The sequence below is a fragment of the Myodes glareolus genome, chromosome 10 (assembly GCF_982192425.1).
Source record: "Myodes glareolus chromosome 10, mMyoGla1.1, whole genome shotgun sequence".
In the NCBI taxonomy this organism is placed as follows: Eukaryota; Metazoa; Chordata; class Mammalia; order Rodentia; family Cricetidae; genus Myodes; species Myodes glareolus.
This window is the reverse complement of record NC_142035.1, coordinates 49288547-49360353: the sequence shown is the minus strand read 5'-3', so window position 1 is coordinate 49360353 and position 71807 is coordinate 49288547. Positions and strand designations below refer to the sequence as shown.

The 71807-nt window shown below is 40.9% G+C and overlaps 3 protein-coding genes across 3 annotated transcripts in view; all 3 read right to left on the bottom strand.

Moving 5' to 3' along the window:
* Il1a (interleukin 1 alpha) overlaps positions 1-5067 on the bottom strand; it is a 9873-nt gene extending 4806 nt beyond the window's left edge. Inside the window, exons 1-5 of the mRNA XM_048459987.3 lie at positions 4928-5067; positions 4254-4308; positions 3200-3248; positions 1781-2009; positions 1-134 (exon numbers count right to left, since the gene is read on the bottom strand). The exon at positions 1-134 is cut by the window's left edge and continues 40 nt beyond it. Of these exons, the coding sequence (XP_048315944.1) occupies positions 1-134; positions 1781-2009; positions 3200-3248; positions 4254-4308; positions 4928-5039 (579 nt within the window). The 5' untranslated portion in view covers positions 5040-5067. The remainder of the gene's footprint in view (positions 135-1780; positions 2010-3199; positions 3249-4253; positions 4309-4927) is intronic.
* Positions 5068-24992: 19925 nt separating this feature from the next.
* On the bottom strand, positions 24993-43522 carry LOC148120636 (telomere repeats-binding bouquet formation protein 2-like). The gene is made up of 6 exons (XM_087910868.1): positions 43487-43522; positions 43158-43340; positions 40716-40931; positions 38577-38650; positions 34557-34645; positions 24993-27787 (listed from the first exon to the last, which is right to left on the bottom strand). Exons 1-6 carry the CDS (start codon positions 43520-43522, stop codon positions 27642-27644), a joined length of 744 nt encoding a protein of 247 aa, XP_087766994.1. The 3' UTR covers positions 24993-27641.
* Positions 43523-47599: 4077 nt separating this feature from the next.
* Positions 47600-66013, bottom strand: LOC148120635 (E3 ubiquitin-protein ligase TRIM69). Its single transcript, XM_087911430.1, has 7 exons — positions 65820-66013; positions 57408-57884; positions 55884-55979; positions 53180-53413; positions 52347-52369; positions 52138-52262; positions 47600-48171 (listed from the first exon to the last, which is right to left on the bottom strand). The coding sequence occupies exons 1-7, from the start codon at positions 65823-65825 to the stop codon at positions 47633-47635; spliced, it is 1500 nt and encodes a 499-aa protein (XP_087767556.1). The 5' UTR covers positions 65826-66013; the 3' UTR covers positions 47600-47632.
* Between the last annotated feature and the right edge of the window lie 5794 nt (positions 66014-71807).

The following is a 71807-nucleotide window of genomic DNA, read 5'->3' as shown; positions in this document are numbered from 1 at the left end:
CACCTTGTCCACATCCAGGCATATGTTTTGATTGAGGGAATCATTCATGACAAAATTCGACTTGACAAGCCTGAGCTGCGTGTATATCTCATTATTCTGGAAGACGTGAGGTGCTGAATCTGATTGGATGGTCTCTAGAATCAGTAACACAAATTCAGGTTGTTGCCTAGTGACAAGTATAGATGTTGTACACATGCTAACACAAGCATCAGATGTAGCTGTAGGAGAGACTGTAGGGGTATCCAAGCCAGGTGGAACAGCCAGAGTTGAAATCAATCAGCAGAAGGCTTGATTCCAGCTAAGGTTTTTCTTATAGTTATTTCTTAATTTTGTTTTTTTTTTGTAAACCAATTTATAAGACAATACTTTTATTTTACTTATTAAAAGAGTTCTCGAGAAACTTTTACATTTTTGTACTTTTCTTTCTCTCATTATGAAACCCTGGCTGACTTGGAATTCACTCTACAGACAAGAATAGTCTCGAACTCACAGAGATTCTCCCGCCTCTGCCGCCCACTGCGATTAATTAAATAATAAACAGCTACCATGCCTGACTCTGTTAGCAGTTTTCCAAGTGACAAGGAAGACTACAAATATTCCCGATCTATATTTTTCAGATGAATGTATGCTAAGAGTAAATGTGTTAAAATGGTATACCACAGTGATATATCCCCACTATATGTAATACATATGTTACATATATATGTGCCAAAGGTACAAGTCTACCATCTTCCTGGAATGTGTATGTATGAGTAGCTTCATTAATCTTCAGGTTCTGACTAATTTCACTTCTAGGATGCTGTCCTAAGGAAATGAATGGGGACAGAAATGTTTATTGTCACTTCAAGTGTTGAAAAATTTGTCCGTAGAATGTCTATAATATATCAAAATGTTGGACATGTTTGCACTTGTGTGCATCTGCATGTACCAAAGACTTTAAGGAAACACGCCATGGTGTTGGTAGGGTTAAAACCTGGGTTACAAAACTGAGTGACTGTTAATATTCTTTCTTATGTCTTGTTTTATTTTAATTTTTTTTCTAGGTGGAGAAGTATTTGTTGTCTAGGTTTTATATTAAAATGAATACTTGGTTTGAATTTCCTGTGGAGGAATGAATAACAAAGACATGAAAGAAAAATCCAGGGTTCTCATAGTCAGGTCGGACGGAATTAGCTGTGAGGGTTTCCCACGCGGAGACTGAGCCTCATTTCCTCATATATAAAAGGAGAGGGAAGGTTGTTTTGCAGCCTACAAAGAGTGCAGTCATCAATAAATTAGTAGTGGTGCAACATTTACAAAGGCAATGGGAGTAATAATAACAATGGCTGACATTTCTTGGGTAATGATGTCATATTAGACATTCTAGTCTAAATGTTTTGAGGTACTGACTTATTTAATCTTTACAGGAACCCAGTGAGGTGTAAGACTTGGTCATCTCTATTCACAGAATGGGGAACTGGAGACCAGAGAGACTGAGGAACATGACTAAGGAGGTGGCACTAGTAGAGATCATGAGCTAATGGACTGGGACTGCTTTCTCTCCAACCAAAGGTCTTTACTTGACCTTCACAATACAGTCAAGAAAGGAGCCCTTGCGTAAGTGTTCTACACTCAGGCTGCCTTTGAACTCTTGGAGTTCCCTTGGAGAAGAGCAACGTTTAGGTTTTCTTTGTTATAGTTATCGAGCTAATGTCTGGTTGTTTTCCTGTTATTTTGGTTCCTGGTTTTATTTTCTTTCTACTCCATTGTCGCCATTCGCCAGTTATGTTTTATCCCTTACCTTCTAAATTATGGGTCATGGCCTCCAGGTCATCTTCAGCAAAGACCCGATCGAAACCCAGCCGCCTCTTCTTCAGAATCTTCCCTTGGTTTGATGTCGCTGCTACCATCACCCGGCTCTCCTCAAAGGTGAAGTTGGACATCTTTGAGGTTTCGGAAGCTCTCAGAGACACAAATTTGTCCGTGCATTTCTCATGAAGTGAGCCATAGCTTGCCTCATAGAAGGATTTCTGTGAGGAAGGGAAATGGCACCTGAGAACTTACCTATGACCTTGTGAGAGACTCTTTAGTAGAGACTCTGTATCGTATCCTTCAGACTTAGTGAGGGGGATCTCCATTCTGGCTGTGGGGAACCAACCTGTGCTTCATCCCCCACTCTCCCTCATCCTCCACTGCCCTTCCTTCCCTCTCGCTCCATTCCTTCTTTTCTCCTTTTTTGGATTTTCCTGAAGTCATATGATTTGGGGTGGGGAAGGTCTTTTCGTCTATCTTTAGGCTCAAAACTAAAACATTTTGATGACATAGGTTAACACATGATCCTGGTGAATGAGATCCTTCCATCAAGAGATCTCACATCTACTTGAGAGTGCTCAAAATATTCTGGCCCCCTGTATTGCCTGCTCAAATTCAACCAACTTGAAGATTCAAAATATATTTTTTAAAAATAAATGACATCTGTACTGAATATGTGAATCCTTTTATCATTACTTCCTGAATAATGTAGTCACTGATTGACAAGTATAACTTAGAATTATTCCCATAGCATTGGCATTGTGGCAGGTGTGGCTAAGTCACCGACATATGATTTAAAGTCATTTGAGAATGCATGCATATTTTATACAAATAGAAGGCCATTTATTATAAGGGACTTGGACATCTGCAGAAGGTGATCTCCCTGGGGGGGGGGGCTTGCAATTCAGTCCCCATGGATGCCTTCGGCACAGCTGTTGTTCTGAAAGGAGATTTTAAACCCGCTATCACAGATACACAAAATAACTCACTGAGTGTGTACAACATTTTCCCTTCCTTATCGCTAGCTTCCTCCACCTCATCTCTGTGGGCTATCGGGCTATCTCTGACCTCTGGTGTTAGTGTCAGAGAATGACGTCAGCAAGACTCCAGGTGAGGTGGACTGAAGCAACTGGCTAAGGATGACAAAATTAACATTTTGAAGGAACCTGGCCCAGGAACAAGGGTTTCAGGTAGCTCTTCTCTGTTATGGAAGAGTCCATGAACATGAGGAACGCCAGTTAACGACTAGGTTAGAGAGGTAAGTGGTCTCATGAATAAAAAAATAAAAATATTTTAGACTCTAGTGAGGTTGAAACAAACCCTCGCTGTGCTTTTCTGGTAGAGGGGCTAGTGTGTAAAGAGAAAAAGAGAAAATCCCGCTCTGTAAGGATGATAATCACGGACTTACCTGATTCAGAGAGAGGTCGTCAAGGGCAGAATTGTATTCTTCATTTTCACTGTCAAAAACATAGAACGAGACTGTATTTTTGTTCATCATTTTACTATGGTTGGTAGGTATACATATTTCAATGGCCACATTAACTTTAGGTAATACAGGCAACATTCCTGAATACTGATTTAGACACAGGCACTATTGAGTCCGAGTCTCTAACCCAGCAAGGGGTTTTAGTGGATGTTTAAGAGTTACTCCATTTTTAGCAGAACCTGATCCCAGTCAGGATGAGAATTGGCTCTACAGTAACCTGGTCACATGAACACACCCACATCCACCATTACTCTTATCTTTGAAAAGCTAAAGACTTCTACATAGTCATGTCTACACACATAGTAATTCATTTGTCACTAATTTGGAATTAGAAATTATTAAAACAGCTTTGTGCTTTATCTGTAAAAAAAATTAGGCATGACTAATAAATCAAAGAGTCTTAATTGGCTGAAACTCCTTAGAAGAAAAGAGAAATGTCGGAAGCACCACAGACACACGTCACACTCGCTAAAGCAGATTTCATATTGGACAGGAGCCAAGCAATATTTTGTAGCCTCATTATCACTAACATTAATCGTAAACAACAAGAACATCACGTTAGTTAAGAATGTTCTAGAATTTCAGCTCTGCTCATTTATCTTCTCTATCAAGTTGAAGCTTGACTGTGGGTGTGAGTTCACATGCCCAAGAGCCGTTTCCTCCTCCTGACTGGGATCAGGGTCTCCCGAGAGTGAATTCTCTCATACAGTCCGTGAGAAACTGCTGCTGAGGCAGGGCACACCAACTCTTTAGCGTGCCTAAGCTGATGCCGGTATAAAATTACACTGGAGTCAGTATTCAGCAAAAATATTCTTCTGTAATTTCTATTTCTCTCAATGAAATACCAGTTTTAGCATGTTGGATGCCTCGTCTTTTTAGGTCTTCTCTAGTCTGGCCTGACAACATGGCTCCTGGCTGTCTGTTTTAACTCCTAGCTAGGTTCATTGAATCACAAAAAGTAGAATGTGTTTCTTACCTATAACAGTTCTTCAGGTCTTCAAACAAATCAGGAACTTTGGCCATCTTGACTTCTACAAGAGAACAGCAGTGACTGTCAGCTCCCCACCTCTGAACCCCGTGCTCGCAAGGGTGGTGACCCTGCTTTGCTGTTCTTGAGAAACTCCAGTGAGTGGCTGACTTTTCACGTGCCCAGCTTCTCCTCTATTCTGCTCCACACTTCCCTCCATTATCTGTGTACGCTCTGGTCCCCTCTACCAGCTTGGACATTCGCTTTAGAATGTTTTCTCTGTCCTGGTATTGTTTGTGTCCTGCCCATCTCGTCACACTAGTAGGCATTCAATGAAAGGTGGCTAGGAAAAGGAAAAGAATGTAAACCACCCGAGGGAGGTATCCACCTTAAGCAGAGGCCAGGGAGAAACAGAGTGGGAACCTGCAGATCTTTCTCATTTTTGTCACTAGAGATTTCCTATCTCCAGGAAAAGAAATCCTGTCCAGCTGCTCCCTCGGTTCCTTATCACTAGAAAGAGAATTCTTCCCTCAGTCTGTGATCCCAGCTCACACACCAAATCAGGAACAACGAGAGAAGAAAAGACAGCATTCCATAGTCTTACAGAAGGTGCCTAGAGAGAAGACAGTCAAGGAGCAAACAAAAGACAATTTCCACAGCCTCAGATGCGATAAGGACAATACCTTGGCCGACACGAGCGCCAGTGAGGTGACTCCTTCTGTGCCCCGAGACTTCTGTGCCTGAGTCAGGCTGCTCTGTCTTTTTATAATCATCTCCCTCAGTAGGTGTGGCCATGAGTGTGTCACTGGGAATTTACAGGAAGTCATTCGCTTTGTATCTTTCTAGGTTCACACTTGATAGTGGCCAACATGCAAACTAGACACTTGGTCATAATGCTGCTTGCAAAGATTCCAGGGGCTGTTGACTTGGTTCATGTGCTCATGGCTTGTTCCACCCCACTGCAAATGTGCAGCCGTACAAAAAGAGAAGAGCAGCAGGAAGCTCACCAAGATCCTAAAAGCATTCGGTGGAGGATGAGGGCAGAAATCCTCCAATCAGAGGGCTCAACTGGGTAGGATGGCAGCTTCAGGGGTACACTAATTCGTTCACTGTGCCCCAGGACTGAGTATGGGCAGGCAGGATAATTTGCAGCTAAGGCATGGTGTCTGAGGCAAAATGAGGTTTCCCTCTCCCTTCTGAAGAGGAAGCTTTGCTTGAATAAGTCAGCAGTCTGAGTATGGAACAACAGCCTTATGGTTAGAGGGTAAGGGTGGTAAAAGCACCATTGACCATAAAGGTCTGAGTCTTTTTACTCCTTTGAATAATGTCAGCACATTTCCTACAGAGATCACAGCATCAGGAGAGAACTCTCAGCCTCAGCCACGTCATGGTACGTGACCCTGTCCCACTACCTAATGACAAGGTCTTGTTTCCCTAAGAATAGATCAGAGCTGGACAAGGATAGCTGCCCACTTCTGCAGGCAGGGACAAAGCCATAGATGGGAGAGTAGAGGCAGTGGGGAAGGAAGGTATGGATTCTTATCTATGACATGGAAACAGCATTGTCTGGTCATCTTTATTAGAGACAGTACCTAGAGGCCAGTCCAGTTCAGGTGGCAGAACACAAAACTCTCAGGAAAGCAGTGTCTCCGCTCTCCTAGTTGGCATTAAAGTAACTTAAATTTTAAAAAAAGGAAGTGGGTGGTAGACAAGAAAAGAAAAAGAAATGGCAAAGAGAGAAAGGCAAGCCCCAGGAACCACCGGAACACGGGATCAAAAGAAGTAAAGAAGCTTCTGTGAGTTGGATGAAGCAATTCCCTCTGGTTCTGTTTAGTCACAAAGAATGGAGCTGTTTAGATGTTCACTGGTTCTATTGCTTATGGAGACTCTCCAGTTCCAATTCTGCCGCCCAGCCTGCCCCTCCTTCTGCTGTATTTATAAACAGGAGTCAAAACTGAGCGGCATCAGAAATGAAGATAGAATAAGCGCCAAAGAAGTTTGGAGTCAAAGTGTGGGTGTCCCTAAACAGAGCTGCTGTGAGCAGTGACGGTGGCCAGCTAACTCCACATCTCTGCTTCCCTTAGTTCCCTTTAGGCGATACAGAAATGTTAATCTTGTCATGTTCTGCCTGTCGGACATCTTGTGAGGACAATCACTAAGAAACAATTGCGAGGCGCACTGTGAGTGTGGGCTGCTATGGAGATGCACCTAAACACAAATAATGACACTAATGACGGCTCCAGGCACTCGAGCGTCTGTAGAGTCATCACTGTGAAGCCTTAGTTCACAGAGGAAAGCAGACATCTTAGGAAAATAGGGCTTTGAAAACTTCAACAGGGAAGCCATTTTCAAGCAAAGGCCACCGTGGAAGCACTGATGCCACCACCGGGTTTCTGAGAACAATGTGGAGAGCTCTTTGGCAATCTGGGAAAGCACCTTCGTTCTACCATCTGTAGCAACACCCAGCCCAGCTCCATCTCATTCCTGTGTTGGAGAGAAATCCCCAGATGAGAGTTTGGTTGAGAAACAGCCCATTTGGGTCAGTGTCTTTCTCAGCCTATTCATTCACATGACCTTCTTGGAAAGTGGCTTTAAAGAGAAAAGACAGGGCAGGCAGTTCAGAGAGGGAGAGCTCCGCGCTTGAGCTTCCCCTCCCGGGAGTGTACATCAAGGGCGGCTAAACCAGCTCTTTTAGGGAAGCGGCGGAGAAATGCATTGGGTTGGGCTTTGCTGAGCCTGATGTATTTGGCTCAGAGCTTTGTAAATAATTCAGAGAAAACATTGTGCACTTATTCTGTACCACAGGCTTTGCTGTACACCAACATTTTCCTTTCAGGAGTCACAAAATTAAGCATGCACGATTCAAGATGACCTGTGTTGGTATGTGAATATGCTTTGTAAGCCCAGATGCTATGCCTCCAAAGGGTCTGTCTGTCTGTCTCTTTCCTTCATCCTTCCATCCCATCCCTTTTCTCTCTCTGTCTTCTGTTCTTGACGGGGTCTCACTATGCACCTGAGTCTGCTCTCAAGCTTTTGCTTATCCGGCCTCATCTTCCCGAGTGCTGGAATTTTAGGCATAGCCACAGCCTGGACTCAAAACTTGGAATTCTGATTCTAAGTCAGATCTCGTTTGCCGCCTGCCCCCTAGAATGCGTTGTCACCACCACCAAGTGACAAAGGCTGAAATGCTTCGTCTTTAGTGATTCTAGGGTTTTATAAAAATGAAAGACAGTCTGTGGGGAGAATAGCTCAGAAGCTAAAAGTGATTTCTGGAAGAGTAAGTGGACCAGAGTTCAGATAGCCATAACTCATGTAAATTCTGGGTGGCCATGGCAGCCTGTTTGTAACTCCGGCATCAGAAAGTAGAGCGAGGGAATCCGGAGCAATGGGGCTAGCTAGATTAACCATTTCTGCAAGCTCTGGGTCTCAAACAGTAAGACGAAAGATGCCTGAGGAAGATTTCTGTTACCAACCCCTGACCTCAGCACTCACACTCACATAAAGTGTATGTACGTGTGCTCACACAATGCACTCCCCAATACAATGCAAACAAACAAACCCCAAAGATCAGAAGGATTTTCCCCTTTCTCCCTTCTATACTGTGGCACTCTGAAAGCAGAAGGAAGGCTTCCAGTATGACCGGATAATGCTACGCAGTGGAACATGGCTGTGAACTCAGGCAGGTCTTGCCAATGTACCATGAAGATGGGAAACACGCGACAACCTTAGAACCTACTTTAAAATTAGCACATGATACCTGGATGTGAAAGAAATCCCTTGAATGCAGACAGAAGCACAACTCTGGATTTTTCTAGGGGGAAAATTGTCCTTCTGTGTCCCTGAGCACTGTATGGCTAAATTCAACCCACCATAGGCAGAAATACTTGCAGGTGGGGGAAGGAGAAGAATCGTATTGAACGATACAGATATTGTTACTGTATTGTATCTGTATTGTCATCATTCTGCAGACAATACAGTGTAACGGCTTTCTACAGAGCATCCACACCACATTAGGTGTTATAAGAGATACAGAAATGATTCGAGGCATATGGGAGGTATGTAGAGGTTATGTGAGGGCAAAGTTATGCTCTATCAGGGATATGAGAGTTTACAGAGTTTGTCATTCTTGAGAGGGTAGGGATCCTGTAATTAACTATTTGCCTGTGGACCTTGTCAGAGGACACGTTTCTCCTCAGGTGACAGGGAACCCGTTCAGAGGAGTAAGATGCGAAGAGCCAAGGGAACTTTACAGGCGCCATTCATGCCCTACTTAGTTTTAATCCTCTTTTAAATTCCACGACAGTTAGGGGAGGAGGAAAGGATGTCCATAACGCCCTATTGGCTTCCAGGTTTTACGATACATTATCTCATTTAATCTTATTATCAGACCAGAGAAGTAGGTAATTCCGGCACAGTTTGCAGAAGAGGAAGTGCAGTTCTAGCAAAGTTAAGTAATCCCCCCTGAGGTTGCGAGCTTCAGCAGGTTGCGGAAATGGGATTCAGACATGAGTCTACACTCAACCACAAGGCTATCTCTGTGTCTTAATGTAGTCTCCCTTGCTCTTTCTCCCTCCCCCTCTGCTTTCTGGTTCTCTTTTAAATGAAGTTTTACTCTTTCTACTTGGTCTATAGGGAGTCCTAGAGTTACATGTTCCGGGGGACTACTTTGGAGACCAATTACTTTAAACTCTGCTAAAAGACCTTAGGCTTAGATGGAGACTACAGAAGAGCAGGAAATAACATGAAAACTCAGCTCTTGATTCTGTCCTACAATATCCTACTTCTGGAGGACTAAGGCTCTGCAGTAAAGTGTTAAATATTGCTGTGTTAGAGAAATATATAAAAAAATAAAGTAAAGCCCTCAGGAAATGTAATAACTAGGAGTAATTATTCTTATTTATTTTTATTGTTTCATCAAGCCTTTATGCATTTAAGGCTCATGTAGATGCTTTTTGAGATAATTGGAATACTCCAAAATCTTTTGATGTTTGCTTTCCTGGAATCAATGTATGGTAGCTAATTGCTCACTAAGTATCCATCCGCTCGTATGTGGGATTGCCTGGTGAATGTCTGTCTTCCTGGTCTCCTTTGAAGTTAGACTGAGGACACGGGGCAAACTCTGGCTAGCAAACGGAAAGCAGGAAGTGATTGATGTTCTGCTGATGCAACGAGGGCCTTCATCATACTCAACTTCCCTTGATGCGGCAACCATGGGAGTCACGTGTTCCAGATACGTAAAGGTATGGGTAAAGGTATGAGATTAGTTAGAAACACCTGCTCTCGACTTTGCGTGTGTGAGAAACACAGCTTTAGTTTGGGTAAATGACTGAGATTTCCGTTTGTTTCTGTGGTAAAACCAGACCTATGCTGACTAATGTTGTGTGTGTGTCTCATTCCCTTCTTCACCACAGACCAGGATGACATATATTCTCTTAAAATTCCTCTCTCACACAATCAATTTTGTCTTGGACAGCATTGTGTCTCCATTCGCATTCTTCCCATAATGCTCGCTGCCCTCTGGGAGAGGGACTTTCCAGTAAGACAAGTCAACATTCTAACTAGATGATTACAGTGGGGCTAAATTTGGATTTCAGAGGTAAGGATAAATTGGCTGCGAGAACAAAGTGGGTGATAATAAAGTTGGCAGTATTGAATAGGTCAGACAAATAAAATAATCTAATACTTACGTAGTGTTTTATGTTTTTTCAAAGTATTTAAACATTTTTATGTGTGTATAATGCATTTGTATGTATGTGTGCATGTGTGTATGTATGTGTTCATGTGTGTATGCATGTGTGTATGTGTGTATTCACATGTGCACGCCTGCATTCATGTAAGTGCTACTGCATACCTGAAAGAGACCAGAGGGCCATTTTGGGAGTCAGTCTTTCCTTTTGCCTACTTTGAGATAGGGTTCCTTTCTTGTTTTGTTCCTGTGTCCTCCTGGCTAGTTGGTTCGTGAGCCTCCAGAGATCACCCGTGTCGGCTCATCTTGCTGTAGGCATGCTGATATTACATACATGTGTTATCATACCCAACTTTATATGGGTTCTGGGAGTTCAAACTCAGATCCTCATGCTTGAGTGACAGACAGTGCTTTATCCACTGAGCCATTCCCCAGACCTCAAGATATTTTTACATAGAAATATAAGACTCTAATATGACATGAGGCTGACTTTTTATGCATGACAACTGTCCTATGACTAGCGTGTGGCTCTCTCCTTCCTGGTTTTTAATGTGAACGGTTGACTGAAGATGCCAAACCTCCACCTGAAGCAACTAGGGTGCAGGGTGGGATCAAAAGGTGCGACACAGTGTGACACAGCACTTTGTCCTGACTTTGATCTTGACCACTGTACGACCTTAAACAATTCCCACCCTTCTCGGGGCTTCCCTTATTTATGAGGAGGAAGATAGGATCGGATAATTACTTGGGGATATGCTAGCACTGGTTGTCCATTCCTGACTTCACGATGACCCTGAATACAACCTGTTCTGCAATGGCTCCCTTGTGCTCCTGACACAGTGTCTGGTGGCATAGTGCCCCTTTCCAGACCCACCCCTTACCGTCCTTTCTAGTTGTCTCACGCACAGTCGATTCCCAGATATGTGCTAAGTTCTCACTACTTGTTTCCTTTGTGATTTCAATGGCAAACTTGATATTTTGTCTCCAAAACAGAAATAAATCCTTTCTTAGCATAGGCATATATGATAGTTACTGACAAGTTGGAAGGAATTGGCCTTTCTACCATGGCAGTGAAAGGGTCATTGATCACTCAGTCTCGCTTTCAAGAAAGCCTGGTAAGTATGAAAGGCTTTATACTTCAGGGCCCTTTATAACTTTTAAGGAAAATAAGTTTATGTTTCTGAGACTGAAAATCTGGATGAATTTTAAAGTGTTTTAATAAGAAAACAACTATCCAAGGGAGGGGGAATACGTTTTTAACTCTCTTGTTTGTTTTCTTTTGTGGGTTTTAGTGCCTAGAGGGCATATTTCGTCCTGTACAGGATTACTCCAAGGTACTGTGGTTCTCTTGGAAGAGGAGCAGAGCTACGGAGCCTAGCTCCGGAGTGGAGCCGTTCGAGCCCTGGGCAGGTGTTCCTCGGGAGCACTATGTGAACGGTGTACCGTAGCTGTATAGCTGTACCGTAGCTGGCTTGCTTCATGGCTCAGTCAACAGTGAAGTACTGGAGGAGAGCTGTGGGGAAAGGAGCAATAAAGAACCCCGCTGTTTTTAAGGTCTTTAAGTTCAGGGAACAAGGGAAGGTGAGCGAAAGCAGGGAGCCTAGGAGTAGGACAGATGGAAGCAGACAGGCAGGGAGCGCAGGAAGCTCACAGAAGGGGAGGAAGTTCGGGCAAGCCTTTAGGGAAGTTTCCTGAAGCTGCCATTTAAGCTTGGGAACTTGGATTTGCATAGCGGAGAATGGCTATTCCAGGCTGAGGAAACTGGGTGAGTAAGGCTTAAGGCGTGCCTTTGTGTCTCCTACTGTGTGGTGATGGGTAAGCTGCTCACCCTTCACAGCTTGAGCTGCCCCACTTGCACAACTGCTCTAGCAATTCCTCACCGGGGTTTGGAAGCCTTGCTTTAGACTGTGTTGGTAAGTGTTCGAGTTAGTGTTGGCCGCCTTTCCCTTCTCTCTAGATGCTGCGTTCTCTCGGCTTTACTCCTTGGTGAAGCTTATTCTTTCTTTGGAAATTATTTCCTTCCACCCATGGAGCTCAGACGACTTCTTTACTCATTGCCCAGGCCCCTTCTAGACGCAGGATGGAGAGCATGGCTTTCTGAAAGTAGGGAATGTCAGACTAGGCAAAGCAAACAAATCGATAAATTAAAAAAAATCAAGCTATAGTCAAACGGATTCTAAGTACACTACAAACTTGTCTACAGTCGGCCTAGCAGGCTGGAATAATTATTAAAAGCTTATCTCCTCATTCATTCACTCACACCTAAAATTCATTCATAGTAGATGGGGACTTTCACTTGGGAACATACTGAGAGCTAAGAGTTGAGTGGTAAGGTTTTTTTTTTTTTTTTTTTTTTTTTTTTTTTTTTTTTTTTTTTTTTTTTTTTTTTTACTTCCTGAACTGTCTCCCTGGCAGAGAAGTCACACTTTCTTGCCAGAAGTGTGATATCGTCTTAGTCTCTTAGCACAGCTATAGCAAAGCACCATGAAGTCGATGGCTTATAAACCATACATGTTCTGGGGTCTCAGAGAAAGGTGCTGGCTGATTCTGGTGAGGTCTGCTTTCTGGTTCACAGATCACACTTTTCTCGAAGTCGCACGTGGTAGAAGGGGCCAAGGAGTGCTCTAGGAGATCTCTTTTAGAAGGTTACCAGGTGGTGCCCTCATAAAAGAGGATCACTCTTCCAGTCCCTCCTTATTTCCCAGTGGCTTTACATTTGGGATTTGGATTCAGCTTGTGAATTTGGGGGGAGTTGGCATACGACCATGTCAGTCTATGGCAGGTGATCATGAAGGAAGGGAATGTATGGGATGCTATGGACACACGTGTGGGGAGACCTTCATCCTCTGGAAGTCCCCTTGAAAAATCAGCATAATGTCACGGTGTGGAAGGAAGAGACACAGGGAAAGAGTCCCATTCCAGCTAACACGAACGGCCCACGTAGACCCTGGAGTTGGAAGATATGACCATTAGAAAAACCAAGAGGAAGCCAGTGAACAAGCTCTGAGAGTGAGGATCAATGTGGGATAAAAATAGGGATGGAGGGAGGGACAGGGAGGACAGTTTGCCATAGGACACCAAAATCCTTGTTGGAAAGACCTTTGAGCTCTGGATTCCACTTTTAGAGATCCATCTTTAAAAATTCTTCCCCAGGGTTACCTAAAAATTTGCCTCTGATATCTCTTGGTAGTTTATAATATATTGTTTTATGTTTAAGTCTATAATTTATTTGGAATTTAATAATTCCAAATTTGGCTTAAGATCCTGGAAGCTTGGCATTGAATCATAACCTGCAGTCTCCAAGGAGGCTTTTGAGGAAATGGGAGATCAGAGACTGGGAAGCCACTACTTCCTTCCTTAGATGGATGCAAATATCACTTCCCCTGTCTTCACTATGTTTCTACGAATTCTTTCTTTCCCCACGGCAGAGCCCACTCGTTCCGTTCTCTAGAAAGTCTCACAGGCTGCAGGCAAAGCAGAACTAACTGGTGAGGAAATCTGGGCAACGCTTCTGTATTCGTGAAACTTACCCTACTCCGTGACTCAGATTGTCCAGAGAGAGCATCATTTTTCCTCCAGACTTCTTCATTTTCCTAGTCCAGACTCAAGATCTTGATGTCACAAAATCCTTTTCTGCTCTCCTGGACAGCCTGGTGACCCCTCGTCGGTTCCTCCCTCCCTCTGCCCAACCATTCCTTCCATCGCCCGCTCCCACCAGTGGGTCGTCTCATTACTGAGCGCCCTCGCCCTTTCTCTTCACCGTGGTCTGGGAGGATGAGCTACTGCTCCCGCTCACATCTTGTGCCCTTCCGTTCGTTTGTCACATTGGTCACTGTCGGAATCGTCCGTGTTACATATATGGCTCTGCTTTCCCTCTCCATTCCCCAGGAATTCTTCACTGTTCACAAGTGAAAGTTCAAATGCTAAATACCCTACAGAGGCAGTAAACACCAGAGGCTCACCCTGGAGTTCACGCTCAAATTAAAATGCAATTATTATTGTCTTTGGTGTTTTGAGACTAGGTCTTGCTACTATAATTTGCCCATACAATTTGGTCCCACTCACCCTTCAATTTCATAAAACAACGACTCAAGGGAATTACTAGTATGTACCTTTGATGGTTAGCATTAATTACCATCCCGACACAATCTAGGATCTCCTGAGAAGAATCATCCTACTGTGGGTGCGTGGGGGTGGGTGGCATCATTCCCTAAACAGGGGATTCTGATTGTGTAAGAGTGAAGAGAGGGGACTGAGTACAAGCAAGCAAGTAAGTGAGTGAGCATGTGTGCATTAATCTCTCTCTGTTCTTGACTGTGGGTGATAAGCCCCTGTCTTGACTTACCTACACCGAGGGACTCATAACCTGGATTTTTAAAGTCAAATAAACCCTTCCTCCTAAGTAGGTTTTTGTCAGGTTATTTTGTTCTAGCAGCAGAAATAAACTAGGACGGCACCTTTAGTTGCTTCTTTTGGAACTTGGAGTTTTTTCTGTAATCTGATCTCCTTCTCAAAACACTAAGTCTTATTTATTGTATTCCCGTGAACATGGAGTTGTCTAAAGAGGCAGAAAACACCTTTCAGTCCACAGAGAAGCTGCAGAGTTCTGATACAAGGATGCTCTTCCTTCTGGTACAACCTGGGTCTGTGGGTCCTTAGCTCCCATCTATTTATCTTAGGTGTTTCCCGAAAGATGCACAGAAGGCTTGATACCTGAAGGGAGCCCTTAGGGCCCTATGGTGTTTCTTTTCCCCCCAGAGTCTCTTCTAACTGTCCTCACAGAACCTGTCTGTCTGATCCTCAGGGAGCTGGTTGCTCTTCTTACGGCAGATTCAGTTTGCTGGGGCCCCTCTGAAATAAGGTTGACTCCTGAATATTCAAATGTGAAAGATAGAGTAGGGTGGTCCTTCTACTTGTCTGCTATGGATATCAGTCAGGCTTCTGTGGAGCAGAGTTGGCTTTTACAGTCAGCTTCATTGCTCTCTCTTGACAGTCTTAACAATGCTATCTCTAGAAGAAAGGCCTGACTGGGTAATTATTGTTGTGCACTAGCTCAAGAATAAGTGAGATTATTGCAGAACTATAATGCATGCTGGGAAGGGTGGTGTGTGCCTGAAATTACAGCACCTGGGAGACCGAGGCAGGAGAATCTCTAGCTTTGATGTCAGCCTCAAAAACAAAACAAAGCAAAAAACAAACAAACAAACCAAATCCAGTTATTTAACCAACCAACCAACACCCACCACAGCCCCCCCCCCAATTTTGGTTTGGGGTAGAACTCACACGTGTGTCCCTATGGAAACCAGTTGTTTCATTTCTCATTCCAGAAAGAAGAACCCGTGCTTTGGTGGAGGGCAGATGAGTTTCTATCTTCCCGAATCGGGGTAGCTCCATCTTCTTTGTAAGATAGTTGCAAAAAATAAAACAAAACGTGCATTTATTGGTAGAAATAAGAAAGATTTGATATTATTTGTTTCCTTTCCCATGTAATCTTAGACTACTTGGAAAGTTGCTGTTATTGTAGAAATATCACTGACGGATGCAATTTTGACAAATTAACTGTTCCACCATTCCCATTATTTAGACAAAAAACTGAGCCCCTGGAAAAGCAGATGAGTTTGCCCCGGATACTTAGGTAACATTTTACAAGTTGAGGGCTAAAACTGAAGGCCCAGTCTACCCTCATTAGCCATTTGCTTTGCCTTGAACCACACCCCACTCTTTGTTGGCACTGGCACAAATTAGCCTGGCATAAGATTAAGGAATTCCATTTACTGTGACAAAGACAACCCTCTGAGTATTTCCTCTAAGGTTGACAAAGTTTTGAAAGCTAAATAGAATGTAAATGTAATTCAAGGCTCTCGGAAAAAAACCACACAGTTACCAGTGTATTCCAAATTAAAAAGGGTGAGAAAGGACTGGGATTTTCATGTGCTGTTGATTGGAACAGAAAGGCGACACAATCATTTTGAGAAGCAATTCATAGTTTTAAAAAAAGTTAAATAGATATCTAACACGAAACTCCACCATTCCAGTCCTAGGCCTTTATCTACCTGAGCAAGAGGAAAGTAGTTCCTTGTGTAAATATTTCTTATGGGAATGTTCATAGCCGTGTTCTTTGTCATTGCAAAAAATGGAAACAACTCTTAAGTCTTCAACAAGCGACGGACTAAATAAACAGTGGCTAAGCCATATAATGAAATATTATTACTGAGCATAAAAGTAATGAACTAAGGATACGTGGGACAAGATGTGTGAGTCTCAGACTAATCATGGTGCAGCCTGCCATTCAGAGAAGAGTACATACGCTATATGCTCCATTTATACCAAATTCTGTAAAGTGCAAACAAGTTCATGGGGGAGAGGCTGCACCAACACTTGTATGCTGATGGGAGTGAGGGCGGAGTGGAGACAAAGGGCTCACCAAGAGCAGGAGGAACTTCAGGAGAATGACAGATGTGTTCAGCACTTGGTTCTGTCCTTGTCTAGACTTCTGTCAAATCATTCAGTTGTACATTTTAAATTTGCGGGTTTTCTCTGAAAGACCAAATTGTACTTAACATTATTCTTTTCTCAACCAAGGACTTTTGAAATAAAATTATAGTTAGTGTGTGTGTGTGTGTGTGTGTGTGTGTGTGTGCATGTGTGTGTGTCTGTGAGCATGGACTCAAGCATGCGTGTGGAGGTCAAAGAACAGCCTGTGGGATTCTGTTCTCTCCTTCCACTGTGTGAGACCAGGGGATCAAATTCAGGTCTTCAGGCTCGGCAGCAAGTGCTTTTTTCCCAACTGTGCCATCTCCCGTGTCCCTTGCATATTTTTGTTCACTCTACCAAATAAGGCTGTTAAGAGAATATATTTAAGGCTAAACAAATAAATTCTCACCTTGGGTCTCACAAGTTTGTGGTGAACCAGAATACTTGGTAGCAGTCTGGTAGAGACTGGTGACTCCAGTCTCCCTGACTGTCTTCACCTGCCCACCACGGCTGTCTTATAGTCCTCTGCTCTGAGAACCTGTGGTGGTCGCTCAGGTTCCTCTGCATTGTGCAGGAGGGAGAGCTAGGCCTTTGCGGGCTTGTGTTCTGGGCACCCATTTATATTTGCACCTCACAGTCTTTAGTCAAATTCCGTCTTTAAACACCTTTCACTGTGATTTCTTGTAACCGAGCGGAGGCACCTGCTCGAGGAAGCTGTTCGTTCAGGGGCCCCTCCTCCACAGGCTTGCACACCCTGCATGCAAGTCAGCTCATGCAAGGGCAGGATTTCCAGTTGCGTGTGCCTTAGTGCCCCTCGAGGTCACAGGATATGCCTGGGCGTACCGGTTCCTTAGGCAGTGACTTAGGCCTCAGCGGGAATTCCCACCTCATGTGCAGAAGTGTGGGTGGGGTGGTCACCTGCACTGGTAAACCCCACAATCAGAAGACTTTCCATTTCTAGGGTGGGGGGAGGAAGAGAGAGCCAGAGGAGGAAGGGAAGGATGTGGGGAAAGAATCCTTCTCTTCCCAGTGCTGGGGTTGGTGGAGTGTGACCAGACTGGATGTGTGGCTTGTGTGTTTCCTTATCACTCTCCGATCTCATCATGACATCTTTCAAATAATTCTGCACACACACGTATGTGTGTCTGTGTGTTGACTCAGTGAGCTAACACTTGTCAGTTTCAAGGAATCTCCAATTTCCCAAACTCCCAAAGGCAGTCCAAATATCCAGAAATGAGCTGAACTTGACTACAGGAGGATTTCTGTCGGTTAGATAGAAGCCAGCATCCCCCAGGAGCTTGTGAAGCTGGTTCCTGTCTGCCAAAAGGAGTCATTTCCCTTACCCCGGAAGAAGGGGCATATAGTTCTCCAATTAACAAATGCCTTTGTGCCTGTCAGCTTAATCAAGGGACATGCTAGCCTTCAGGCTCACCCAGTCCTCCTCACGTGGACCCGCTCTCCATTTCAGAGCCTCTGTGGCCCTTCCCCCCCTCCAGTCCCTCGCTCTTCTTATAAGCTCCTGTTCTGCTCCTGCTTCTCTCACTCTGCTCTCTCTGTTCTCTGCCCCCTGCTAGTCCCCACTCTCTTGCAGATAACCCTGGCCATGTTCAGTCTGCTTTCTCCCTCTGCTCTGGGCTCTTCCAGATGCTTCTGACTGTTCTCTCATATCTACAATAAAAACCTTACCTTACCCATAGAGTGGTCATGTCATCAGTTTATACAATATTGAAGTGAGTTTTAATTACTAAAACGATAATGTTTTATTCTTTAAAAAAAAAACCCTAGTTTTAAAAATAGTGCAGTGTGGCGAACGTTCCACGCCACGGGGTCTGCATCACCACCCACCTGGTATGGACCACGATTCCATACCTTCCACAAGCTGGATAAGGTCCTAGGGGTTAAAGCACAAGACGCACACACAGATACAGAGTTTGAGTCATTCTCAAGAGGAGGAGAATGCCCGTTTATTCAAACTTAATCCAGGGTTAAATACTTTGGCCCCAGAAGTGGAGAACCTCCTCCCAGCCAGATGTGAGATCACGGTGTTGAGCTGTTGAGCGCCTGGCGCCTAGTGGCAGGAGCTTCCAGGCACGGGGTACCGAGCTGGGAACCCTGACAGACAGATAGGAGGAGATTCAGGGCGCCTGTGAGAACCCTCCTTAGCAGGTGAAATTACCATACCAAAGACGAAAACAAGGTTCTGAACTAATCCCCTCCGGCTGGCAGAGGAAGCTAGGCTGGTTAGCGTAAACAGTGCATCCTGTGCTTGGCCTCGAGGAACAGGGAAGACAGGGCCTTATAGTGCAGCATTATTTTTTTTCTTTCTGTTTTAAAGTCAGTTTTGTATAGGGTCTAGTAGCTTTCTAAAGTTTCTTTCTTTTCAAAAAAATCAGATGCTCCACCTGCCTCACTTTCTCTATCTCTGTCTTCCAGTTTGGCATGTAGCTCTCGGTTCTTTCTCTTTCCGTCCATCTGTACGTCTGTTCGTCCGTTCATCCATCCCTCCCTCCTTCCTTCCATTTTTATTTCATGTGTACATGTGAGTACACATGTATGGAGGCCGGAAGTCCAAGTTACTCATTTTCCTCAATTTCTCTCCACCTCGTTTTGAGACAGGGAGCTTGTTGATTGGCTCCACTGCTGGATACCAAACTCCCAGGCCACTCAGGCCTCCCTGGCACTAGGGTTGCAGATGTGAGAATGTCAGTTTTTAATGTAGGTGTGAAGCATCCGAACAGACTTCCTGGCTGTTCAGCAGGCACTCTACTGACTGAGCATCCCAGTCCTAGTTCTTGTGTCTTAACGACATGTTGTTAAGTCTTAGAATTTTAGGCTTACACCATCCTTCATCTTTGGAAAATGAAGCAAATTCATTGTTCTGCTCCATCTCCAACGGGCATATCTTTCTGGCTGTTCTTTCTGCTCGTCCTCCTAATATGGGTACCTTAATTTTCTTAGAACAATACCTGTTGTTGTTGTTATTATTATTATTATATATAAATATACTCAGACCAAATATACTAAGTAAATTAGGCATTCTTTCTGTTCAGTTAAGCATTTTGCTTTTTCCTTAATAACTGTCTTCTCTTTCTCATTTTCTTAGTTTTCTGTGTACTTATCAGTAGGGTGGTGTATAATTTCTGTGGCAGACCTGGCTAAGAAAAGAAATACATGCTGGGCCTGTTATCATAGACCCGTAATTCAGCTACTCAGGAGGCTGAGGCAAAAGGATTGTATATTCAAGGCCTACCTAGCTAACCTAGTGACATCCCATCAAAAAACGAAAGAGAGCTGAGGCTGAAGCTCGGTGGCAGAATGCTTGTCTAATGTAAGTGGGCTCTAGTTCAGAGGGAGAGAGAGAGAGAGAGAGAGAGAGAGAGAGAGAGAGAGAGAGAGAGAGAGAGAGCACATACACACAGAGACAGAGAATATACAAAGAGGCAGACAGACAAAACACACAGAGACAGAGAGAAAGACACAGACAGAGAACAGAGAGACAGAGGACAGAAAACACACACACACACACACAGACAAAAATAGACAGAACACACACAGGCAGAGACAGATAGAGGCAGAAAAGACACACATACACAGGCAGAGATAGAACACACACCACACACACACAATTATAAAGGATTTTCTAACTTGAAAATAAAAGATCCTAACATTTAAGCTTGATTATCTTTACAGAAGATTCATCTAAAACTGCCATCAATTGTATTACAAACGTGCCAGTAATTACTTAAGTCTTCCCTTAGATTCATATTAGGCTGCTTGCTTCTAACTTATGGGAAATCCTGAGAGCTCTGTGATCTGCCTCAGTGTGGACTTTGGTTATCGTTGCTGTCTCCGGCTTTATTCTGTTCTCTGTCTCTTTGCTTTTCTCCTGACCTGGATCTTGTTTCCCACTTGGTGAAAGGCGTGTAAGTGTAGAACTTTCTTTAGGAATTTGCCTGTGTGACTAGATCTATGCTACTCTGACATTTGCTTGGTAGTACGTCTGGGTATATAATTCTAGGCTGGAGCTGGCTTTGTGTCCTGGCTTTGAAAGCATAGCTCCTTTTCACTCTAGCTTCTAATACTGCTCTAACGAAGTCTGACTCGATTCTGACTCGATTCGGACGTCTAGTTCTTTTTATGTGACCATTGTTTTCTGACTGGAATGCCACAGAAATATCCTCTTAGTCTCAGTATTCTGAAGTTTTATGATGTGGGCTCATTTTCATTCATCCTGGGAAGCATTTTAGAGCTCACTGAATCAGAAACCTGTGTTCTTTAAGGTTGAGGAATTATTGATTATTTCTTCTTACTGCTTTTTTCTTACCTTTATTTTAAGAAATTATGCATGCGTGTGTGTGTGTGTGTGTGTGTGTGTGTAGTGTAGGGGACAACTTTGGGTGTCATTCTCAGGAATGCTGTCCACCTCCTTTGAGACAAGGTCTTTTATTAGCTTTATCATGGATTAGGCTAGACTAGCCGTCTAGTAAGTTCCAGAAATCCTTCTGTCTCCTCCTCTCCAGTGCTGGGATTGCAAACACGGGCCACCATGCCTGGCATTTTTATGGGAGCTCTGGGGATTGAACTCAGGCCCTTGTGCTTGCAGGGCAGGTACTTCACCAACTGAGCCAGCCACTCCTGCCTTACCCTTAACCCTCTACTCTAGTCTGTTTTTTAAGTCTTTATCTTTCTCTCCACTTCCTGGGAGATTTACTTAACCATTGTCTCTCAGCACTTTTATTGGGTTTTCATTTCTCTGACATTTTAATGTTTTATTGCCTGAATATTCCACCTGTTGAATATCACAGCATTTTATTACTGTTTCACAGTTCAATTGTCTTATTAACATAACATACTTCGTAATATACTGAGATACTTACCTACTTAGTACATTTTTATATTTATTTATAGTATTTTTAAACTTAAAATAAATGAAGATAGGCCCTTTCCACAGTTGTTCAGGCAAGTCTTGAATTCCTGAAACTCAAGCACCCCTCCGACCTTAGCCTTCTGAGCATCTAGGACAGATGTCACGGTATCTGTGCCTGACTCATACCAGCTTTTGTTTGTTTTTCCAAGTTCTTTTCTCTTTGCATGCTCTTCCCCCCCTGCTCTTATGAGTTGGTTTATTTGTTATCCTTCTTGTGAGAAATCTGTAGGTGTTTAATAATCTTACATTTTTAGAATGGGCGTCGCTAGGGTGGATTGGAGCATCTGAGTGCACGGTGAGGCTTACTAGCTACAAGAGAACATTGATTTTTGTCTTATCAGGACTACTGGGTGAAGCAGCCCTTAATAGCAGTTTGGGCTTGGTTCCCAGGAAGGTCTCTTTTTATCTCCTGCCTAGGGCAAAAAGGCCTTCTGTCTTAGTTGCTTTTTTATTGTTGTGATAAGACACTATGACCAAGGCAACTTATAGAAGAAAGCTTTTTAGGGGCTTACAGTTTCAGAGGATAAGTCCATGTCCATCGCAGCAGGGAGCATGGCAGTGGGCAGGCAGGCTCAGAGCTGAACCAATAGCCAAGAGCTTACATCTTAATCCACAAGCATGAGGCAGAGAGAAGGGACCTTGGAAATGGCGTGAGTCTTTTGAAGCCTCGAAGCCTGTCCCTACTGACACACTCCCTCTAACTAGGCCACAACTCCTAATCCTTTCTAAGCGGTTCCGCTAACTGGGGACCACATGCTCAAATATATGTGCTTATGGGGGCTGGAGACCAGTCTGCATAGGTGTGGAGGAGAAGGCTATCTGCCTTCATTAACTAACTATTCTGTTTTCAGGACTCTCTTCTTATCTTCAAGCACACCAGACACCCTCCAGTCCTAAAATACTCCATTTTCCAGTTTTTGCAGAAAAAGATTCCTGGTAGTTTGACAAGAAGTATTCTGGAAATCTAATCATTTTCCATGATTATTTGATTTTATTTTTCTACCATGTGTTAAATTATTACCATGCTGTTCTCCAAAAGTCACAGAACCAACTAGCAGCCTACAGTATGTGTGTGTACGTGTATGATATATATATGTGTGTGTGTGTGTATGTGTGTGTACGTGTGTGTGTGCCCGTGCACATGTTTATGGCGCCAGGGAGGCATCAGTGTCTTCCTCCACTCTACTCTCCCATGTTTAGTTTTCGGAAGGTCTCTCCCTGAACCTGGAGTTCTCTGTTTCAGCTAGGCTGGCTGGCCTCAGAGCTCCCAGGATCCACTTGACTCTAACTTCCAATGATGGGACGCACTTTTCCATGCCTAGCTTTTTACGTGGGTGCTGAGGACCTGAATTCCTGTGCTCTTTCTTTCACAGCACACACTCCTGCCCACTCAAGCCATCTCTGCAGCCCCTCAGCAGCATTTTAACATGGAGCTTTCTCGTATCAATGTATTCTTTGGCAATTTCATATATGCCTCTAATACATTCTGGCCACGCTCATTCCCCCGTCATCCTCTCTTAACTCTCTCCCACTCCCACAAACCCCTCCTCCCCCACATCCCCATTACACTTTCATGTCTTTGGCTTTGCTCTGTGACCTACTGGCTTTAACCAGGGCTACCTGTGTGGCCATGGGTGTGGAGCTATTGCAGGAGACATGAGTAACTCACCGGTGGCTACATCATTGAAGACAACGACTTCCTCTTCCTCAAAGTTCTCAATAGCTCCCCTGGACAAGGCTGGGCCTCAAGAGCCCCTCCCACATCTGTGACTGAATGCTTATAGGCTCAGTCTTGTGAAGATCCCATGTAGGCAACCACAGCTGCTATGGATTCGTGAGAACCACACCCTTTCCTGCCCAAAGACAGCCTTTCAGGGCTCCCCTCCCCATCCTCTGGCTCTTACGTTCTTCCCATTCCTTCGTCCCATTCCTTCATCCCATCCCTTCTTCTTTGATGTTTAGTGAGCCTTGGAGTGAGTGGTCTGACTGACCCGTTGAGTCAGTCAGCGTTTTTGATTAGGGAAGCGTTCCTGGCGGGGCTGCAGAAGCAGCTCAGTGATTAAGGTGCAGCACTGCTCTTGCAGAGGACCCAAACTCAGCACTCATCTCAGGTGTCACAACCGCCTGCAATCCCAGCTCCAGGTGGCCTGGCACCCTCTTCTAGACACACACAAATACATACACACACAGTTTAAATTTTGAAAAGATTTCTCTTATAAATGTCCCATGCATATTTAAAATAATTATCAAGTGTAATTATTAATGTTCTGTTATGTCAAGTATGTCAAATTCATTAGCTTGTGTATTTAAGTTTATATTCTTGATTACTTGGTTGCCTTCAGAAATTACTGACACAGAGGATTTAAAAATCTTTCACGGTGATTCTTTGACTACTCTCCTTTTAGTCACCACACCCACAACCCTGTTGAAGACTGAGGGCCTCTCACTGGCTAGGCAAGCATCCTACCACTGAGGCTACACCCTAAATCCCTAGGTCTATAATTTCTTTCATTCTGTTTCCTATTCTTTTACTGTCAATAGTTATTGTTTACTTATGTATCTAAGCTAACATATAAAGTATTGAGTTTCATTATGGAATTTTCATACATATATATCTTATTCACCTCTCTAACCAACTACTTTCTCTCACCCCATCTGGTCCCTTTGCTGGTCCCTACCACCCCCCAGCTTGTTACCCTTCCTGTTTTCCACATGTATTCCACTACAATATCTATCTATCTATCTATCTATCTATCTATCTATCTATCTATCTATCTATCTAATTGCTCCTCCATCTCTAAGATCTCTTCTTTCCCTTATAGTCCTCTATATTATGAACACACACACACACACACACACGAAAATTCAAACCCAGGGTTTGTATATGAGAGAAACATGCAGTATTTGAGTCTGGTTTATTTCACTTTAATGATCTCTAGTTGTATCCATTTTCTGAAAATGTCATAGTTTTCTTTTTATTTATGTCTGAATATGTACCACACTTTATCTTTTTGACAGGTAATGAGCATCTAGGATGATTCTACTTGTTAGTGCAACAATAAACATGAATGTGTGCTGTGGGACAATGGTTTTACCCTGTAAAGATTTGTTTCTTGTACTTGTTTAATAAAATGCTGACTGACCAGGAACCAGGCAGGAAGTATAGGCGAGGCAAGGAGAACAGGAGAATTCTGGGAAGAGAGTGAGTCTGCAGTCGACACAGAACCACCCAGACACAGAGGAAGCAAGATGAGAATTCCTCACCAAAAGAGGTACCAAGCTACGCGGCTAACTCAGACAAGATTTTTGGGCAACTTATAACAATAAGTTGTAAGTGTTAATAAGAAGCCTGAGCTAATAGGCCAACCAGTTTATGATTAATGTAGACCTCTGTGTGTTTCTTTGGGATGGGATCAGGCAGGACAGGAAAACTCTGTCAACAAATGTGTGACGCTTGAGAGGTGGCATAAGCTCAGATCTGAGCACCTATGTCAGGAGGCTCAAACCTGACTGTAACTTCAGCTTCAGGAGATCCAAAACCCTCTTCTGGACTGTGACGGTATCTGCATAGACTATACACACACATGCACACACACTTGTTCTTTTAGTTTAATAAAAACAAACTGTTGGCAAAACAAATGGCAACAGAAAGACCTGAAATACAAGTACTTCTATGGTATACTGACTTAAAGTCCTTCAGCTAAAACCCAAGAGTGGTACAGCTGGGTCATAGTTCTTTTTTCAAATTTTTTAAGAACCCCCATGTTGATTGCTCCATTGGCTACACTAGTTCATTTCAGCACCAGGACTAGCAGAGTTGAAGCAGCAGGGACAGCTGGGTGACTCCGTGGAATCGCACATGGTAAAGAGGATGAGGAGGGCGACCATCCAACAGAAGAGCCCCACAGCTCCTGGCACGGCAAACCTCAGATGGTATAGAAAAGTTGCTGCTCCACAGATGGGTTCCTGGCATAGCCAATATAAAGTGCCAAATCCTGCCAAATACTATTTCAGTGCAGGTCCCTGCCCTCCTCACACCAACTGTGGTGGTGGCCCCAGTACTAATAAACCTGGCCGCTATATCAGTGTTTTGGGATACAACTCTGGTCTGGAATTCCCATCTGGCCATTTGGAGAGGGGAGCTGCTGCAGGTAAGCTGTTAGATGGGGCCTCTGGTCTTCTCAGGAGGGAAGCAGACACACGCCTGATCAGAACTGGAGAAGCGAGTAGCCTTGGGCTCGTCATCTTTTCCATCTACCAGCTTTAGCCCTTGGTCTCTGTGGATTAATTTTGTCTGGTAAAATCTTGGCCTGATCGTTCCTCCCTTTAGGAACAGAAACGCTTACTTTGTGCCTCTGTCTGATGGAAGAATATAACTTCTTTTATTTTATACAAACCTACAGCAAAGAGACTAGAATTTTAAAGTATTGGAATTGTTGAAAACTATGGGGACTTTAAAGTTGGACTGTATACATTTTATGTTTAAACATGGTCATGAGACTGTGTGGACAAGGAATGGAGGGTATGGCTTAAAGGTGCTGTTTGGGTGTCTCACTGACAGGGGATAGAGCTGTGAGTGTTACCTGTCAACCTGACAGGATCCAGAATCACCTGGGAGTATTTCATCCCAGCAACATAAGAAGAAACTAAGACATTTGTCATTTTATTTCTTCATATTTCCAAGTCCTGCAAAACTTATGGTGTCAACTGATTTTATTGTTCCTGGAAGCATTCCAAGGACATATTACTATATTTGCATTATCTATCTAAAATATAATAATCTTATTTGGGAAACAAATGTTGGAGATTTTTATTTACTGTGTACATGTTGGATAAACACTGAATACTCTTACAATAATCCAATGTAAATAACTTAGTGTAAACTTACATAACACTCTTAATAATTAATTTTCAGTCTACAGATAGTGTTAGATTCTATGTAAAACCTAATCAATAGAATGTGACTAAGATAAAGTGTTCAGGAAGAGGTAATATTTAATGTTTCAGGAAAAGATAATTAATAGGTTTATTTTTTCATTTACAAGTTCAGAAGGGCTTAACTAAAGACACAAAAACAAATAAGGAAAAACTACCAAACAGACAAAATACAATTCTTAAATGTGGAGGCTGAGTTAGAATTTTATGCTATTAAATTTGAGTTGTAAAGAAAGGGTAGAACTAAGGCTCACATGCATTCAAATAATATGCATAAAAAAGAAAAAGGATACATTTTCTTTAGATAATTCTATAGCTGCTATATGTTCCAGAAGGACAAACAGGTCTAACAAGATATCTTCAAAAGTAATCCCATTTATGTCTTCAGAAAGTAATAAGCCACCAAACTCTGCATAAGAAGTGTTTCTGTATTCATGTGGTGCTGAAACTGAACCCAGGACCTTGTACAAGCATGGCAAGTGCTGTACCACCAAGCTTTGTAACTGGCCTTTCCTAACCTTTTGTTTTGAGACAGGGTCTTCCTAAGTTGCCCAGGCTGGCTTGAGTTTTCTCTCCTCCTGCTCCAGCCATCCAAGCAGCTGAGACCACAGGTTAGCATCACCAAGTACAGCAAAACTGTCTTCTTGAGGTTGCCACATCTCTAGATTCATTTAAAAGGCAGAAAAATCAAGTCCAGTGGCACACACCTACAGCTTCAGCTTATTTATAATGCTGAGGTAGGAGCATTACTGAGACCCAGAATTAGAGGCCAGCCTGGGTAACACAATGAGACCTTGTCTCAAAAAGGGTATAGAATATTAACACAGAGGTTCCAGCATAATCATAGAAGAAAACAGTATAAATACGAGGCCAGAAAATCAGGAAAGTCACATCCCAGCTTGAGCTGGGCCGCATTTAGTCACTCCAACAGGATAGATACCCTCTCAAGTTTTCATTTCCCTATAAGGCACAGTATTAGGCTCATGTTCTACTATGGGGACCATAAGGCACCTGACTCACTATGTTCAGAAACAAACATTTACAGTTCAAGTATAGCATCCTAACTTTGTTAGTCAAAATAACACGACCAGATTCATAAAGGTTAGCATTTCAGTACTGAACCTAGAAAAAATACGATGTAATACTAAAGTCAAAATCAAAAAATCATTTGACAGAGATCTTCTAAGAATATGTTTGGATGACAATAATTCTATAATAATTGTGCACTCTCAATTTGTGAATATGTCAAAAGGGAGAACCAAAATGATTCAGTTTTCTCAGGACACATGTTGAGAAAGAAAATAATTCTTTTTCCATTCTCATTTAAATTATAAGCATGTCATAATATCTTATAAAAAATAAATGTAAGTACAATTTAACTTAGTTTCCTCCTTAATTTGTTTTTTATAGCAGACATGTTAATTTCATTTTGAACATGATATGCCAAATATCCTGAGCTTCCTGGAACGAAGTCATGTAATTTTCCAAGGAATTTCTCCAAGGCATCAGTTGATATATAACCTATAAAAATAAGAAGAAATAGATACATTTGAAATTCTACCATGCTATTTTATTTTCAGTATCTTTGATTTATTAGTTAAAATTTTTATAGATTTTTTTTTAAAGAAAAAGAAAAATAATGCTGGCAAGAAGATTATCAAAGGATGACCTTAAGCATCTGCTCTTCCTGCTCCCCCAACCCAGGGCTAAGACTGCAGACCCATCCACCGCACTCCGTTATGTAGGACTGGAGACCAAAACCAGAGCTCTGTACATGCCAGGCAAGCTCTCTACAGCTAAGCTATAGCCCCAGCCCTTAACACTGTTTTCCTTTACACCTTAGTTTACAAAATAATGAGTTTTATTATGACCTTTTCACTAAAACACACTGTTCTTTGCTCATATTTGTCTCCTCTCTTCTGACCATCTCCCCTTCTCACTGTTCTAGTTTTGTTTGTTTGTTTTTTTGAGACGGGGTTCACACTTTAACCTAGGTTAGACTGGAACTCACTTGTAGATGAGGCTAGCCTTGAGCTTTCAGCAATCCTCTGCTTCCACCACCTAAATTCTCACACTATTGGTAAACCAAAACACTTAACTTTTCCTTCCACTTCTGAAAAGCACAGATACTTGATAAGCAACTTCGATTACTGAGAGTGCAATGTCCGTACTGGGGCTGGAACATTAAAGTACGGAAACTAGAATGACTGGGAATAACTGGCCTAGATTGTAATCACTGAAAACGGTCTCTCCAGCTACACAACAGCACAGACAGCACATCTGCTCTACAGAGCAGACATTTCCAAGCACTGTAAGACTGGGATAAAGTTCTCTAGTGAAAAGTTAATAGTAAAGTCAGTTCTGCTGTTAATCAATACAAGATATGGCTGTAATGTTGATGTAATTAATAATCTGAAATAGATATGAATGCCAAAATAAAACCCTGCCTAACTGCAGAGATATTAAGATCTTAATATTCAACAATCTTAAGCAGTAACTTGATAACAATTGTTTATCATTTGAATGATTATATTTTACATGTACTATAAATGTTTGTGGTTTATACTAATACTAAAAGCAAACATTCTAAAAATTTTAGAAGATCCCAAGTATGACTGAATTTAAAAGTATCATAAAAAACAATAGAGTTTATACATATGGCTTGATGGTTTTAGTGATAAAGTCAATTCATAGTTTAAAATTATGAATCCAGTCATAGAGAATTAGTATCATTAATCTATTCCAGTCATTGGGTATCTATTTCCTTAGCTCTTTTTGAACACCACTGAGACATCCCATGCGTATCCATTCTGCCTGGTGAATAAGCACTTGTGTAACCAGTGGAGAAAATGCTTATTGCATAGACACTATGTGAGGTTTCTAAATGCTTACTGCACACATATGTAGAAGGCACCAAGGTCTTGTACTCACAGAAAAGTACTAAGAGAAGCAGGACGGTTAATCACATATGGGTGTCTCCTCAATGGAGGAGATAAAACTGCATTCCACCCAGAAAGCTAAAAGTGGAAGTTGGTAACAACCTGGTGACCCCTTTGCTATCTGAAGAGACAGACCTCACCCTAATTTCCCAGAATGATTATCCCAGACTCTTTCTTCCCTAAACTATTACCCTCCTCCTCCTTAGGGGAGATGTTACATGTATTTCTTTTTTTTTTCTTGCATGTTATGCCTTTTAATATCTCTTAGATATCATATTATTAAAACACACTCCCTTTTACTCACAATCAATGATAACAATAATAATCTCTATGGTTTAAGTGTCTCCTGGAGAGTCCTGAAGAACAACTTAGGAAATGATTTCTGATATTTAGTACTGTGGCTCTTATTAAGTACTCTTTGACTCTTGGAGAGGACACCAACAGCTCAGATGAGGAAAATTAGTGTGTGTGTGTGTGTGTGTGTGTGTGTGTGTGTGTAATAACATCATAGTTTTTCATTTGGGTTTTTGGTAAATAATTAATAGTATGCATGCTTATTCCTTTTACAGTCATCCTATTTATTATAGTTCCTCTTTTCACCCTTCTGTATTTGCCTCTATATCAGATTCCTTATATCCTGAAATTCTTCACTGACCACCTCCCATTTTTTGTGTGTAAATCAATTCAAGATTTATAATTAATACATATCTGAGTATGTATAAACATGTATGTTTATATTAATATATGCACAAATATATCTACAAATATTTAGTTTCAACCAGAGGCAAGGGTTGGAACATATGCCCTAGACACAGAATGGCATATGTCATGTGAAAATACTCATTTTTTGTTTATTTATTTAATTATTTCAGTTCTACTGCACGGACTGGCTTTGTGGGAGCCTAGTCTGTTTGGATGTTCACATTCCTAGACCTGGATGGAGTGGGGAGGACCTTGAACTTCCCACAGGGCAGGGAACCCTGACTGTTCTTAGGACTGGAGAGGGAAGGTGAGGAGGAGTGGGGGAGCGGGAGGGAAATGGGAGGAGGTGGAAATTTTTAACACATGTATTTCTTGTACTGCTGACCTCTATGCTATCAGTCAGAGACCACATTAGCTATAGAACCCACTCTGAAGGTCACAGGTACTTTGTAAAAGAGTTGCTATGTAATCATACATTAATTTTATTGTGCACTTGGAATTGGAATTATGGGAATTATTGTTGCCTGGAGATTCTTTTTCATATTCTATTGTTTTTAAATGTGCCTAAAATAAAGTGCCAGGTATTAGACTCCCCTAAGTCTGATTCACGTTGATGAAGTCAATCTGACAGGCTTCAAAGCTACACAGACAAACTTTGTCTCAAAAAACCATTTATGATTCATTTCATCAAACTGTTAACACAGGGACATGGGATTTGTAGTGACCTGAGTCTGTGTTTCTAGACTGTGGTCACTTAAGAGTTTCTAGAAAATATCTCATCTCATTTGAGGTGAGACATGTTTTTCTATATTGTCATCATAAATTGTCTAATCTACCCTTATCTAATTGATGGTAGACCGTAAGACTCTTCATTCTGGAAGATCCTGCCCATACCCTAGAAGGAAGAAGGCTACAAAGAGACCAAGAACACAGAGAGGCCAGTCCAGCTCTGTCTCATCACATCTCAACACGGCTCATCTCAACTGGCAGGGACCTGGCATTCATCAGAATCAACTATCATCAATCACCCTCTTATTGATCACAAGTTTTTCTCCACATTTTAACTTCATTTTCCTTTTCTGGGGCAAACTGTGTTTCTTTAGTGGTAGAAATATGGTCACTTGGGATAGCTTTTAGTTGAATGAGTTGAATGCCTGCTTAGCATGCATTAGGCTCTAGGTATGACTTCCACTAATCACCCCTTACCTCACCATACTCCTCTCCTGTGTGTGTGTGTGTGTGTGTGTGTGTGTGTGAACACGTGTGGTCACCTGAATAATGAGTTAACCTGTTACACCATGTCAAAAATTAGAAAAAAAATACTATGGTCAGCCCACTGCACATTAGGAATTCAGTCCCAAAGCAACTCTTGGGGCTATGACAAAGCAAGCTTGTATTTTAGGCAATGCCTGTTTCTGGGCAGGGGAGATGACTCAGTGAGTAAAGTCACTTGATGCCAAGCCTGATGATTTGAGTCCAGTTACTGGACCAACCCCTCAAGGTTGTCCTCTGGTCTCCGCATGTAGACGGTGGCACATGAGCACATACACATACATCATAGGCCAGCATGTGCATATATACAAAAGTAATAGGTAAATTTTAAATAGAAAATAAAAACTTAATGAAATGGTTACCATGCTAGAGCATGGAATTTGGGGAAATCTGAATCTTTGTTCCTGAATCATGGTCACTCATATGCAGCTACAAATAAATAATTTTTTATCCTCTGTGGGGTGAGAGCTGTTTTTATGTTGACACCAATCTCTAAGAAGGCCTTGAATGAGTGATTCCCCATATCTTAGTATTCACAAACTTCTGTAAATCCTGACTACTTTCTGTGGAATACTCCTTTCCACTGTGTTATTGGTCTAATAAAGAAGTTGGCTGGCCAATAGCTGAGTAGGTAGAGGTGAGGTGGGACTGGCAGATAGAAAGAGTGCAGAGAAGAGGAGTCATCTCAGGAGTCACGGGGAGAGGCAGAGAAAACAGAGGAATTTGCTGTACTGAGAAAAGGTACTGAGCCATGTGGCACACCACAGATAAGAAATGTGGGTTAATTTAAAATGTAAGAGTTAGTTAGTAACAAGTCTGAGCGATTGGGCAAGCATCTTATAATTAATAAGTCTCTGTGCGGTTATTTGGGAACTGGCTGGTAGGAAAAAAGTCTGCTTACAACTTCCTACATGTGCTGGTCTATATGTTGGCATGTCACTTCTGAAAATAAGGGCTGACATTTGTCTTGGACATTCTCTTATTACTGTTGGACCTTTTATTCTGAAACAAGCTATGATGTTTTGAATAGATTTTATGAAAACATCCATTCAGGGAGCTGGAGAGATGGTGCAGTGGTTAAGAGTACTGGGTGCTCTTGTAGAGGACCCAGGTTTGATTCCCAGCACCCATAAGGTGACTTACAACTGTGTATCGTTCCAGTCTAAGGGCATCTGATGCCCTCCTCTAATCTCTTGAGATACCAAGTACACAGGTATACATGCAGACAAAAAAACCCCATATGCATAAAAAAGTCCATGTAATATAAAGTATTTGCCCAAAACTCAGGAAGGAGCTAAAGTCTGGTAACTACCACTCATGAGGAAGCTTTGATGTGGACTTTCCACTCTCAGTGTGCCTCAGAATGGCTGCAACTTTGGTGACAATTTCACTGAAAATTTATGGAGCTCTGAAATAAGTCATCAGTTAATACACTCTGGGACTCCGCCCCCCCCCGAAACTATAAATAACAAACATCCACTATTCAGGTTTTGTTTTTATTTTCTCTAATGTATGCCAACCTGATCTCAAACTTGCTGGTTGTAGCTGAGGATAACCTTGAGTTTTTATCCTCTGCAGTACAGGAATTACAGTGTAACACCATATACAGTTTCCATGGTGTGAACACTGTACTAATTGAGCTGCAGGCCCAGGGCTCTGGGTTTGTTTGTTTTTGAAGATAGAGTCTCAACTTCTTAGTCAAAAGGATCTGTAACTCACTACGTAGCCTAGCTACAGATTTCTAGTACTTTTCTTGCTCAGCCCTCAAATGCTTGTATTTTTAAAAACTATCACCCATGCCAGATACACGGCCATTGTTTTAAACTGTTAATTTCTGAAATGTTTTGCTACATACCAATAGATATGTAAACAGAAAAGATTTTGAGTTCTCAATTTAATTATTAGACTCCCTTGGCTTTGAATTGTTTGCCAATAAGGTATTTAAGTTGTTATCAAACTGAGGAGATAATAAAAAACCAATTTTAAAAAACAGTATTTTGGTAGTCACTTGGCAAAGTCTGGGATATTTTTGGGTGCCACAGTTGTGGGGAAGAAGTTGTATGGTGGGCATCTAGTGGCAGACATCTTACAACCGTGCTCAAGGCGGATGCAGTGCCAGCAGTGCCCAAACTGAGAAGCCCTGTTCTAACACAAAGTTCCAACTTGTGTTTTCTATGACTAAAGACCTCAATTAACTCTATTTTCAGAAACTTAACAGTCACTGCCCATTTTCTGGAGGGAGAGTCAAACAGCAACAATGTTACTAGAGTTGTTAGGTTCAGAACCCGGACTCTGGCAGCCCTAACAGGCCAGGCTGGGTCACTGCCCTCAATAGGCCAACTGAAGAGACTCAATGGTGTAATGTGGGCTTAATGAAGAGTTTCACATTTGGGCTTCAAGGCAGGCGGTACACTGAGGTACACTATCCTTTAGGATAAGAGATTCATTAAATGCAACAATAAAATGTTAAAAATCCAGCTGATAGTTGGGCCACAATACTTCGCAGGAGCCACCTACTTCCAGATAAGAGATGACAGACTTCCTGGTGCGAGGCTCTCTCACCCGGGAAGGTGAGCTGACGACCCGTTTCCCTGTCTCATGTCTGGAAAGCAGAGAACAGCTAGTTGCAGGTGTCTACGGAAACTCCCCCGTCCTTAGAAAGTATAAAAAGAAACCCCACTTCTGCGATGTAGGTTCTGATCCCTCTATTTCTGCCAAGTAGTTTGTGTCTGCTGCTGGGGCCTGAACTGCTCCCAGAGCCCTCACCATGCTGCTGTCTGTACGTGACAGTAACTTTTCTGATAAATTCCAGTCTCCAGTAATCCATTTCAGCATATCTCTCGAACCAGCCTCAATGTGAAACCGTTCATTAGAAGAATTATTAACACCATAAACATACAGACAGACAGTAGAATGGTGGGGCCTTTGAGCAGAGCTCAATCCTCCAAGGCAGAATGGAGGCTGCTTCTTATAGGTCTCAGAGGAAAGAGGAGATTTCATGCTATGTGACAAGTTAGTCCACAGAAAAAGCTCGGCTGTCTCCGGCTCCACAGTAAAGCCTGATCCTAGTCGTGTGAGAGGCCCTGAGTTCAACCTCCAGCACTACAAAAACAAAAACAAAAGAGCTGATCCCTGAATGTCAGAAATAAACTGCAACTGTCTCATGCAAGCAAGAGCAAGCATCCCTCCTGTCTAGGGACCTGTCTTGGCACAGAAAATATGAAGCCCATGCTTGGTCCATTCTGCAAGTTAATGTTTTAGAAGATGAACGGCACCCTCCTGTCACCACGGTAAAAGAAAAGGCTCTGCTTGGTAACAGCTGTGTTCTCCCTTGTTTCTTCCCTAGCTGGGTTGCTCTAATTTTCACCATAGGTTACCTGTTACCATGTTGTTCACCGGATAACTCTGAAGAGGGAAGTACATCTGCTTTTCTATAACTGGAGTGCTTATAAAATGACGCTCTGCACTATAAAAAATGGAACATACAGAAAGTCACATTTATGTTTGATTTTTTGATTTATATTACAAATGAAGATTCATTCCAGACAATGTATATAGTAATTTAACACTTCTTTAATCAGGTTTTACTTTTACTTGGTGAAAATGTTAATTGTAAGTTTTCTTTTGTTATACTAAGAAAGACCAGGGCCCATATACCTACCTTTGGTTTTCTTAGTTACTTCACAAATCAAACAATTTTTGAATAGAGGCCTTGGTCATCTCAATAGCCCCCAAAGCACAGTAATAATTTATAATTATATAACAAAGGGCTGGGATTATATCTCAGTGGTAGGGCTGTTTCCTAGCATGCATGAGACTGGGTTCAATCCCTAGCACTGTCAAAAATGTAAAGTAATTTATTATATACATCATAATCAATCATATATGTATACACATGTGAAATCTTACATATGCCAAAAGAAAAGCACAGTAGACTCTATAAATAGTCACAGTCTTTTGCTATTCAGTATTTAAATTATCCATACTTCAGCATAACAAAAAGAAACGAGGTTAGGGAGACCATAAAGTACAATGAGATTTTTAAGATTTTTATTTAACTTAAATAAATAAGATTTACCTTAGATCATGGGCCTGCCTATTTAAGACTAGATGGCAGCTTAGAAGAAATGAGCCCATGCCTCCTCTATAGTCTGTCCTCTGAGGCAAAGAATTGATAAACTCTGTATTATAACACAAGCCTATCTGCATAGTCCTGGTTGTCCTGGAACTCACTCTGTAGGCCAGGCTGATGTTGAACTCACAGAGATCTGCCTGTCTCTGCCTCCCAAGTGCTGGGATTAGAGGCGCATGTCAGAACTGAATGTAATAGGCACCCATAAGCTCATAGGGAGAGGCACTATTAGAAAGTGTTGCTTTGTTGGAGTGGGTATGGCCTTGTTGGAGGAATTGTGCCACTGTGGGGACAGGCTTTGAGATTTCCTATGTGCAGGATACTGCCCAGTTGACTTCCTATTGTCTGAAAGTCAAGATGCAGCCAACACCATGTCTGCCTGCACACCACCATGCTCCCTACCATAATGATAACGGATTGAACCTCTGAAACTATAAGCAAGCTCCCTCAATTAGATGTTTTCGTTCTAAGAGTTGCCATGACCATGGTATCTCTTAACAGTAATGAAAACCCTAACTAAGACAGCCCAGCATGACTTGTCTGTTCCACTTTGTTGTATCAAATAAGATGGAGCCATGCAGCAAACAACTCTAAAGCCTACATGTAAAGAAACTGGCTCTGAGCTCTGAACAGGATACCTACCCCTTCAAGTAAAAGATTTCTGACTTTTTCTCTCTCAGTCTTTTGCTCATCCCACCCTGTCCCATGTTGTCAGAAATATCCACCTCTTACTTGAAACTCCTCCCAGGTTTAAGATTCTGTTATGTAATCTCTGATAAATGCTCTCCCACCTCAGGTCGCCACCATGCTGCCTCTGGTGTGACATACTGTCTCTCATAATGCTTTACTATCTCAAGCCGATCATGTCCCATCATAATTGTGAGGCTCTCCCTCCTAATAAAGCTCACTGGTGCAGGGCAATTTCCAGTCTACTCCTTTCCTGGGTTTATGACTTTGGTTTCTAACAGTTTAATCCTAACACTAAATTATAACATCAAATAAGGTTTTCAATCTTAGGGGAAAGTGTTGATAGAAACATGCAAAGTCAAAGGACGTCAAGATGACCTCAGTTCTTTACAAATTGTGTCTTATTGTAAAAGAAAAGAGACAAATACTACTGAGTGGTAGAATTATTTCTGACTTAAATTTCCTTTATTTCCTATATGTCTTATTTTCACAAATTAAATGGATTTATACTTTTCTTTAATTTTGGCATTTTTGAAATAGGGTCTCATAAAGCCCAGGTTAGCCTCAAACTAGCTATGTAGCTGAGGATAACCTTGAACCTCTAATCCTGTCCTCACCTTCAGGGTGCTATGATTACAGGCACACGTCAGTACATCGGGCTTATGCAGTGCTAGGGATCACACCCAGAGCAGGCACATCCATGTACACTAGATAACTACTCTAACAACTGAGTTGCATCCCCAGCCTATTACATTTATTTTAAAATAAAACAACAAAAAGTTAAAATGTACATGACTTTAAAATTTGAGGAATATTTGGAGAAAGAAAAATAGCATAATGGTTAAAAGTTTAGACTTCACATGATTTCAAATTCAGCTGTTCTTTCTGAATAAACCTGAAAAAAAATACTTAGCTGTTCAGATCTGTTTCCTCAATTATAAAATGAATGGGACTGACTGCACATCTAAGTTGTGAGAATCAAATGAAGTATTGTGAACTGCTTGTCTCACAAATATTTATCAAATGTTAAATAGCATATCATTTAGTACTGATTGCTATCACTTAGTAAGTAATGTTTCATACATGTACTTCAGGGTATATTTTATTTATGTTCAATTCCACCATCTGGTGATTCCACACACACACAAAAAAAGACTCTACAGATGTAGTCGAGTTCTCCAGCATAACATGATAGGGTTGCTGAACACATGAACTCACAGTGGCTATGACAACATGCATAGGATTATACAAGATCAAGTCAGCCAAAATTCCAGCATGGAATTTTGTGACAAGGGCAGCCAAGGCTACACAAAAACAGGAAGGAGCTCATGAAGTCCCAACCCTAGCCGAGAAGTTGTTGGCTACAAGAGGGAGAATCAGTTTTCTTCTGGGATGCAGCCCCAGGAAGGCTGCCCATGCTCCATTAAATGGTCCAGTACCCATGCACAGAGAGGCAGCACTAAGTAGATCCAGTGGGTTTTTAAAGCAAGAGAGAAGCACCAGGTATGGTGGTGTACATCTCTAATCTCAGCACTCAAGAGACAGAGGCAGATAGATCTCTGTGAGTTTGAAGACAACCTGGTCTAAAGAGTGAGTTCCAGAACAGCCACAATTACAATACATGAAATTGAGGGAGATAGGGAGTTAAGGAGTTAAGGAGAGGGTGTAGGGATGTATGTGATCAAAATTCATTATATGCATTATAAAATTCCCACTAAAAAAGGAAAATAGAAAAATAAAAGGCAAATTGGGCAGTAGTGATGCACATCTTTAATTCCAGCACTTGGAAAGCAGAGACAGGCGGATCTCTTTGAGTACAAGGCCAGCCTGGTCTACAGAGTGACCAGGGCAGCCAAGGCTACACAAAAACAGTGAAACACGTCTTGAAAAATACACAAAGAAAAAAGGCAGAAACCTAGGGTATATTCACATAATTGGTCTTTTTTAAAAACGTACAGTCTTCCTATGCACCCGTAGCCCAGATTAGTCTGGCACTCACCTTAACCCCTATAGTGCCAAGAGTATACCTCTTGTAATGTATGCAGGCATATGTGTGCAAGTATTGGTGTGAGTGCACGCATATATGACCATGTATGTGGGAGGCCAGAAGTTTATGTTAGGTGACGTCATCAATAGTTCATCACCTTACTTTGTTAAGTATTTATTTATTTGTTTTTGTTTTATGTGCATGAGTGTCTTGCCTGTATGTGCACCAAATGCGTGTCTGGTGCTCTCAGAGGTCAGAAGAGAGTGATGGATCCCCTGGAACCAGAGTAACTGATGGTCGTGAGCCACCATGTGGGTGGGTGCTGGAATTAAGCCCAGATACTCTGGAAGAGCAACAAGTGCTCTTAACCACTGAACTATCTCTCAAGTCTCACTTTTACTCTTTTTAATAAAAGTTCATATGACTTTGGACAAATTAATCTTTTTAATCTTAGATCTCTTTCTCTAAAATGAGAATGGCGATGATGATAATATCAATCTCAGAGGAACTGTGAAACTAAAATAAATATCAATCAAGCTCAAAGATTTCTACGTTCAATTTGAGTAGCAATGAAGCATATTAACTCAATACCTTTCAGACAGTTCTTTTTTGTGTTCTGTTGTTGGCTCACTGCTTTTCCTTTTATTTGACGTTATTCTGCCATGCTGTAAACAGTAAAATAAATCACATTTTTAAAATTTAGCACACAAATTATCTAATCATTAATTTTAAAATTAAATTAAATATAATCAAAGGCTATTTAAATTTATTTTTTTTAGTTCAGTCATTGTAACCTGGCAGGGAAGCTTACAAAATTTTGTATATATATTCATATAATCATGCTTTTAGAAGAGTATAAAGAAGGAAAACCAGGACTTTAAATTCTAGTTATAGTTATAGCAGGTAACTGAACTTGGTTTGAAGGAAGAGGAAGAATACAGGAAGGAAGGAAGGAAGGAAGGAAGGAAGGAAGGAAGGAAGGAAGGAGAAAGTCAAACATTATCGACTTAAGACTTTCTTAAAATTCTTGACTTAAGGATTCTCCTTCTTACAAATCAAAAAAGAAAAAGCTGAACAAATTGCTCCCTCTTTAAAGTGATCGTGATGGAGATATGTTCACTTCTGAAGTTGTAACAAAACTAAAAGTATATTAAGCTTTTCCAAAACATTTGTAGAAATGACTCAGATGTTTATACCTAATGTATTGTTAGAAATTCCGTATTTAGATATAAATCTTCCCTAAGCAATAATAATGTTCCAAATTACTTTCCAGATTTATCCTTGTTATTTTCATTTGATAACATAGCTTTCTACATATAGATTATGTGATTATAGTATTACAATTAGCTGATATTCAACACTGATAAGTACTTTGAAGGAATTGACAAGATCCTTTATCAAATAATGTCTAGCCAATAATCAATAAAAGTATGTTATATTAATATTTTTATTTATCTGTCTGTCTGTGTGTCTGTGTAAATGTATGCCACATCCAGGCAAGTGCTCACAGAGGCCAGCAGAGCTTATCATAGGCCCTGGAGCTAGAGTCACAGGCAGGTGCTGGGGTTCACTGGTGAACTGAATTCTGGTCCTCTGGGAGCAGGAACCGCTTGTCACCTGAGCCAGCCCTCCAGCCTTATACTAATTTTTTAACAGAAATGACATTAGATTAGGTTGAGGCTAAGAAAACTTGGTTTCATTGTGCTAATATGTGGTTACATGTACTAAAACAGATTTTTTAAAATCTTCTGTTTATGTCAGCATTTTTATTTATAAAACTAAATAATCTTTAAGTTCCTTTTAAGTCCCATAGTACTGGTATACTGAATAATTTGACAAATAATTTTTAAAAATCATGATCACTTGTGTAGAAACATTGACAAATCAGAGATTAGATATTTTCAGAATTTATCACCTCCAAACCAAAGATCCTGAAGAGGCTATGATTTCCAAATGATGACACTATGAACTAACTGATGCCTTTTTATATAATGTGTGATTATCTATTATTGTCTTCTTTTCATGCTGAAATTATCTATATTTGGCTACTGCATAAAGATTTTGAGGTAAAAAACAGACAAATTTGAATAGAATGGCAAAAACTAACAAGCAATATTGCATATATTTATTAAGGAACAGTCCTCGAAACAAACAACAAGTGATACTGCACAAGAATTCACCAGAATCTCCACCAGCAAATACCATGTACCTATTGTTACTCTATATTCCTGACTAAAGAAACCAAAGTTTCTTGTTTATTTTTCCAGTACTAGAAACTGAAGCGAAGGCCTCATATGCCAAGGAGGCAGTCTACTAGTGTTCTAACCCAACCCTCAAGTTTCTGTTCTTCTTTTTCTATTTTATTTTTTGACAGGTTTACTTTCTGACAGGTATTTTTAAACTTCTAATCCTCCTGCCTCTACTTCCCAAATGTTTGCATTACAAGCATGTGCCACCATGTCTGGTTTTTATGCTGGGCTGAGGACTGAATCCAGGGTTTCTTGGATGCTAAGCCTGCACCTGAGTTTCTTATAAGAATGGTTTCATTTATACAAAACACTTCAGCGTTACCACTGTGTTATGTAAAACTATGTCAAACCAGATAGTAGTCAATAAAAGCATACTCTTTAAATTTCTTAATTTGGATCATTGATGCATATGTCACAAATTATACTGCCTTCACATTTTTGAAACTGTACATCCCAACCAAGTATTTTAATTCCCTCTTACCTTTTGTATTGGAAAATTTTCATCTTGTTCCCAAATAAAACTACCAATTTTTCTTCGTATTTCTGTAGTAAGAAAAACAAGCCCAATATTTCTTAAAGTAATTTCTGGATTTTGTATAACATTTTGAAACTTGTAGGTTATGTTTATTCTACTTGAGTAAAAATAACCTTTTTTGATTCTACTTGAATCAAAATAACCAGATTCCTGCTGAAAATCCTAGGAATAGCCAGGCAGTAGTGGCACAGGCCTTTAATCCCAGCACTCTGGAGGCAGAGGCAGGCAGATCTCTATGAGTTTGAGGCCAGCCTGGTCTACAAAGAGAGTTCCAGGACAGGCTCCAAAAGCTACACAGAGAAACCCTGTCAAAAAGAAAATAATTTGCAATCCACTTTCCAGCTGATTCCAGTATATTATGATAATCATTATGGTAGACGTTTTTCTTGAGATGTGATATGCATGTGTGTTTGTTGTGTACGTATGTATGTGGTTGCATACACATGAACACGATTCTGTATACCTGTATATAACATGCAGAGGCCAGAGGACAGAATTGAGTTTTTTCCTCTGCCTTATTGCCTTCAGATAGGGTCTTTCACTGAACTAGAAGCTGGTTCAGCTAGACTGGCTGGTCAGCAAGCTCCTGGGATCTCTCTGTCCCCATCCCCCAATTGCTGGTGTTAAAGGTACTCATGACCATGTCTATACGTGTGGATGTTAGAAATTCAAATTCAGGTCCTTATGCTGGGCAAATTCTCTTACTCACCAAGTCATTTCCCTGCCCTTACTTTTTCTACTAGCATATATTATTTCATTAGATATGTGTCTCCATTATGCCAAATATTAATAAGACAACTGTCACAATAAAATGCCTAAAGTTGTTGAGTGTGTAGAGTTGAGGTTCTCAAGAATAAATTTATTTTTCTAAAAAGTAGATAAACGTCTAGTAAATAGGAATTCTATAAAATTAAGTATATCTGGTGACTTTTATCATCTTAATAATCTAAAAATTCTCTACAGCAACCCACTAGGAGACAAAAAGGGTCTAATTACACCAGACTTTTGCTGACCAATATGGTAGCAATGGTAAATGTATGTTGAGTCATATTGAGGTATGGTGTAAGTGTAAAATAAGCACTGGATGTTTAATATTTGGTATCAGAAAGAATACAAAATATTTTAAAATTTCATGTTGATTATTGAAATGATAATCTTTTCAATATTAGGTTAAATAAAAATATTTTAAGATTGATTTTGCCTATATCTTTTTAATATGACTACTAAACCTTTTAAATTCATAGCTCACAGTGGCATCTTACACATATATCTACTGCTCTAACTAAGGTACGTACAATATCCTAATTTGAATGAGAATGGCCCCCACAGACTTATGTTTGAATGTTTGGTCCCCAGATGGTGGAGCTGTTTGAATCCTCACTGGAAAAAGTATGTTACTGGTGAAACTGTTGAGGAAGGATCTTCATTGGAAAAGCATGTTACTGGCAATGGATCTAAGGCTTCAAGGGACTGTGCAATTTCTGGTGGTCTCTAATTCCTGTTTGTGGATCCAGATGTGAGCTCTCAGCTGCTGCCTGCTGTCATGCTCCCCACTATGATGGTCATGGACTCCTTGCCCTTTGGAACCATAAGTCCCAAATAAACGCTTCCTTCGATAAGCTGCCTTGGTCATGGTGTTTTATCACAGTCTGGAAAAGTGACTAAGACAGTAGTATACCTTTTTTTTTTAAGAAGTATGTTTTCATTTCAAACCTTTTTTAAAGATTTAAAATATGTTAGGAGAAGAGGCTAAACTCAAAGGTAAAACAAAAGTTATAATTAAAAAATTGGATATTCATTCTATAATACAAGCTCCTTGAAGGTAGGTTTTTGGCACATGTAGTTTTTAAAGATGAGGCCAGGCAGGGCTACATAGCAAAAACTTGTCTCAGAATTTTTGAAAAGTTGCTGGACACGATGGTACATATCTATAATCTTGGCACTCAGGAGGCCTGGAGAATGGCCATGAATTTGAAACTAGCCTGGGTTACAAAATTAGTACCAGTTCAGTCAGAGTGACATAACAGAGCCACTTTCAAGAACAAAAAAAGAGAGAGAGGAAGGGAGGAAGGGCAAGAGAGATGCAGATAAAGTTATTTTAACAAATCTACTTTGCCATAAATCATTAGTTTATTTGCATAACCTCTTAGACTCAATTTAGTGTTATAACTAGGTTGTGCTGAACACTAGTTACAAGAAACCAATCTTTGCGGTTTCTAAGGATTCTTCTAGGAAAATAACAAAGTTTCTGGTTTGTTCTGCTTTGTTTTTAACATTTTCCTCCCAGGAAATCTGTAAACAGCTTCAGCCTGTCTTTCTAGAAATGGACACAGAGGGACAGGTAGAAGGCCAGGGCGGAAGGAAGGAAAGGAGAATGGTATCCCTCGCACTGAGGGCTGCAAACTTGCTGTTCCCCAGTGCTGGTAACTGCACTGCTACTCCCCTTCGCGGCTCTAGGCACACGATGACAGGAAAGGCTCTAGCGGGTGGCCCTGGGTACCTCAGCGTGTCCGGATGCGAGGCATCACAGCTGAACAGGAAGTTCATCGCTGATTGCCCCGCCTTCGTCCACTGTGGAGGCAAGAGCAAGTGTGAGCGCGGAGCAGGGCAAGCGCCCCCAACCCGGATGGGGGAGGAGGGCTTCCGGGGACACACTGGCGCCCACGCCCCGCCCCGCCCATCTTCCTACCCCAGAACTGCCTCAAGTCCTGACTGACGCTGCGGCAGAACCAACCACGCTGCCCCTGGAACATGGCGCCGCCTGCTTCCGAGGCTCCCGGGCGGGGCCTAGAGCTGAGACCGCTGAATGGTCCAAAACCAAGCTTGATGATTGGTTCCCAAAAGGAAAGGGCGGGAAAGGTCGCAGGAAGCGGGCAAAGAGACGCCAACTACTGTAATGGAGAGATTAGCCACGGAGAACGAAGTTCCCTAGACCTGGTGGGTTTTAAACACTAAGGTGTGTGTGTCTGTGTGTGGGTGTGTCTCTGTGTGGCTGGCTGCCTGGCTGTGTGTCTGTTTTGTGTGTGTCTGTCTGTCTATGTGTCTCAGGACATTTTTCAGGAGTTGGTTCTTTACTTCCACTGTGTGGGTTCCAGGGTTTGAACTTGGGTGGTCACGCTTGGTGGCAAGGGCTTCCTATCAGCAGAGCCATCTTACCACTCCCGTGTATCATATTTTTTGTTGTTTTCAGACAGTCTCTTACTACCTAAGCTAGTCTTGAACTTCAACTGAATATGGTCTTGAATTTCTGGTTCTCCAGCCTCTGCCTTCAGAGGGTTGTGATCACAGGCCTATGTCACCATGTCTAGTTTACATATTCTTGAGGGTAGAACTCAGTGAAAGGGACCCTAAGTCAGTACAGAACACACTCCGATACGAAATTTTAAGCCTATAGGGCCAGGCTATGACATTCCTCTTAAACTGAGTGCCACAGGATTTTTGAGATGTTATTTCTTATTTATTGCTCTGTTCAAATTAGTCTCAGATTTCAGTAGAACATTTTTAAAGTGGGTTATTTTATTATTTTTTGTTTGTTTGTTGGAAATGCAAATTAAAACCACAGTGAGATACCATTACATGCTGACCTTATTAATAAAAAGTGGATTGGCGAAGACGAGTCATAGGAATTCCTGCTGCTGCTGCTGCTGCTAGTGAGAACGTAAAGCTATACTAGCACTTTGATCAACAATCCAGTCTCTCTCAAAGTTATGTGTCTAATGTCACCCAGCACTTACCAGCTGTGCACCTGGGGAAACTCTTGCTCCCATGTACGCATACAGCAGTACACACAGAATGTTTGTGGCAGCTTAATTGATAAGGAACAATAACAAAAAGGAAAAAGAAAACAATCATTGTACACTGGGTATTTAAATTACTCTCTTTTAAATTTTAAAATTATGTTTTGTTTTGTTTTTTTCCGGTGTGACATGGTTTGGATGTGGAGGTCAGAGGCCAGCTTGAGGGAATCCGTTCTTTCCTTCTACCACATGGGTCCAAAGGATTGAACTCAGGTCGTCAGATTTGGTGGCAACTGTCTTTACCCACTAGTGATCCTGAATTATACCGTATTTTCATACAATGAAAGACAATAGTCCTTAGGCACAGATGATGCATTTCCACCACTACACATATATAGCTATGACAATTTTTAACTTGTAAATAAGGCATGGTAAGAAATTGACAATAATGAAGCAGAACAATTATAAAAATATATTGAACAAAATTAATGTATTTTCTCTTAACTACCGTAAGGCGGTTAGTATGTACATTGGGAATGTGCTGCTCTCTTGATCCCAAGTGGGAGGAGTAGGAAGGCATCAGATTCTGTCCTACTACTCAGAGCTGCATGTTTTATTTATTTGTTTGTTTATGCAGTCCTGAGGATTCAACCCAAACCCTCAAATATAATAAGAAGTCTCTACCACTGAGTTGCACCTCCAGCTCTCAGAGCCACGATTTTAAATTAATAAATCATTAATGTCTGGAATTTCCCATTGATATTTTCAGATCATGGTTGACTGTAGGTAACTGTAACTGTGGTACTGATACCTCATAATTTTGAGTTTTCAGAAAACCCAGGAACACATATAACAACATATCATTTATTTTCAAGTTCCAAAGAAGTTCTAAAATTAAAATATATATTTTAGTAATATACAAATATTTAATATAGAAAAAATAATTTTTAAAATGTATAGAAAAACCAGCTATAGTTTATATTGTAAGGAATTTTTATGTAAACCATTATTTATTTGTTATGGGTATGTGTGTGTGCCTGAGTATGCATGCGTACCACATGGGTGCAAGAACCTGAGGAAGTCAGAAGAAAGCATCAGATTCCCTGAAACTGAGATTACAGGTGTTTATGAACAGCACTGAGGGTGCTGGGAATGGAACCTGGAGCTTCTGCAGGAATAATAAGTGCTCTTGTCTGCTGAGCCATCTCCAGCCCCATAGCTTAAGTTTTAATACAAAGCAGAGTAATGAGTACCTGAAGAATGAGAGAGGCACACGGGAGCTACCAATGATTCATTACTGTTTGGGTTCTAAAGCCAAGTTATCAGTTAATTATTATTATTATTATTATTTTCGGAAAACCTCTACATATCTACCACTTGCTTTAATTATTGTGTAGTTTTAGAAATAATTAAAGTATATTATTTGATAGGGGAGGAGAGGAGAGACAGTGATAACACCAAGCAAAGTTCCAGACTCAAATGAGTCTCACTGCATCTTTGAAGTGAAGTCATTGAAAGACATAGTAAGGGGCTGGACAAATGGCTCAATGATTAAGAGCTCTGTCAGAGGACCTAATTTGGGTTACAGCACCCACATCAGGCAGCTCACAACCACCTAAAACTCTAGCTCCAAGGATGAAACATCTTCTTTGGTACTCCACAGGCTCCTGCAACCATGGGGCACACACTCAGATATATACGCATACACATAAATAAAAAAAAATAGAGTATTTTGTTTAGAAAAATTGTAAGTTTTAAATGTAGCCTTTTAGTCATGTCATGCTAGTTACCAAACTCATCTATTATAAACATATACATGTTGTACATGAAAGCAACTTTAGGTTGGAAATTCCAAGGATAATGTGGGTCTTAAGAACTCTAAACTAGCTGGGCAGTGGTGGCTCACGCCTATTTTAATCCCAGCACTCAAGAGGCAGAGGCAGGCAGATCTCTGTGAGTTCAAAGCAGATGGAAATATGGGTGTGCTTTTTTAATTAATTCTTTGGGAATTTCTTTTTTTATTGATTTTTATTGAGCTCTACATTTTTCTCTGCTCCCCTCCCTGCTTCTCCCCTCCCCCCTTCAGCACTCCCCCAAGGTCCCCATGCTCCCAATTTACTCAGGAGATCTTGTCTTTTTCTACTTTCTACTTCCTATGTAGATTAGATCTATGTGAGTCTCTCTTAGTGTCCACATTGTTGTCTAAGTTCTCTGGGATTGTGGTTTGTAGGCTGGTTTTCTTTGCTTTATATTTAAAAACCACCTAAGAGTGAGTACATGTAATAATTGTCTTTCTGTGTCTGGGTTACCTCACTCAAAATAATGTTTTAATATAGGAGAAACAGGTAACTCTCACTAATAAAGCAGGAAAAAAAATAAAAGAAAAGAGGAAAAAGAGCCAGATATTTGCTCAACTAAAAAGTATGTTGAGAGAATGTAGGAAAGATTAGTTATAAGCTAATTCAAGCCGTTTTCTACTTTAAGTTTCTGTAGCAAATTTTCAAATTTACAGCAACATGTTTTGGAAAAGAAATGAGATGAGTTTTTTTGTGTTGTTTTTGTTTTGTTTTGTTTTCGAGGTAGGGTTTCTCTGTGTAGCTTTGAAGCCTGTCCTGGAACTTGCTCTGGAGACCAGGTTGGCCTTGAACTCACAGAGATCCGCCTGCCTCTGCCTCCCCCCCCCCCCCCAGTGCTGGGATTAAAGCCGTGCATCACCACCGCCCAGCAATCTGGATTTTTATAATCAAACCCCAGCACTGAAAAAAAAAGATAATTAAGAAGGAAGAAGAGTGCAGATGTGCAAGCCCATCCTCTTAGACTCACGCTGGCAGCACATTTGTAAAGGGTTCCCAAGCATTGCAAAATCAAGGTGCAGTTTGCTGCAGAAACAAACATGAGGATCATACTCAGGGAAGCTCCTGTGTCTTGGAAGACCCCAGAGAAGTAGAATGTTATCTTGAAAGGCTTCAGCAAAATCCATGTAGGAAACTGAAATTCAAGTCAGTTTGTGAATCCTGCTTTCATTATTTCAGAGTTCCCCATAAATTGGAAAAAAGAATCCAGTGAAATTGGTAAACTATTTCAATCCTTTAATAACGCTCTGAATTTATCCAGTAGTATGACTAATTACTGTGGATGTACGATATGCAATGGTTCTTTATTCTCCCCACCATCATTAAGGCAGGGGCAGAAGTACGGGAAAAGTTTCTCCATGAAAAGACAACTGAAGGTGTAAAGATGGGTCATGGTTGTAGCGTTATAGAAGGACACCTGCCCTCCCTCATAATCCAGGTATACGCCCACCCTGTTGAGCTCACCCAGTTGCAGACTACAAGAAGGCAAATCCAGAGCCTTTAGATCAGTTTGGTTCCTTAGTCTTAGAAGCCAGAAGCCTTGCTCAGGGGTCAGAGAGCAGCTCCCTTTCCGAATGATGGACTCCTTGACGACCCCCACCGTCCATTTTGGCTTCTTTCCTACTTCCACTTCCCAGTACCACTTCCCAGAGGTGAAGCCTTTTGAGCCCAGCACAGCCACACTGGAGTCAAACCTCTCTGGCTCATCAGGCACTACCTGCTTCACATCACCGTGGCACACACTGGTCCAGCTTTTGGATAGCACCAGATTTGGATGAGCTGTTTTAGGATCCAGAGTTATTTGAGACAGGCCTAGTAAGAAAATGAGACAGCAGGAAAGGAGGTGAATGCCATTTTCCATAGTAAGAAATAATACTAACATAGATACTGTGTTCTCATCCCAATATGCAGAAACCTTAGTCAGAAAGCTTCCCATATACTTTCTATTGCTTGATATCCGTGTTGCTATGTGTAGACCTTTTTATATTTGGGATATAGCCAGACTTTGCTCTGAATTAATTTATGTTCTACTGAAGGAAACAATACAAATAACGTAAATCTTGACTAATGCCAAGAGGTAAAATTAGGTGAGGCTGTCCTAGGAGACGTCCCTGAGGAGCGTGTCTCAACTGGGATGTAACAGGAGATGTCCACTCTGGGCAAGCAGAGACTGGAAGGAAGAGGAAATGCAGCTGGGTACTTGTGTAGGAGAGACTGTCTGTTAGAACTCGGGAAGACTGAGGTACCTGGTGGAGGTTGTGTTTGGTTTAACATGCAGTGAGACATTGTAGCTCTAGAGTGCTGTGTGCCACTGCTCTTCAGAGTGGAGTCCACAGACTGTGTGCTTCCCAGCCTGGGACAAGATGACACAGACAGTGAAAGCAACATTTAGAAATTTGTATGACAATCTAACAACGTAGTTTCATGTCATTTGAATCTGGTAATTACAAAACTAGGCCTGTACTTTGTAAACAATCTTTAATTTCACATTTGTAAGTACTTAATTTATATTGTATTCTATAGTAATAGAATTCTGTGACAGATGAAGATATTTTTAAAATATGTAAAAACTAAGAAAATTTGCCTCATAGAAATAGACTAGTGATCACTGGAGGCCAGGAGGGATAGGCAGGATGGGGTAGAATGATAATGGATAACAAAAATCCAAATACAGTAAGATAGATGTTAATTTCAGAGTTTTATAGCACAACATGATAATCATAATCTACTTTATATATTTTTTTTCCCAGTAAACTTGTTTTGTTGACAGTGCTGGAAATCGAGTCCAGGGTCTTGCATATGTAAGGCCAGCACTCTATTACTGAGCCGTATCCCCAGGCTTTTTTTTTTATATTTTTTTAATCAACTAAAAGAGTTCAAATGTTTCCAGCACATAGAAGTGATAAATGTTTGAGGAAACATAAATACTATCAATGATTTAATTATTATATGTTGCATACATGTATTAAATATTATATTGCATCCTATAAATATCTACAGATACCATGTGTCAATTAAAATTTAGTTGGAGCTGTAGCACACACCTATAATTCTGGCATGTAGGAGGTTGAGACAGAAAAATCCTAATTTTAAAGCCAACCTGAGCAATATAATGAGATCCTGGTTTTGTTGTTGTTACTGCGGTTTAGTGTTTTATATCAGGTACGTGCCTATAATCCTAGCACTTGGAAGGTAGAAACAGCAGGGTGGGGAGCTCAAGGTCATCCTTGGCCACACAGAACTCTCAGTCAGCCTGGGCTACATTAGACTCTATCTCAAAAAATGTAAGTTAAAAAAAAGAAAATAGGAGCTGTCAAAAAAAGCAATCTGTGACGGAGAAAAGTTAAGAGCACATATTACTCTTGCAGAAGAGTTCTGTTTCCAGCACCCATGTCAGGCAACTCACAATGACCTGCATCTCCAAAGCCAGGGAATCCAACCTTTTTCTGTCCTCTGTTGACAGACAGCCACACTAAGGAGAACAAACTCATACATAGATGACTTTTGTTTTGTTTTGTTTCTTTAAATCCCCCCCCTTTTTTTTTTAACAAACATGGGTGATAAAGGACAAAACAATCCAACAAAAGTGTGGTCAAAAGATTGAATATATCTCACCAACAAGGCATAGGAATGGCAGAGAACTGCATGGAGAGACGTTCGACAGGATCAGACATTAGAGATGTGTACATTAAAACAATGATGAAATGCTACTATATTTAAGGTTAAATGGTTAAAATTAGAAAGATTGACAATATCAAGTTTTGTCAAAAATGTAGGGAAAATAGTATTTTCATCCATTGCAGGCAGAAATGTAAACTGATTCCTCCAGTTGAGGGAGAAAAGGGGTTAACAGTTTCTTTTTTTTTTAAATTTATTTATTTTATTATGTATACAATATTCTGTCTGTGTGTATGCCTGCAGGCCAGAAGAGGGCACCAGACCCCATTACAGATGGTTGTGAGCCACCATGTGGTTGCTGGGAATTGAACTCAGGACCTTTGGATGAGCAGGCAATGCTCTTAACCTCTGAGCCATCTCTCCAGCCCCGGGTTAACAGTTTCTTATAAAATTAAATGCAAATCTTCAACCTCACCACTAGGTCTTCTTCTTAAAGATTTGTAAACAGATTCACACAACTTTATTCTTAACAGCCCTAATGTTCATCAGTGGAAGAACAGATAAGCATATTATGACGTGTCCCTTAAACAAAATTATTGCTATGTGCATCTACATAGGGGACTCAAAGGAAGTGCTGCAGTAAGTACAACAGTGCTGTAATATGCGGTTTACATTAAATCACGAGTTGAAAAGACGCATCCAAAGTGAAATAAAGCAGGTCAGCAAGCACTAAGGGCGAGAGCTATACAAAAAGAGCTGACTGCAAAAAGACATGTCTGTGTGTGCGCACTCATGACGCAGGTATGCCCATGCACGAACTTTTGCATGTGGAGCTCAGAGGTCCACTTTGGGTGCCTCCTCAATCATGCTCTGTCTTACCTTTTGAGGCAGGATTCTTACTGAAATCTTAACTCATTCTTTAACTAGACTGGCTGCCCAGCAAGCCTCCTAAAGATCTACATTTTTATCCAACTCCATCCCTGTGCTGGGGTTACAGTTGTTTGCCCCACTTTTTACATAGGTGCTGCGGATTCAAACTCAGGTCCTCGTGTTTGTTCAGCAAGCACTTTATCCACTAAACCATCTCCCCAGCCTCCATCTATCTATATTTTGATAACAGATATATATATATATATATATATATGTTTGTTAAAACTCATCAGCTTGCACACTGAGTATATTTAGGTAAAATTGGCAGATTCTGCTCTATTAATTATACTTCAGTGAAGTCATTTTCTTTTGGTGTTAGTCACCTGGAAAATGTGACAGGGATATATATATATATATATATGATTTTAACTAGGTTAATAACAAACAATAATAATATCTATATGAATTTTGCAAAAACTATCTAAAATTTTATTTCTATACATATCTAGACTATTGCTTCTTTTTCTTGAAATACCACTTGTGTTATTTTGTCCTGTTCAGTCCTTTGATATTTTCAAGAATACAAAAATGTGCTTATTAGTCCTATCTACTGAAATTAGATACAGTTTTCTTCTAGAAAACTTTTTTTCTGAAGCACTGATGATCTCTAACACTCTCTTATAATGTTATGTTCTATGCTGTGACTGGCAAGCCCTGAAAGACCTGTAAGGACTCTAAATATATACAAGGAGTATGTATGGAAAATGTCTTCAGAGCAGAGACACTCCAGAGATTTGTGTAGCTGATGCAGCAAAATAGGATAAATTTGTGGCCATTTCTACACATTCTAGATCACACAAAATCATAGACTGAGGAGTAATTATAATATCAGACTCTTATGTATTGTTAGTTCAACGATACATATTCTTAGATCATAGCAGCAAAAGAAAAAGAAAAGGTCTTTTTGACTAAACTCCACCCCAAGGGCTAGAGAGATGGCTCAGTAATTAAGAGCACTGGCTGCTCTTCCAGAGGTCCTGAGTTCAATTCCCAGCAACCACATGGTGGGTCACAACTATCTGTAATGAGATCTGGTGCCCTCTCTGGCATGCAGCAGACATGCAGACAGAACACTTATGTACATAAAATACATAAGTAAGTCTAAAACTTCCACCCACGTCCATCTCCATCCTGTCTCAAACTAAAGAACTAACTGGGGCCACAGCAGAGGCCCCAGAGATGAAATGTAGATTAAGGGTCAGAGGAACGAGTAGCTACTTCCCACTATACCTGGACAAAGAATGGACTGCATTTCCTTCCAGGTTGTATACTGGATGGGACCTTTGAAGCGGCCTGGGCTCAGCTTTTTGGAGATAAGCTGAATGGGTGTGAGTATCCTCATTCCCTTCTCCACGCTGTAAGGGACACAAAGAGTTTAATTTTGTAGACATCCTCAGGGACAGAAGGAAAGGGACAGAGTGCCATGGAGGGGCACTTACCTATCTATGAGCTTTGTGATGTCCTAAAAGAGAAAAGGAGAGAGAGGGCAGTCAGATGCCTGGTTATCATCTCTAGAAGTCCGTCTGTTCTGGTCACCATCCAGGTTTAATCGTCAATACTGGCTTCCTGTGCAAGTAGTCCTCAGCCCGTCTCCAACAAGTGCGCATCCTCCACGGGCTTTTTCCAATCAACACCCCAATCTAACCCGGGATAAACTGACCTCTCCCTTGCTAACCTCCTGATTTCTGTAGTTCCAGCTCTCATAGGAAACAGTAAAGGAGCCAGTAAGTTCATAGTTAAGGTCAGCTTTTTTTTTTTTTTAAGTGAACACTTCCAAATCCTCCCACAATTAAGAACAGAAGTAATCCCAGTGCCAAGGGTAACTAAACTTTTGAGTACTGAAGTGATCACCAGTGTTGCTTTAGAGGTGAGACTTCAGGTAGTAAAGTTTGACAAAAAGATTTTTAAATATTTCAGATTATGATTTCTGTAAGCCCAAAACTCAACAAAGGCTATCAGAGACATTTAAAAAAAAAGAAAGAAAGAAAGCTTGAAGGTTCTTTATGGAAAAATAAAAATATTGATTCATATAGCATTATCGATGAACTTGTACTAATCATGTTTTTTAGGGATATGAAAGCACAGCTTCCCACTGAATGCAGAACAAAAGCAGCCTACGTTTCTCCCAGAGGATCATAAAGCCCTGCCATGGTGGGGTTGGGCTCAGATAGACTGAGCTTAGAGCTTAGTTGGGCTTTGCTTTCCTTGCCCCTCGACCCCAGGCCCTCTTCCCTCCAAGTGTGCCCATAATCAAATTGGTGTGGAGTCTCACTTTGAGGAAGTCGAAGGGATTCTGCTGTTCAATCCGTGTCTGAATATTTGCCAGCATGTCTCTGGTGAGAAGACACTGCTCCTGAAGCTGGTTCAGGTTCATTTCCATCTCCTCGTTCAAGGCTTTCCCCTCATTCCGGAGTTCGTTTAGAATGTCCTTCTCTTTGTTGTGCAGGAACTGATGCAGTTTTAGAAACTCCAGGGAAAGTTGTTGTTGCAACTGTATCTTGTTGTCCTGGAAACCTCCATAATCATCACGATTACTACTGAGACTAGCTAGCAGTTAAAGACAGGGGCTCACACTATACAATGCACCTTGGAAAATTCCATACAAGTGATTACTTAGCATCAACATTCAGTCCTACCAAGCAGAGCCCTATGGGAGGCTTAATCCTTCTTTCCCAACTAGTTTAATGGTGTAAGAGGAAAGGTTTTGTTTTCATTTTTTTCTCAGTACTTGGATAACAACCAGTGTTCTGTTAAATAATGTTGTGGATTCATTCAAACATTCTAAAAAGATTTGGAGGGGGGAGAGGGTGGTTTTGAGACAAGATTTGTCTGTGTAGCCTTAACTGTCCTGGAATTCACTCTGTTAACCAAGCAGACCTCAGACTCAAGAGATCCACCTGCCTCTGCTTCCAGAATGCTGGGATTAAAGGCATGTACCACCACCACCCAGCTAAACATTTAAAATTAATACCAACAATACCTTCCTAGACTGGCAAAACAGTATCTACCAAGTGATACTGTTAAACTAGGGCCATAAGGAACCTGGGGAACCTGTCCCTTCAAAACCAAAACTAAAAACATAGTTTTGCTGCCAGGACAACATAAAAGAAACAGGTTATGAATAATGTATAAAGTGCTAAAATTGATAATTGCTGCACTTAAAGTTTGTGCATGCAAGGTGTGTGTGTGTGTGTGTGTGTGTGTATGTGTATGTGTGTGTCCGTGTGTGTCCATTCACAACTTCCTCCCTGATGAATTCTGTATATCCTGGCTTCTTAGTTAGTTCTTCATTGTCTTTATTTCTAATGACTTAGAACTTTTTCCACTTATTCTCAGCTACATATAGAATTTTATCATTTACAGAAAATGTATCATCTCCAAAATGACTTTTGCTCCAGGTTCACTTGTTCCCTACTGGGGCACTGTTGAATCTCAATGAAAGTTTGTATTCAACATGGGCATGATGATTCAAGGCCCTATTCCCAGAGCTTGGTGGAGGGGACAGGGAGACAGAGGCAGGCAGATCACTATGAGTTCAAGGCTAGCCTGGTCTACATAATGAATTCCAGGGCTACATGAAGAGACCCTGTCTCAAGAAAACAACAAAATAAGTTTGTAATCATTGACACCCCCCCCGTTTCTATTAATAAACTTCTATCTTCATGGCCTGTCTTATGTAGCTTAGATTTCTTGGACAACTATTATCACACTCTTAAAATAGTCTTAACTGTTCTTCTCACCCATGTGTTTCCAGTTTCCCTTTCACCTTTCTCATGATTTCCCAGTTTAATTAGTTTCACTTCCTCTAACCACATTTTAAATATTAAAATTAGTATTCTATCCTAAGCTCATTCTATGCTTTCTAGGAAATACCCCCCCAGCAGCTTTAAATACCTTTAAATCTAATGCTGACAATTTTTCTCCAGTTTTTGGGCTCCAGATTCGCTATTCACTCCTGTCTGATCAATCACCACATCTATATAGTCACCTCCCTACACCATATGCTCTTGTTTATATATGCACTGCTCTTTAGTTCAGTCAAGTGCCATTGTTCTTGGCATACTAACCTGCAACAGTTTTCTAACCATATGGTCTTATCATTGTCTCTCTAACTCATTTTCCTCATGCATGCTAGGCAAGTATTCTACCAACAACTGAGTACATTTCCAGCTCGTGACTTCTTCAGAGCATTGTCCTCCTCCACCTAAATTAAGAGTCTCCACATAGCTCTCTCTGTTACTCTGTTTTCATATCATATTGTACTAGTCACTATTGTTATTTCTTTGTATTGCTGGCATTATTTAATACCTGTCTCCCAAACTCAGATTCTAGTGTGGGATTCTATGCCTTGACTCATTCAATAAATATTTGTTGAATGAATATTGGTTGTAGTTTCTGATTATAATTGACTGTAGTTTCTGTGGAGATAATTGCCACATAATTTAGCTCCCAACCTAGATACTGATTTGCTGAATCTTTACTATTAGTATTGCTTAGCACTCCTGTGAAGTCTAAAGTGGATAGACATGTATAGGCAACAGTTTTACATAGTTTGGGAGCAGTTAAGGAAGATAAATCAGATGGGATGAATGTATTTTGAGAATCCATGGTTCAGAGGTACGAGGTTATAAACTCAAAGGATATAAAAGTATTACTTTGGACATAGCCATCTTTGGTAAGTTTTACTGGTAAAGTCTCTATTTTGCCATAGGTGAAAGGACAGAATAAGCAGATCTCAATACCACATTGTTCACCTAGTGACTTAACCGTCAAAAGACGGCATGTTAGGACAAAAGCTAATCTGTTCAATTGATCAAATATTGGGAACTTTTCCCGCCAAATGTTTCTTCCTTCCCCGAGTGAACGAACTGCACTAACTCTGCAACCCAGGTGCTGCTTAGTATATTGATATAGCAGGAGTTACAGGAAGGGGAAATTGCAGCTCTGCTTCATAAACCTTTTCCCTTGCCCCTCACCTTGTAAGCAGCAATAGCATCTTTCTGCATAGTTCTGAGAGACTGAAGCTCCTCGAGGGTGTTCTGAAGTTGGCTCTGATAGGTAGCAAGCTCATCCTAGAAATACCAAATAGAATTAACCCACAGCAATTTGGGAGATAAAGAAAACAAAGCACAAGTGCTGGGGAGATGATGGCTCAGTTAGTAAAGTGCCTGCCACACAAACATGAGGGCCTGAGTTTAATCTTCAGCACTTAGGTGAATGGCTGGGCATGGTGGCACACACTTAAGTCTAGTGCTGGGAAGCTGGAGACAGACAGATCCCTGGGGCTTGCTGGCTTTGACTAGCCAACCTAGCCTAATCTGCAATCCCAGGTCTTTGTGAGAAACCCTGTCTCAAAAGACAAGGTAGACAACTTGAGGTATAACCTAAAATTTTCCTCTGGCCTTCACATGCATGTACACACATGCCTATGGCACAAAGAGACATCTGTGGGACAGGAAAAGAGCTGTGCCAATAGCACAGGGAGGCACATGTGGAACAGGACAGGGTAGGCAAGGTGGGGAGTCCAGTCCTGGCTTCAGAAGAGATTCTGCCAGGGTGTACAAGGCACACCGGTATTTGTTTGAACATAGTTAATATAAGAAACTATTAAAGTTAGCTCATTGCTGGGATGGAGTGGAAAAGACATCTACAAAAACATGGTGTGCCAGGAAATAAATAAGTTCTGAGGTGTTCCTTCTTTGGAGTTCTCCCACTCTCTGGAGTTCTCTCTCATTTTTCTCTAATAAATCTGTGTTGACTAAGTAAACTCTTGTAACAAAGACTTCTTCTACTTCCACTGTGCCGTACGTAATTCCTACCTCTTGAGAATTGTGAGTAGGGCTAAGGATTAGCTCAATAGCATTAATACTTGTTTTGCTTACACTATGCCCTGGGCTCAGTCCCCAGCACCACCAAAACAAAATTTGTGAGTATAATAAGCAACAGAAACAGTTAAGTTTGACATCTTATTATCTATATACAGGGATTTGAGGAGGCTACCGTAACTGCATCTGGACACCTTTACCTACGCCGTTCCCATTGGAGCATTTCCTTCTTCCTTCCAGTCATCCAAATCCAAACGATTCTCCAATTCTAGTCTCATACCTTTCCTTCATTGTCTATCCCCGGACCCTCTCAGAAGTCCTGAACACTTAGAAATTACAAATGTGACAAAACTTCATTCTCACTAATAATTATCATATACTATTTCCATTGTTGTACTTATTTGAAACTTCATCAAAGTTTGAAATATTTATAGCAGGAACATTCTTTTGTGTTCAAACTTTACCCAGTGTGTGACTGAAGGAGTCAGCCATAGCTCCCTCATAATGCCTTTCCTACATGAAGCATCTTTATGGAAAGAACTTTCCAAGGCATGCTGTATTTCTGAGGGCTTTACAGTTTCTCATTATTTGAATAAAGGTATGAGGTCAGAAGAAAGAAGCAGCCCTCCAAAAGAGTTTTCCTAAGGGATTTCTCGTGGCCCAGGTCTCACACACCGTAAAGAAACGGACAGCATCAGAGATTTGCAGGAAATCCTTAGACTGCCCCATAGACAACCGTGCATCCTTGCATTGAAAGCAGATCATTTTCCCTTCTGGCTTACTGAACAGTTTCAGGTTCTCTCCGTGCTCTTGGCACTGCGGATGGCCCTTGAGCAGGGGTGAATTCTTAATCTTCTCTACCAGCTTCTCCAGCACAAGGTTGAATGTACAGTTGCTATACTGGCATAGCATCTTACAGTCAGGACAGAACGTTTCCTTTGCATGCAGTTTCCAGAAGTTTTGAATACAGACTTGGCAGAAATTGTGGCCACAGCTCAGCATCAGTGGATCATGGAACCAATCATTACACAGTGGGCAGTGTAGCTCCATCGTAATATCATGTATCACCACTTTTGAGGGTGTGTGGATGGTTGAATCAGCCATTTCAACATAGTTGCCTGGATCAAAGTTGGAGGAGGGCCCGGAGGATACCTTTGGGAAAGAATAGCTCAGTTAAGGCTCTCTTACTGCCCATCTCAGTACACATGGATGTAGAACTCCATTCCTAAAGGACCTGAGAATTGATTCACCTAAAGCATCATAACCTCTTCTTTGAAAATAATGCAATGGAAGTTGAAGAGATGACTCAGCAGTTAAGGGCACATACTGCTGTTGCAGAGGACCCAAGTTCAGTTCCCAGCACCCACTAAAAATGGCTATAACTCCAGTTTCTGGAAACCCAACACCTTTTCTGGCCTTCACAGGAACTACACTCATTTGGACCCATATACACATAATTTAAAGTAAATAAATAAAATAAATTTAAAAATAAAACAATACAGTGAATTTAATGTCTTCTAACATCATAGTTTGTGGCACTATTTCAAGCTTTAATGTAGGCCCAAAGCAGGAGAAGAAAGTACTCTTTCAAAGATAAAGATACATATTTTGTTGCATATTACTCTCTTTACCAATTTTTTTCAATTATGCTTTAAAATTTTATTTCCAGTTCCTCTTTCATTGATTATTTTTATTTTTTGTGGATCATGCATACCTAGAAATGAAGTGTCTGGGGCATCTTGAGCACACAGTTATGATCCCACTGACATCAGAATACACACTATTTTCATTTGTACATGGAATGAAAATATAATAATACTGTTTTCATATGTACATGAAACATTCTCTAAAACCATATGTTAAGTCACAAGACAAATCTTAATACATTTAAATGGATTAAAGTCATATGAAGTATATGATGGTTTGAATAAGATTGGCCCCTATAGGCTGATAGATTTGAATGCTTGGTCATTAGGGAGTGTACTACATGACAGGGTTTAGGAGGTGAAACCTTTTTGAAGGAAGTGTGTCACATGGGGTTAGTCTTGAGGTTTTAAGGGCCCAAGCTAAGCTGAGCGCCCCCCACCCCACTGTCTGCATATCCTGATGTAAAGCTCTCAGCTACCTCTCTAGCACCATGTCTGCCTATGTACTGCCATGCTTCCCAGCATGATGATAATGGACTAAACCTCAGAATGTAAACAAGACCCAATTAAATGCTTCCCATTATAAGAATTGCCATGGTAATGGCGTTTCTCCACAGCAATAGAACAGTGACTAAGACAATTTTCTCAGATACTACAGAAAGGAACTAGAAATCAATAATAAGCAAAATGGAAAATTCACAATTATGTGAAAATTAAATAACATGCTCTTAATTAACCAATGGGTCAAAGAAAGAGATAAAGAGAATATTTTGATATGAATGAATAAAAATAAAATTTATAATAAAACTTATAATAAAAAGTAGCACTACCTGGGAAATGTATAGTTGTAAACACTAACATTGAAAAACTAAAATAAGGTGGCATTTAGTAAGGACTAGAATGCTTGCTTAGTGCATAAAGGCCTTTGGCTCAGTTCCTAAAACCAGCAGCATCAACAACAAAACTTAAAAAATTAAGAAAGAGTTTAGTGCCCTGACAAGTTACTTGGGAATCTGAGACAGAAGGGTTGCTTGAGTCTAGGAATTTGAGTTCAGCCTACGCAACATGAAGGGGTCTTGTCTAGGATCTCGTAAATGGTCTGGGAACATAAGTCAATGGTTGAGCATGTGCTCACCATGCCCCGGACCCCTCAGCACCCCAAGAGTAAGTCAGTAAGTAAATACATAAATGAATTCACAATAGAATGCCTAAATTTCCCTTAAAGAACAGGTGAGAAGAAAGAACAAACCAAACCCGAAGCTAGCAGAAGGAAGAAAACACAGCGGAGGTAAGTGAAATAGAGAACAATAGAATCAGATCGAAAGTGTAGCTTGTTTTGCCAAACTTGAGGGTACACATCTATAATCTCACATATAGGATATTGGGGGGGGGAGCATCACCCATGGCTAACTGGCCTAAAATAAAAGTAGTGCTTTTAGTTGGTGGAGAAGCTACAAAATTGATTAGTTAAATTAATATTAAAAAAACAAGAATCAAATCACCAAGATTTGAAATGGTTTTATTTATTACAGGCCTCACATAAATAAAAAATCTTAGGCTATTATGCATAATTGTATGACAACAAATGTGTAACCTAGATGAAATAGGAATGGTCCTAGAAACATATCGACTATTAAAACTAACTCAAGAATAGAAAACCTGAACATTCCTGTAACAAGTAGGTTAATCCATAATATTTTTTTAAATAATTAAAAAAATCTCTCAACAAAGTGAAACCCAGGACCAGATGACTTCACTTGTTAATTTTATCAGTTAACAGATTAATATTAATCCATCTCAAATTCTCCCAGAAAATGGGGTGGTACTTCTTGACCCTTTATATGAAGTTAGCATTTTCCTGATACTAAAAGTTGGTAAATAAGAAAACAAACTATTCTTAGTCCTCCTTTCACAAAGTAAAAGACAAATTACATAAAGGAAGAAATTATTTACAAAACCTAGTTCTTGTGTCTAGAATCCAGAATAAAAGAACTCTTACAATACAAAGTTTTAACAACCATTTTTTTTAATAGAGAACTTGAATGGACATCAAAGAAAGCAAATAGAGAAGATGAGAAGATGTTCAATACCTTTAGCCATTATGAAAATTCACATGAGAATTTTGAGTTCATTACTCTCATATCTCACAATGAAATATAATTTCACACTAGGATTGATATAATTTGAAAAGGTTAATTGTTGGGGGCTGGAGAGAGGTCTCAGAGATTAAGAGCATTTACTGCTTTTCCAGAGGACTTGAGTTCCATCCTCAGCACCCACATGGCTGCTCACAACCATCTAAAACTCTGGTTCCAGATGCCTTCTGGTCCCAGGGGCACCAGTCATACCCGAGATATTCAGACATATGAAAGCTAAGCACCCATACACATTTTCTAAAGGACATTGCTAATGAGAATATAAAATAATGCAGTCATCTGTGTACTTCCTCAAAAACTTGAGCACAGAGCTATGCATGGTGGCACATGCCTTTAATCCCAGCACCCAGGAGTTAGATCTCTGTGAGTTAGGCCAACCTGGTCTGTATAGTAAGTTCCAAGACAGCAATATAGAGCTATATTGTGAGATCCTGTCTCAAAAAAAAAAAAAAAAAACCAAAAAAACCTATGAACTTTAAAGACAGCTCAGTTAGAGTTCTTGCTGCATAAGTATACAGACCTGGGTTCAGATTTCCTACAGCAATATAAAAAAGCAGGTATGGCCATGTATTCCTGTAACCTCAATGCTGGCAAGGGTGGAGACAGGGATATCTCTGGGGCTTGCTGGCTACCAGCCTAGCCAGAAAGCAGTGGGAGACCCCGTCTGAAGAGAACAATAGAGGAAGATATAAAACTTTCTCCACTGGCCTCCACATACATGCTTATACATATGTACACTCACATGTGTACATACATGCATATATCACATGCACACACATACACTATACCATTATGCTGGAAAAGTGTTGCTTAGTGATTTGAGTACTTGTCTAGAATTAGTAAGAAACTGGGTTTAATTGCTAGCACCACAAAATAGCACAGAACAAATAAATTCCACGGAAAAGATCACTTAATATGATTTTGTTAATATAAAATATTCAACGTAGGTAAATCCCTAAGAGCCAGAAAGATTAGTGCTAAGACATATGGAAGAAAGAAAAGTGGGGAGTGATTGCTTAATGGAAAAGAGATTTCTTTTAAGGAAGACAAAAACATTTGGAAATAGAGGTAGCTGTTATACAACATTGTAAATGTACAAAATGCTACTGGATTGTACATTTTTAAATAGGTAATTTTATGTTAAATGTTATCTTAGTTTTTTTAATGAAAGGTATTTGATTTTAGAGCCTGGATTTTTATACTGAACAGTATTCTGCTTTGCAGAATGTTATATTATATGCCATACAAGACATGCTATTATTGATAAAGAGCCACCAAAGTTGTTTCAGTCTCCCCCTGTGGGGCTGATGCTTTTTATAAGCACATAGTGCTAGCTCTGCCCTATCCTCCACTTTGTCTGTGTGTTAGTAGGAAGCCTGCTACCTCCTCCTCCTGATGGCTGATAAAGGCAGTTTCTTTCCTGAACAGTTCCTAGACAGATGTTGGAGAGCCTCGCTGTCCTTTCCGTCTCCTCCGTGCCAGCTCACCGTCACATGGACTCTGCCTCCTCTATCTTAAATCTCTGTGACAAGCACATCTTGGAGAGCTCTGGCCTCAGCTTGTCTGTTCTCACTGCTGTGGGTGTTGGCTAGTAGGATGAAGCACTTCCTTTGAAAAACTATGTCGCTCTCTCTTTATGCAAGGTTTGTATCCCTAGTCCCCTCACATGTTCTGTTTGGCTTTTACTGTATTCTGTAGTCTAGTACCCAAAGCTTCTTAATGTCTCTAGCTTCTTTGTAAAGAGGTTTTCTAGTTTTTTGCTTTTGAGGATTTGTGTTTGCTTTTCCTGTGTTTTTCATTCTCCTTGAGTCTTTTTGATTGTTTGGGACAGGGTCTCCCTCAAACTCAAAATCTTCCTGCCTTTTCCCTTCCAACTATAGGGATTGCAGGCATGCCAGCACACCTTGTTCCCTCTTTACAAGTTTGGCCCTACAAAGAACAAGAGGTTCTTTAGAAGGGAGAATCAGTTTTTATTATTTCACCATTCGAAAACAAAATCTTAATTGTCACTAACACTTTTCCAACATTTCTGTACGTTTAGGGAACGATATGTATGTATGTACACATGGGAGGGGATGAATTTCAATGTAATATACCATCGTGACAAGATGAGTAATGAAACATCAGCCATAATCTGTGTGGATGCTATTTCTCAAAGAATATAAATTGAGTTCCTTTGCAGCCCATAGGAAGGGAGACTCAAAGTCAATATTTAGCAATGCTATAAACAATCTTATGTGTTATTCTCTACACACTTGACTTTTTAAACTAAGATTTCTCTTCAGCATCTACTGAAGGCATTATTAAAGTAACTGCCATTCCCACAGTCCCTGCTAAAGGTCAGGCCTACATATACCATGTGACTTCTCCCTTTCCCAGACCACAGCTGGGCATCTGCACCATTTCATAGTCTGTCCGGCAACCCCCATTGTTACCTAATGCAAAAGATGACCTGTGCAAACCAGAGCCTCTCATGAACTCTAATCTGAAAATGAAAGAGTCAGAAAACAAACAATAGGAGCAACAAGACCACTGTGGAACACCGAAAATTATTAAAGAAACAGGATCTACCCAGGTACAGTAGAGTGCACCTTTAGTCGCAGCACTTGGGAGGCTGAGTTCAAGGCCAGCCTGGTCCATATAGCAAATTCCAAGACAGCCAGAGAGACCTGTCAGAGAGGGGGAAGGGGCAGATAAATTTTAAACAAAAATCAGAAGAAATGGAGAGATGCAGGTAAAATCATTGACAAAGAAAAAAGAAAAGGGCTTGTAAGATGGCTCTGTGGCTAAGAGCGTTTACTGCTGCTGTGTTAGAGGACCAGAATTCAGATCCCAGAACTCCAAAGGGTCACATCTTCTGTCCTCCATAAACACACACACACAATTTGAGAAACAATTTAGAGAGAAGTGAATGAAGAAAGCAGCGGCGTTCCATTAAGCACTTCGCTGGCCTTTGGTTCTCCTGGATTCTTAGGCCTGACCTATAACCTTGCTGTGGTGGGGGCCAGCAAATGTGTTGGAGGTGCCTGACTCTGCTCTAACCGTACACTTTGTCCTCGTCCTCCTGAACTCACTCTAGCCTTTGGCCCTCGACGCATTGCCACCCTGGTTCTTCTCCTCCTCTTCCTATTCTGATGATCTCCGCCTTTCTTCTGACTCTATACTCTTCTTAACAAATGACTACTTCCATGGCTTCATATACAGCCCCTACACAGGTGAATCCCAAATCTGTACTTCAGAGTTCAGGACTGACCTTGAAAACCAGCACTAAGCTGGCATGGTGGCTTGCCTGTAGTAGTCCTAGTACTTGGGATACTGAGGCAAGAAGATAATCCTGTGTTTCAAGCACCATGGGCTACAAAGATGTCTAATTTTATGTCAATTTGACACAAGCCAGAGACATCTGAAAGGAATGAACCCCAATTGAGAAAAAGCCTCCATAAGATTGGGCTGTAGGCAAGCCTATGAGGCATTTTTTAAAAAAATAGTTATTGATGTGGGAGGGTCAGCCCATTGTGGGTAGTGCCACTTATGAACTGGTGTTCTGTTTCCATAAGAAAGCAGGCTGACCAAGCCATGAGGTGCAAGCCAGTAAGCAGCACTCCTCCATGACCTCATCAGCTCCTGCTCCAGGTTCCTGCTCTGCTTGGGTTCCTGCCCTGACTTCCTTCAGTGATGAGCTGTGATACAGACATGTAAACAAAATAAATCCTTTCCTCCCAAGCTTCTTTTGGTCATGGGGTTCCATTGCAGCAATAGTGGTCCTGACAAGACACCACCATTCCCATCCCGACTCAGATCCACCCACAAAGGATTGACTTTAAAAACTGAGCACAACGGAACACACCTACAATCCCAGCACTTGGGAGACCCAAGCAGCCTTAGATACTAGCAAGTCTTCAGCCAGTCTAGGGCTATATGAAACCCTGTTTTAAAGAGAAAATTGACCTTGGAAATAAAAACACAACTCATCTAGACACAAGCAATATGGCAGAACCAGCTCTAATTAAACTAAAAAACAAAAACAAAGAAAAAAAACCACTTCTTCCTGAGTTTGTCCACAGGAGGAGGAAAGACTCAAAACTTGCTGGCTTCTCAAAGGTGTCATGTCCTTCACTATTTCCAGAAGTAACAGGAAGTTCATTGTCATACAATCTTCTGTTTTGTTATTAAGTCTTCCTGACTTTGACCTTAAAAGAATCAGAGTGTAGAGTGAAAAGGCAATGGCAGTTGGTTTTTCTCCTCCAGAAAATGTAAACACAGTATTTGTTGCTCAGTTTGCTTCAGTAGCCGAGGACAAAGAAGAGTGTGAGCAGACCTCAGAGTCGAGCAGTAGAGGGGCTTAGAGCTTATGATCGTCATAGCAAAGAGCTGCATGCAACAAATTCAACCTCAAGCTGGTTGTGGGGGACGGGCCTGGACTCCCAGCATTTGCGAGGTGGAAGCAGGAGGGTCTTGAGTTCCAGACCAACCTGCATAAAGAGATCTCACCTCAAAACTTAAACCTACCAAATCATAACACCAAACAGTAAGTTTCATAAGTAAAAATTGGGGGAAAATGATGTCAGCGGGGGATGGGGAGGTCATGTGTTGGGATTACTTGAGGAGCTTTAGTAGGGTTTCCCCTCTTCTGGTAAATTATCATTTTCTTTAGTCTCTCTGACAACACTAAAGTTTAGAAGTCTGACTTCCTTTACTTTAGTTTTAAGGTGTCTTAGAACAAGGAAATCTATTTAAAACCTTTATCTGGGCTGGGAAAAAGGGAAATGGCTCAGCAGGTAAAGATGCTCACCTCCAAGCTTGACGACCCAAGTTCAATCCCTGGGACTCACATGGAAGAAGGAGTGAACAGATTCCTGCAAACTGTCCTCTGACCTCCACACTTGCTATTGCATGCACATCCACACATGTACACAAAATACACAAATGTAATTCTAAAAATATTAACTTCTCTATTTTAACTTAACACACCAAATGTGATAGTATGAGAAAACATTATAATTAATAATTTTTCATCTAAAGGAAATAATGCTATTGATAAAGAGTAAACTTTTGTATAATGTTTATTTTTGTTATTTTCAAAAGTTATGGTGGAGTTTCTTACTTTTTTTCCCTCCTCTCTTATTTCTGTTTATTTTTCCAAAGGCCTAGAGAGAGCATAGAAGGTTAAAGCTACACATTAAATATTTCCTTGATTTCCTTTCTTGATCCGCAGTCCGTACCCAATTCCTATGATTTTGTTTTCCACACTATCCAGAAAGCCTGCAGTGTTGTTGGAAGCTTACCTCCATGGAGCTTGGTCATCAGGCCACCAGGGGGTAGAGACAGGCAACTTGGCTTTGCTCAGTGGGCCCAGGATAGCTGCAGACCAGTAGTCTTGGACCTGTTAGTTTACTAGGGACAGACTCAGGGCTCATGAGAGGAGGAGGAAAAGTCCAGGAGCTGGAGAAGAGAGGCAAGGCCAAAGAGAGGTCTGGCAGGTTCCGTGACAGTTTGTCAGTTGCCTTGGTCACACTCACTTTCAAGAAACTCTGATCAGATTGGAATGGCCTGCCAACCCCTTTCATTTTAGTTTATTTGGGGTGGGGTTCTTTTAAATTTCAGGTGGTAGTCCAATTTTTAAATATTTAACCTTGTGTGTGCCTGTGCATGTGTGTGCCACATGTGTGGAGATGCCCAGAAAGCCCAGAAGGAGGATCAAATTCCCTGTGGCTAGAGTTACAGGTAGTTGTAAAATCCACCTGGCGTGGGTGCTGCTATCAGACTCTGTCCTCTGTAAGCAAAGCTAAGCCATCTCTCCAGCCCTGGTAATGTCATCTTCAGATTTACAGATCTCACTTCTGAATGAGGCTGTTCTAAAAGAGAGAGCTCAGACAGCAGCATCAGCTATACACTTGACTCAAGAGACAGCCTTCACACACACACACACACACACACACACACACACACACACACACACAGGCCCGCCATCTCAAGGACACTGGACCTTTAGCTGGTAGCTCTTTCCCTCTCACCTTCTTGCCATCTGTTGAAGCAGATCTGAGCGAGTAGCAGGGTCTGAGGGTCTGAGGTTCGGCCCTAAGGAGGCAGGGAAGATGCTTTCACACAGGTTGCTCTAGCGCTTTTAGCTTAGAGATTTGTACTAGACCATGCTCAGGGCATGTAAAGAACTATCTCAGAGCCAGCAGGTTTGTTGTTTTGTTTATAGTAATTCCAACCCAATATATTGTCTGGAGTGGGTAGTACCTGACTGCTATCCAGCCTTACCATGCACCACTCTGCTGCCAGAGTTAGTAACTGCCCCTATGCCTTGCTCCTCTTGCTTTGCACAGGCTGTCCCATCTGCTAGGGTGCGCTCTCTGCCAAGAGAGTTACCCAGAAGTCAGAGAGAGGTAGCTCTTTACGTAACTGCACCTTACAGCTGTTTCCATCATGACTCTGATTATACTGCGTTGTTTCTTTCATAAAACCTATTTGCTTTATATATCTCCCAAGAAACTGTGAGCTTCTTGAGAGGAAGGCTATCTTCTTAAGCCCCCAGGCCTACCACACTATCAATATGTAATAAACGCTGGCTGAGAGAGTGATCAAATGAGGGGCACTTATGAATGGCCTATACCCCCCTCCTCCTTTCTGTTTGCTTGTTTGGTTTTATTATATTTGGGAGGAGGTAGCTTGGTTGTTTGGTTGACTTGGTTTGATTGTCGTTTTGGTTTGGTTTTGGTTTTAGAAGCAGGGTCTCTCTACATAGTGTTGACTGTCTTGGAATTCACTATGTAGACCAGATTGGCCTCAAACTCATGAAGATCTGCCTACCTCTGCCTCACAAGTGCAGGGATTAAATGCCCTGCATGTATGTTTGGTTTTTATATTTGGTGCTATGATTAGCTCAGTACCTTGTACATGCTAGACAAGCACCCTAATTACTGCCCTACTCCAGCCTTCTTTCCAATTGGATGGCTAAACAACCGCTGCTCTTGTTCATAAAAAGGGAAGAGAGTGGCTCGTTCACAAAAAGCACTCTCCTATCACAGAAGCCAAGGGGCATGGTGACACCACACTGGCGGTCTCTCTGTCTTCCCTGTAGAAGATCAGTGAGAGCGGTAGAGCCACGCTGGGGGCCTCGTGTCTTTTGTGTGCCTCAGAAGAAAGGAATGTAAGTCACATTTCCTCTGCTGCAAACTAAGAGGGAAGGGACAGTCTCTGAAACACTGCCTGGTTGACGTCTTCTGTAGCATGAGGGTCTCATGTCACTGGACAGTTTTCTCCAGTCAGAAATCTACCTGCATGATCCCGTGGCACTGAAACGCCACAAGAGGAGATGCACAAGGCTAACCTTTAAAACATTATGCTCTGCTGGCAGAAAATGCTGTGGGCTGCTAGGCATGGTTGTGTACACCTGTAAAACTGCACGTGCCTTTAGTCCCAGCACTATGAACACCATGGCTAGATAGTTTTCACCCTCTTATGCCTTCCTTGCAACAGGGATTAAATTTCAACACAAATAAACACAGTGTGTTGGTTTAAAAATAACTGTCAGAACATCCTTAGATCTCACAGGTCGTGGTTGCCATAAAATGACATGGAAAATCCAGCCAGGTAGTTTATCTGTCCTAAGCACCAGGCACATGTAAATACAATACCAATGATGGTTGATTTTTTTTTCTCCAAACACATTAGTACAGTTTAAGTATTTTTCTCTTTTTATTATTGTTTTTATTGAGCTATATATTTTTCTCTGATCCCTTCCCTTCCTCCCCCATTCCCTTTTACACTTTCCCATAATCCCCATGCTCCCAATTTACTCAGGAGAACTTGTCTTTTCTACTTCTCATGTAGATTAGATCCATATATGTCTCTCTTAGGGTCCCCATGTTGTCTAGGTTCTCTGGAATTGTGAATTGGAGGCTGGTTTTCTTTGCTTTGTTTAAAAACCACTTATGAACACATTCAACACAATGCCCATCAAAATCCTAGCAAAATTCTTTACAGACCTCGAAAGAATGGTACTCAACTTCATATGAAAAAGCAAAAAACCCAGGATAGCCAAAACAATCCTGTACAATAAAAAAATTTCTGGAGGCATCACAATCCCTGACTTTAAATTCTACTACAGAGCTTCAGTACTGAAAACAGCCTGGTATTGGCATAAGAACAGACAGGAAGACCAATGGAACCAAATAGAAGACCTGGATATCAATACACACACCTACAAACACCTGATTTTTGACAAAGAAGCAAAAAATATCAAATGGAAAAAAGAAAGCATATTTAACAAATGGTGCTGGCATAACTGGATATCAACATGTAGAAAAATTCAAATAGACCCATATCTATCGCCATGCACAAAACTCAAGTCCAAATGGATCACAGACATCAAAATAAAGCCAGCCACACTGAACCTTATAGAAGAGAAAGTGGGAAATACACTTGAACGCATTGGCACAGGAGACCACTTCCTAAATATAACACCAATAGCACAGACACTAAGAAACAATTAATAAATGGAACCTCCTGAAACTGAAAAGCTTCTATAAAGCAAAGGACACTGTCAACAAGACAAAACGGCAGCCTACAGAATGGGAAAAAAATCTTCATCAACCCCACATTGGACAGTGGACTGATCTCCAAAATACACAAAGGTCTCAAGAAACTTGTCATTAAAAGAACAAATAATCCAATAAAAAATGGAGTACAGACCTAAACAGAGAACTCTCAACAGAGGAATCTAAAATGGCTGAAAGACACTTAAGGAAATGTTCAACATCCTTAGTCATCAGGAAATGCAAATCAAAACAACTCTGGGATTCCATCTTACACCTGTAAGAATGACCAAGATCAAAAACACTGGTAGCAATTTATGCTGGAGAGGTTGTGGGGAAAAGGGAACACTCCTGCATTGCTGGTGGGAATGCAAGCTGGTACAACCCCTTTGGATGTCAGTGTGGCGATTTCTCAGAAAATTAGGAAACGGCCTTCCTCAAGACCCAGTAATACCACTTTTGGATATATATCGAAAGGATGCTCAATCGTGCCACAAGGACATGTGCTCAGCTATGTTCATAGCAGCTTTGTTTGTCATAGCCAGAACCTGGAAATAACCAAAAGGCTCCTCAACCAAAGAATGGATGAGGAAAATGTGGTACATTTACACAATGGAGTACTACACAGCAAAAAAAAAAAAAATGACAGCTTGAATTTTGCAGGAAGATGGATGAAGCTAGAAAACATTATTTTGAGTGAGGTAACCCAGACACAGAGAGACAATTATCACATGTACTCACTCATAGGTGGTTTTTAAATATAAAGCAAAGAAAACCAGTCTACAAACCACAGTCCCAGAGAACTTAGACAACAATGAGGACACTAAGAGAGACTTACATAGATCTAATCTACATGGGAAGAAGAAAGTAGAAAAGACAAGACCTCCTGAGTAAATTGGGAGCATGGGGACCTTGAGGAGGATAGAAGGGGGAGTGGAGAGACAGGGAGGGGAGCAGAGAAAAATGTAGAGCTCAATAAAAATCAATGAAAAACAAAAAATAGAAAAGAAAAAAGAGCAAATTATTAATAAAAGTAATAAACATTGAAAAAAACATTTATAAGTGAGTACATATGATAATTGTCTTTTTGGGTCTGGGTTACCTCACTCAATATGATGTTTTCCATTTGTCTGCAAATTTCAAGATATCCTAATTTTTTTCTGCTGTATAGTACTTCATTGTGTAAATGTACCACATCTTCTTTATCCATTTTTTGGTCAAAGGGCATCTACGTTGTTTTAGGTTCTGGCTGTGACAAATGATGCTGCTATAATTTAGCAGCATAATTGAGCACATGAACTTGTGATATGATTGAGCATCCTTTCGATATATATCCAAAAGTAGTATTGCTGGGTCTTCAAGTAGGTTGTTTCCTAATTTTCTGAGAAATTGCCATACTGATTTCCGTAGCAGCTGTACCGGTTTACATTCCCACCAGCAATGCAGGAGTGTCCCCTTTACCTCATATTCTCTCCAGCATAAACTTTCATCAGTCTTTTTTATCTTGCCCATTCTGACACATGTAAGATGAAATCTCAGAATTGTTTTGATTTGCATTTCTCTGATGTCTTAAGGATGTTGAGCATTTCCTTAAGTGTCTTTCAGCCATTTTAGATTCCTCTGTTGAGAGTTCTCTGTTTAGGTCTGTACTCCATTTTTTATTGGATTATTTGTTCTTTTAATGACAAGTTTCTTGAGACCTTTGTGTATTTTGGAGATCAGTCCACTGTCCAATGTGGGGTTGATGAAGATTTTTTTCCCATTCTGTAGGCTGCCGTTTTGTCTTGTTGACAGTGTCCTTTGCTTTATAGAAGCTTTTCAGTTTCAGGAGGTTCCATTTATTAATTGTTTCTTAGTGTCTGTGCTATTGGTGTTATATTTAGGAAGTGGTCTCCTGTGCCAATGCGTTCAAGTGTATTTCCCACTTTCTCTTCTATAAGGTTCAGTGTGGCTGGCTTTATTTTGATGTCTGTGATCCATTTGAACTTGAGTTTTGTGCATGGCGATAGATATGGGTCTATTTGAATTTTTCTACATGTTGATATCCAGTTATGCCAGCACCATTTATTGAATATGCTTTCTTTTTTCATCTTATAATTTTTATTTGCTTCATTGTCAAAAATCAGGTGTTTGTAGGTGTGTGTATTGATATCCAGGTCTTCTATTTGGTTCCATTGGTCTTCCTGTCTATTCTTATGCCAATACCAGGCTGTTTTCAGTACTGTAAACTCTATAGTAGAGTTTGAGATTAGGGATTGTGATGCCTCTAGAAGTTCCTTTATTGTACAGAATTGTTTTGGCTATCCTGGGTTTTTTGTTTTTCCATATGAAGTTGAATGTTGTTCTTTTGAGGTCTGTGAATAATTTTGCTGAGATTTTGATGGGAATTACATCAAAATTTGCTTTTGGCAAAATTGCCAGTATTACTATGCTAGTTCTACCTACCCAAGAGCATGGGAGACCTTTCCATTTTCTGGTGTCTTCCTTAATTTCTTTCTTAAGAAATTTAAAGTTCTTATCATATATGCCTTCCAGTTGATTGGTTAGAGTTACTTCTAGATATTTTATGTTATTTGTGGCTATTGTGAAAGGTGATATTTCTCTGATTTTTTTCTCAGCCCATTAATCATCTGTGTACAGGAGGACTACTGATTTTTTTCAAGTTAGTCTTGTATCCTGCTACAAGGTGTTAATAAGTTGTAGAAGTTCCTTGGTAGAATTTTTGGAGTC

What these genes read in the sequence shown, in the direction of transcription:
- LOC148120636 (XM_087910868.1), bottom strand. Translation starts at nt 43,522, where the DNA reads ATGTTCCAGGGGCAGCGTGGTTGGTTCTGCCGCAGC. An exon ending in AAAAAAGAACTGTCTGAAAG is followed by an intron (nt 34,646 to 38,576) that starts GTATTGAGTTAA and finishes CATTTTTTATAG; the next exon opens with TGCAGAGCGTCATTTTATAA. An exon ending in GGTGAACAACATGGTAACAG is followed by an intron (nt 27,788 to 34,556) that starts GTAACCTATGGT and finishes TTATTTTTATAG; the next exon opens with GTTATATATCAACTGATGCC.
- LOC148120635 (XM_087911430.1), bottom strand. An exon ending in ATCCCTTCGACTTCCTCAAA is followed by an intron (nt 52,370 to 53,179) that starts GTGAGACTCCAC and finishes TTTCTCTTTTAG; the next exon opens with GACATCACAAAGCTCATAGA. An exon ending in GCAGTCCATTCTTTGTCCAG is followed by an intron (nt 48,172 to 52,137) that starts GTATAGTGGGAA and finishes TTTTCTTACTAG; the next exon opens with GCCTGTCTCAAATAACTCTG.